General features: G+C 43.4%; 2 protein-coding genes across 9 annotated transcripts; both read left to right on the plus strand.

The window, feature by feature from the left end:
* The first annotated feature begins 9900 nt into the window (after window positions 1-9900).
* COPS3 (COP9 signalosome subunit 3) lies at window positions 9901-36316 on the plus strand. Of its 3 annotated transcripts, XM_021694854.1 has the most exons (12): window positions 9901-10071; window positions 13478-13607; window positions 15651-15763; window positions 15857-15906; window positions 17389-17481; window positions 18823-19002; window positions 21758-21898; window positions 23814-23987; window positions 25983-26069; window positions 34528-34641; window positions 35615-35695; window positions 35995-36316. In XM_021694854.1, the coding sequence occupies exons 1-12, from the start codon at window positions 10017-10019 to the stop codon at window positions 36046-36048; spliced, it is 1272 nt and encodes a 423-aa protein (XP_021550529.1). In that variant the 5' UTR covers window positions 9901-10016; the 3' UTR covers window positions 36049-36316. The 3 variants fall into 3 exon arrangements, with proteins under 3 accessions (XP_021550529.1, XP_044777795.1, XP_021550530.1); XM_044921860.1 differs by lacking the exon at window positions 23814-23987; XM_021694855.2 differs by lacking the exon at window positions 13478-13607 and having other exon boundaries at window positions 9925-10071.
* Window positions 36317-43679: 7363 nt separating this feature from the next.
* Window positions 43680-62882, plus strand: FLCN (folliculin). 6 transcript variants are annotated; one of them, XM_021694568.1, is made up of 13 exons: window positions 44989-45035; window positions 46070-46190; window positions 48319-48591; window positions 49814-49960; window positions 51416-51637; window positions 52904-53064; window positions 54604-54695; window positions 56300-56490; window positions 58261-58374; window positions 59181-59304; window positions 60347-60478; window positions 60582-60687; window positions 61582-62882. In XM_021694568.1, exons 3-13 carry the CDS (start codon window positions 48343-48345, stop codon window positions 61781-61783), a joined length of 1740 nt encoding a protein of 579 aa, XP_021550243.1. In that variant the 5' UTR covers window positions 44989-45035; window positions 46070-46190; window positions 48319-48342; the 3' UTR covers window positions 61784-62882. The 6 variants fall into 6 exon arrangements, with proteins under 6 accessions (XP_021550245.1, XP_021550244.1, XP_021550243.1 ...); XM_021694570.1 differs by lacking the exons at window positions 44989-45035; window positions 46070-46190 and adding an exon at window positions 43680-43754; XM_021694569.1 differs by lacking the exons at window positions 44989-45035; window positions 46070-46190 and adding an exon at window positions 43683-43704.
* Window positions 62883-70959: the final 8077 nt, after the last annotated feature.

Here is a 70959-nt window from a genome sequence, read left to right on the forward strand (position 1 = left end):
AGAATGTGGGTTACTGGTTGTCAGGGGTTGTAGGGAGGATAGAATTAGGACTACCTGCTAATACATATGAGGTTTCTTTTGGGGGTGATAGAAACACTCTGGAATTAAATAGTGGTGATGGTTGCACAACACAGTGAATATATTAAAACCCACTGAATACACTAAATACACTAAAATGGTGAATTTCATTAAATGAATTATATATTTGTTTAAATGACTGTAAAAATAGGATAAAAGAAAACAGCCTTTTATAATATATAAAGCTTCAAGGAGAAATTCACAATTATTGTCAGAGATTTTTAAATATCTATCGAAAACTGATAGAACAAGTAGACAGAAAACCACTAAGGATATGAAAGACTTGAACAATGCTGTCAACCAATTTGGCCTAATTAACATTTTTATAACACTCTACATAAACAACAGTGATGTATGCACATGGAACATTTATCAAGGTAGGCCATATTCTGGGCCATGAAAGAAACCTCAACACATTTAAAAGGATCCAAGTCATACAAAGTGTGTTTTCTGACCACACTGGAATTAAATTAGAGCTCTGAAAAATCTCCAGGTGTTTGTAAACTAAGAACACACTTCTAAATATTCCATGGAGCAAAGAATAAATCAAAAGAAAAATAAGAAAGTATTCTGACCTGAATGAAAATTGAAATACAACATATCAAAATTTGCAGGGTGTCATTAAAACAGTGGTAATTATTGAAACAGATATTTCACTCAAGAAGATCTATAGATGGCAGGGTGCCTGGGTGGCTCGGTCATTAAGTGTCTGCCTTCAGCTCAGGTCATAGTCCCAGAGTCCTGGTATCGAGTCCCACATCGGGCTCCCTGTTCGGCGGGAAGCCTGTTTCTCCCTCTCCCACTCCCTCTGCTTGTGTTTTCTCTCTCGCTGTGTCTCTCTCTGTCAAATAAATAAATAAAATCTTAAAAAAAAAAAAAGAAGATATGTAGATGGCAATAAGTACATAAAAAGATGCCCAACATCATTAGTCATCAGGGAAATGGAAAATAAATCTACAATTAGATTTCACTTCATATCCACTAAAATGGCTAAAATTAAAAAAGACTGGCCATAGCAAATGCTGACAGATGTGGAGGAACTGGAACTCTCATACACTGCTGGTAGAGATGAAAAATTGTACGAACACTTCAGAAAACATTTTGGCAGTTTCTTAAGAAGTTAAACATACAACTACCATGCTATCCATCTACTCCACTCCTGGCTTTGTATCCAAGAGGAGATAAATATGTTCATATGAAAATTTGCACATGGATGTTCATAAAAGCTTTATTTGTAATAGCCCAAAAGTGGAAATAACCTAAATGTATCCATTAACATGTGACTACATTGTGCACTACATAAATTGTGGTACATCGATATAATAGAATATTATTTAGCAATTAAAAAGGAGCAAATTAATGACAAATGCAAAACATGGATAAGTCTTAAAGTAATTATGGTCAATAAAATAAACCCGACAAAAAAGAATATATACAGCATGATTCCATTCATATAAAATTCTAGGAAATGCAAACTAATCTATAGTGATTGAAGTCAATCAGTGGTTGCCAGGGAATTGGGGTATGTGGGGAGGAGAGATTACAAAAGGACACTTTTGGGGGTGATGGGAATATTCACTCTCTTCATTGAGGAGATGGTTTCATAGGTGGGTGCATAAGTCAAAATGTTTTATCAAATTTTTATCAAACTTGAAACATGTGGAATTTTTTGTAGATTATACCCCAATTTAAAAACAAAAGTGTTATCCGAGAAATGGAAAAAAAGAAAGAAAACATACATGAAATGGAGACAATATTCAGATTGCTATTCAACAATGCCAAATCTAGGTGTTTTTTTTTTATTTATTTATTTTTATTCTTATGTTAATCCCCATACATTACATCATTAGTTTTAGATGAAGTGTTCCATGATTCATTGTTTGTGCATATAGGTGTTTTTTTTTTTTTTTAAATCTGCAATTAGTTCATCCCTTGAAGTTTCCAGTGACATGGTTTGATAAATTCCCTTCTAAAATTAAAACAGCTTAAAGTCTGCTTTCTGTCACTTGCAACTCAGAGTGTTGAATAATACAATCCTGACCTCCGAAAGAAAAGGATGCAGCCTAGAGAAAATAAGAAAACAATCCCATTTACAATTGCACCCAAAATAATAAGATGCCTAGGAATAAACCTAACCAAAGAGGTGAAAGACCTGTACTCTGAAAACTGTAACACATTGATGAAAGAAATTCAAGACAACACAAAGAAATGGAAAGACGTTCCATGCTCATGGATTGGAAGAACACATATTATTAAAATGTCTATACTACCCAAATTTACACATTTATGTAATCTACACATTTAATGCAATCTCTATCAAAATACCAACAGAATTTTTCACAGAACTAGAACAAACAATCCTAAAGTTTGTGTGGAACCACAAAAGACCCCAAATATTCAAAGCAATCTTTTTTTTAAAAGATTTTATTTATTTATTTGACAGAGAGAGAACAAGCACAAGCAGGGGGAGCAGTAAAGGGAGAGAGAGAAGCAGGCTCCTCACTGAGCAGGGAGCTCAACAAGGGGCTCAATCCCAGGACCCCAGGATCATGACCCAAGCCGAAGGCAGCCGCTTAACTGACTGAGCCACCCAGGTGCCCCTAGTCAAAGCAATCTTGAAAAAGTAAAGCAGGGGCACCTGGGTGACTCAGTCGGTTAAGCAATTGCCTTTGGCTTGGGTCATGATCCCGGGGTCCTGGAATCAAGCCCCACATCGGGCTCCTTGCTCGGCGGGGAGCCTGCTTCTCCCTCTCCCTCTGCCTGCTACTCCGCCTGCTTGTGTTCCCTCTCCCTGTGTCAAATAAATAAATAAATAACAACAACAACAAAAAGTAAAGCAAAGCTGGAGGCACAATTCCAGACTTCAAGTGTCAAATAAATAAATAAATAATCTTAAAAAAAAAAAAGTAAAGCAAAGCTGGAGGCACCACAATTCTAGACTTCAAGTTATATTTCAAAGCTGCAGCAATCAAAAAGCATGGTACTGGTCCAAAAATAGACACAAAAAATCAATAGAAAAGAATAGAAAAACCAGAAGTAAACCCACATTTATATGGTCAATTAATCTTCAACAAAGGAGGAATGAATATCCAATGGGAAAAACACAGATTCTTCCACAAATGATGTTGGGAAAACTGGACAGCAACATGCAAAAGAATGAAACTGGACCACTTTCTTACACCATACACAAAAAATAAATTCAAATCAATTAAAGACCTAAATGGGAGACCTGAAACCATAAAAATTCCAGAAGGAAGTAACTTCTTTGACATGAGCTGTAGCAACTTCTTTCAAGATATGTCTCCCGAGGCAAGGGAAATAAAAGCAAAAATATACCATTGGTACTATATCAAAATAAAAAGCTCTGCACAGCAAGGAAACAATCAACAAAACTAAAAGACGACCTACTGAATGGGAGAAGATATTTGCGAAGGACATACCAATAAAGAGCTAGTATCCAAAATACGTAAAAAAAAAAAAAAATGATACAACTCGGGGCCCCTGGGTGGCTCAGTTGTTTGGGTGTCTGGCTCTTGGTTTCTGCTCAGGTCGTGATTTCAGATCATGGGATTCAGCCCGGAGATGGGCTCCGAGCTCAGCGAGGAGTCTGCTGGTATTTCTCTCCCTCTCCTTCTGCCCTTCCTCTCTCTCTCTCTCAAATAAATAAATAAATCTTAAAAAAAAAAACAAAACTGATACAACTCAACACTTACACAAGTAATCTAATTAAAAAATGTGTAGAGGACATGAACAGACATTTCTCCCAAGAAGACATCCAGGAAGCCAACATACACATGAAAAGATGTTCATCATCACTTATCATCAGGGAAATGCAAATCAAAACTCCAATGAGATATCATTCCACCTGTCAGAATGGCTAAAATCAACAACACAAGAAACAACAGGTGTCGGGGAGGATGTGGAGAAAAAGGAACCCTCTTGCACTGTTGGAGGGAATGCAAACTGGTGCAGCCACTGTGGAAAACAGTATGCAGGTTCCTGAAAAATTCAAAATAGAACTACCTTACAATCCAGCAATCACACTACTGGATATTTACCCAAAGAATACCAGAACACTAATTCAAAGAGATACAGGCACCGTGATGTTTATAGCAGCATTATTTACAATAGCCAAGACATGGAAGCAGCCCAAGTGTCCATCGATTGATGAATGGATAAAGAAGATAAACGATGAATACTATTTAGTCGTAAAAAAGAATGAAATCTTGCCATTTGCAACGACCTGGGTGGAGCTAGAGTATAATGTTAAGCGAAATAAGTCAGCAGAGAAAGACAAATACCGTATGATTTCACTCATACGTGGAATTTAAGAAACAAAACAGACAAGCAAAGTGGGGGGGGAGTGAGTGAGAGAGAGAGAAAGAGAGAGAGAGAGGCAAAGCAAAAAACAGACTTAATAATAGAGAACAATCTAATGGTTACCAGAGGGGAGAGGTGGGATAGGTTAAATAGATGATGGGGATTAAGGAGTTCACTTGTCATGATGAGCATCGCGTGATGTATGGAACTGTTGAATTACTATATTGTACACCTGAAACTAATATAACATTGTATGTTAATTAACTGAAATTAAAAAAAAAAAAAAAAAGACTGGGATGCAGCCTAGAATGGAAACAGAATATGGGTGCAAGGAATTAGAGGTATCAATTACCTTTTGGAACTTTAAAAGTAGAAGTGGAAGGAAAGGAGAGTAGATCCTCCAGAAGATAGCTAGGAAAGCTCTTGACTGACCTAACTCTATACGATGCACAGCTTGTTTAGATGTGCTTGTATTGTTAACATATAAAGGCCATCCTGCTTTGTAGGATCACTATGATGTTGGCATGTACCATCGTGAAAAGGAGCCTGGACTGGGATTCTGGCAAGAGAGGTCTCCTCTGCCACTAGTGTTCTGTGTGACCTGGGCAAGTTCAGCTCCTCTCTGGCCTTCATTGACTCATCAGTAATAGTCAGGGGTTGACGAAATTGGTCTCAGACAAATCATCTTTGATTCTGTCCATCTTCCAAACAAATAACCAAACAAATCCATTCTTCATGTGGTGGTGAGTAGAAACTTGGGCCTGCTAAAGTGATGGAAGAAGGATGGTGAATCTGGGAATATAAGGTGTGTTGGAACCAGTAACTTAGATCACTATATCATAGGAAATGAAGAACTATTGGAAAGCAGATTACAAGGTAGTAGGGCATGTTTTTGTCTGGGTTCTTTCTTTTCACCCTCCTACCCCACATGCTCAATATACTCCAGCTATTATGGAGGGTTCCTACTGTCCCACTGATGGAAACTGAAGGCCTTTTCCATCCCCACATTTTCCACTTGCCCAATGTACACAGTGAATGGAAGTTCAAGCTCTGGAGTCAGATGGATATAGATTTAAATTCTAGTTCTGCCAGTAACTAGCTGTGTATCTTTGGCCAAGCCCCTACATCTCTCTGAGCATCAGTTTCCTCTTCTGAACAATGAAGAATAAAAGTTGTATCAAATGACGGTAGGCTAGGTTAAGCTGCAGCAATAATCAACCCCAAAATTTCAGTGGCCTAATGAAAGTTTATTTCTCATTCATTGTGGTAGGCAGCATCTAAAATGGTTCCCAGCAAGCCCTGCCTTCTGGGAGTCATACTTTTGAAAAATCCCTGCTCATGGGTAATGGGCTGGACCTAGGTTACAAAAAAAACTAGGACTTCAGTATTGCTGCTGCTTCTTCTGCTTCTCCTCCTCCTCCTCCCCCTCCTCCTCCTCCTTCTTCTTCTTCCTCTCTCTCTCCCTCACCCACTTGCCACGGTATGAGTGGCCTTATGGAGAGACCCAAATGGCAAGGAACTAAGGGAGATCTCCAGCCAACAATCAGCAAGCAGCTGAGGTCCTGAAGCCTGTGAGTAGTCGAATCCTTCCAATAACCACATGAATGAGTTGGAAGCCAACTGTCTCCCCGCCAAGCCTTCAGATGAGACCACAGCCCTGGACAACACCTTGATTGCAGTCTTGTGAGAGACCTGAGGTAGAGGTACCCAGCTAAGCTGTGACAGAATTCCTGATCCACAGAAATTGTGAGATAATAAATATTTCCAAAACACTACATGTCAATCCTCTAAGTTTTGAGGTCACTTGTTACATAGCTACATGATCAAAGTGGTCTGAGAAGGGGTGCTTGACCTACTCTAGTCAGGGACCCATGCTGATGGAGGCTCCATCTTCCATGATCACCCTGACAGAGGAGGAATTGCACACTGACTCTTAAAACTCCCACCCCAAGAGCGACACATGCCACTTCTACTTGTGTTTCATTGGCCAGTGAAGTCACACAGTCACACCTAACTTCAAAGGAGGGTGGAAGGAAAATCAACACAATATTTTTGAATAGCCCCTATGCCTCCCACAATAAAATCTGCCTTGAAGGATTTTTGTGGGGACCATTAAAGTGCTGTATCAGGATGCTTACAGCTACACATAAGAGAAAACCCCATGTGAATCTAAACAAAAGTTTAAGCAATCAAGGGAATTTTTGGCTCATACTTTTTGGCAAAATGTCTAGAGGCAGGATTACTGCAGGTAAGACTGGATCCAGTTACTCAAAGATGCAGACAACTGATTTCTTTGCCTCTCTTCTCCATATTTTGAGATATTAGCTTCATCCTAAACCTTGCTCCCCTCAGTGCTCCATAGTGGTTGCCAGAAGTTATAGGCTTCCCTGCTCAATCCAGCAGGGAAGCGTGGTCACAGGAGTCTTGAGCTTTCTGCTGATTGCATCAGCCTAAGTCATATGCCCAAGGTGCTTTGAAGGGAATGGTGATGGCATGTGAGGATGGTTTCCCTGGGTCACTTGCTCAGATCCCCAAGTCAGTTTCCCCAGAACCACATGGATCTCCACATAGAAGTGGAGGGTATGGATAGTGCTTACACAAGTGCCTGACACTGTTTTTTCTCAGCATTATCTACTATTCTTTTCCTTTTATTTATTTATTTATTTATTTATTTATTTATTTATTTATTTCTTTCTTTCTTTCTATTCCCTTCTTTTAAGTCACTTCACTTGGTAAAGCCATTTCAGTGAGGGGCATGTGGCTGGCTCAGTTGGTGGAGCATGTGACTCTTGATCTTCGGGTTGTGGGTTCAAGCCCCACGTTGGGTATAGAGATTACTTTAAAAAATAAAATCTTTATTTAAAAAAGGTATTTCAGTGATTAATTTGCAAATATCTACTGGATCTGAAGATGCTTTGTGAATTGAAAAAGCTAGACCAATCTAAGAGATTATTACTATTTTTATAGACAAGCAGTACTCAACTGAGACAAACCAGGATCATCCTCCTTCACCATATTTTAGCCACAGTGGCATTTTTTTTTTTCTTTTTCAGAAACACACCAAGCTTGTTTGGGTCTTAAGATTTCTGTATACCATGTTGGCTTCTCTTTCTCTTGAAATTCTATTCCCCTGGATCTCTTTTAACTGACTCCTCTCATCCTTCAGACTTCAGAAATATTTCCTGACCTTCCTGTACCCAATCACCATGTGACTTTCTTCATAGCATGTATTAACTATCTGAAATTATTTTGTTCATTTTCTTGCTTATCGTCTCACTCCTGAAACCAGAACTTTCAGTAGGCAAGGACTTTCTGTCTTGTTCACAGACACACCCCCAGCATCTAGCACAGGACTTGACACATACTAGCCACAAAGTAGATGTGTGTTCAAAGAAAGTAGGAACAAATGATTAAATGTAGCTTCTCCACCAACTGCTGGGCCTCTGTTTGTTGTAAGGTGTGTCTCAAGTAATTGCCAGATTTTACAAAATGACTAGCTAAAAAAAAAAGACACAAATTAGAATATACTCAAGGTTATCCTTGTAAGCACCTCTCTTCCAGTCACTTCATTCTGGAGATGGAGGGGAAAAGGGTAGAATGAGTCTTAGCTGTTTTGAAATGAGTGTAATTTGTCTCATGGCTCCTCTGTGCCAATTTAGCATGCATCAGAATTATCTGCTTATTTACCTCAGATTACAGGGCACCACCTCAGAGTTCCTGATGCAGTAAATCTAGAGTGGGGGTTCAAGATTTTGCATTTCTAAGAAGTTCCCAGATAGTGCTGATGCTACTGTTTGGAGAACTACTTGGGGGAACAGCTGCCACAATCTAAATAGACAACACATTCTAAAGTAGGATTACTGGCTGTGGCTATTTTGAATTACTGTAGTGCTTTACTCCTCTGCAACATTTTCTGGCTTTCACTAAAATCCATGTACATCCATAGAAGTGTTTCCTATAAGTCAAAATATCTGTCTTGTGTGTTGCAAAAGATCAAAGATTCAGGACCAAATGCTGTCATAGAACATTCAGGGGCATTTCCATCTTAGAGTACAAGTGTTAAAGTCATTCATCTAAATATGTCCCAAATTCACCAATTTATTTCGATCCATACTTCCAAGATACTATTGTTATTATTAGTAGTATTAGTATTAGTATTATATTTCATGTCAACTACGATGATTATCCTCCTAAGTGGCTCTCTAAAGTCATCCATGTGGAGCCAGACAAGCTTTTCTAAATACAAATCCAATCATGCTACTTGCTTATAGAAAACTCTCACTAGTTTCCCAATCTTCACAAGGAAAAGTCCACTATCTTTAAGACAGCTGACTTGATGTGGTTACTGTCTACCTTGTAGCCTCATCTCATACCACTCCCCCTCAACCATCATCAGCTCCTTTCTGTTCCTCAATGTCAGATAGCAAGCTCCCTCCCACCACAAGGTCTGACCACATGCGGTTCTCTCAGGAAAATTCCATCTCCCTTACCTTACTAACTCCTACTCTTTCTTCAGAACTCATCTTGTATCATTTCGTCAAGAAAGCCTTTCCTATTGTTCTCAGGCTAGGTCGGTTTCTTCTGTTGCATGATCGTACAGAACTTTGTTCCATTCCTTCAGAGCACTACCCCTTTTTTCAGGGTCTTTATATGTTATCTTCAGGGAAAAAGGATCATGACTGTTTTTACTCACCAGTGTATCCCTAGCGCCTAACACAGCACGTTACTAATGCTCAATAAATATTGGATGAAATTTAAAATGTATGCTTATTTGCTCGGTCCCTACTATGCACCAGATCCTATGGTAGGCCCTCAGAGGATACAGAGATGAGTAAGACAGATGCTTGAATTTAAGGAACTCCATGCCAGTTAAGAGCAATGGATATGGTATGGACTTTGGAGACAATTTTCTGCAACAGAGTGGAAGTGTCTATATGAGAGGAACAAAGTGCTTTGGGAGTCAATCAGATCAATTCCATATGGGGAAATCAATTCATTCAACATATACCTTGAATGAAAATGCAGTTCTCACTATGTGCTATGCACTGTTCTAAGTGTTTTACGTGGCTGAGGTCACTGTAAGAATCTTACAGATGGGGAAAACAGGCGGAGGACGGCCAAGTAACCTGTCCAAAGTTACACAGCTAGTAAGTAGTAGGAAAGGGATTTTGAATCCAGGCTACCTGCTTGGCTCCAGTCTTCAAGACAGAGAAAGCCTCATGGAAGAAGTGGCAATTAAGCCAGGCTTGAAGGATTCGGCCAGGTGGAAAACGGGACGGCCATTCCAAGCAAAAACCGGGCAATATGCGCCTAATTACAAATTTAATTTCTTCCTTTGCCCACAGCCCCATTAGATAACAGGAGGAATTTCACAAGTGCACCGGATAAAGAGAAAAGGAAAAGAAAGCGAACTTCCGGCTATGGTGAGTAACGGAACTGTTTCCATGGGAACAGTAACCGGTTCCCAGGTAGGTGAGATCTCGCGGTGCTTGAGCCGGCGGAAGTGACGTCAGGCCGCGGTTGAGGCCCTGTGGAGGATCGCCGCGGCCCCTCCTCCCAGAGCAGCCGCCTTTTCCCGCGTGAGCCGCCTCTGCTGCTCAGGCCGCCTGGGGGGAAACATGGCGTCTGCCCTGGAGCAATTCGTGAACAGTGTCCGACAGCTCTCGGCTCAAGGTGAGGCCCTGGGCCGCCAGGCTGGGCCTGGGCGGGCCCTCCGGGCCGCGGGGACGGGCATGCAACCCCAGCCGCCAGCGCGGACGGCTGGGACATCCCTGTTAGTCCCGAGCCTCGTCTCCGGGGCCGGACTCGGGATTGCGGCGCTCAGACCACGGAGGGGTCGGGCGCGGCTGAGTTCGAGCAGCCCCCTCGACTTCTCGGTCTCCGTTGCTCTCGTCTGCGCCCGTGCGCTCGGCGACCTGGCCACCTTCCATCGCTGGGGCCGGCTGGACCCTTCTCCCCCCCCCGGCCCGGGCCCCTTCCACCCGGGCGCTTCGCTTGACAGTTTTGGGGGCGGTGACTTCCGCTGGACGCCTTCCCGAGCGTCCGTTGGTCCCTTCGGCCTCCCCTCCTGCGCTGATTGGTGCACAGCCTCGTCTGTCACGGTGGCGCCTGGCCGCCTCTGGACTAGGCCGCGGGCAGCGGGCGCGAGACGAATCCTTTCTGGGTGCCCTGGCTCGGAGGCTTGCCTTGGCCGGCCCCTCAGGTGCCGGCCGGCGCGCCCTCGGGAAGCCTCCGGGCCTATTTTAGTCCGGCAGAGTGCCGAGGGAGCTCTCGCTTGTAAGGCTCCATTTCCAGGAGTGGGATGGTGACCATTATTACTTAAATTTTCATGCTCTTTGGTTCATTCATCTCATCACCTGAATATAGAATGCGGGACTCAGAATTAAAGTAATCAGTCGCAGGCTGTGAAGGTCCCTTTAACCACCCTGTTTCTTCATCTCTAAAATAAAAATTAGTCCCTACTTGGAGAGGTGTTGGGATTGAATGAGAGGAAGCATGTAAAAGCACTTGAAACAGTACCTATTGTATGAGGTGCAATAGATGCAGTTACAAATTACTGCTAGCCGCTATTAATTGTAAAGTTCTAGGAGCTGCATGACCTTGGACAAGTCACCTTTAATCTCTTGAGTCTCTATTTCCATTTGTAAAAATGGAGGAGTGCTATTTACCTCACTGTTACTGTGAGTTAACTGATCAGGTATGAAGCCTCAATTGAAATACTTCTCCTTTCCCTTATTATTCATAGAAACGGGGTTCACAGGGAAGGCATAGACTTGCAGTCTCTATAAATGAAGAAACCATTCATTCATTCATTTATGCCACAAACTATTTGGTTTCTACTTCCTGGGATGTAGTATGGGTATTTAGATTCGGATTGGAATCTTGTCAGTCACTTCATGTGTGAGCCACTTAATTTCTCTGGGCCAGTTTTCTCACTTACAAAATGGAACAGGGACTATTTAGCATCAAGTAAGATTTATCTGAAAGCTTTGGATGCTTGCTGTGCATGTCACTGCTTTAGGAACAGTCTGCCAGGCAGAGATAAACATGATACTTTCACTGCCTGTGGCTTCTGTGCCTCATGCTCACTGCGTAGTAAATGTTTATGAGGTTTCTGTTTTTTCTGCTCTTACTCAGAATTTTATAATGTGAACCTTAAGTGAAGGGAATTTCATAATTTCCATCTTTCTTTGGAGGAAATTTCATTGGCCACATCTCTGATTGGGCTCATGTCAGATGCACCCTGTGGCACTGAACTTACTGTTTACTCTCCCCTTGGCCCACACTAAACTATCTTATGATTTCATAGTGACCCAGCTTTTATTTTATATCTCAACTCTGCATTGGTTACTTAACTGGGGGAAAATAATGGACTGAAATGCTTATTTCTTTGTGTTTCATACCATTTTAAATGTATTTAGAGTAGTGAGTAAAAGAAGGGAGGCAAATTATTTAACTAGAAGAAGGTGTCTCTTTCACATTTACCAGTGAGATTTGTAACAAAGTGATGATATTCCCCATTCAACTTGTATTGTCTTGAAAGATGATACCTATTGAGATCACAGATTTTTTTAATTCTTATTTTGCAGTACACATGATAATAGTATATTTCTTCATTTTTGGAAAAATTTAAAAGCATAGTATAGAAGCTCCAGAAACGAAATTACCAAAGTTCCTAGCTACAGTCACTTGGATTTTAAGTATTATATTATTTAAGTGCGTTGGTTTGTTTGTTTTGATAAGGAAAAAAATCCCTCGCCTACTAAATAAAAAGAGTTGATATGTATAGCTTGAAGTTCAAAATGCAAAAGAGAACAATAAAGGAGGAGACAAGAGGTTGTTGCCCATGGACTTACATAAACCCCATACACACCACCACCACCCCCACAAGAAAGACCGTTAGTAGCATTTGGAAGTATAGAGTGTGGCCATGGTGTCTGTTATCAGTATAATGCATCAAAATCAGTGAGTCTACTGCAGAGTACCAACTCAGGCCTAATTAGATTCTATACCTTAGTTGTTAAAACTAACACTGTGGTATGTGAGAAAAATCAGTGGATCAATTCGGAGATTAATTAACAGGCTGTTGATTGATTGGCTGGTAAGTAAGCACTGTATTTTGAAACTGGAGCAATGACACGGCCTGTCCACCTGAGTTTATGCTGAATTACCTAACCACCACAACCCCAGGTGATGCAGAGGGGGCACAGAGAGAACACATTTTCAAGTTAGCCGGGGGAAGGGAGGTGAGAAGAGGGTCTGAAGAACACCCAGGCTGATTGTTGAATGAAGTGTATGAGTTGGTAGAGGAAGACCCAGAGGAACAGAGTGAAGGAGGGAAGACCAAGCATGGAGAACAGGATGTGTAGAGGCATAAAGGTGAGAGAACATGACATGTTGCGTGAATTTTCTGAGCTTGGTGTGACCAGAGTAGGTGTGTGTGTTGGAGGGGGGAGGGCAGCAGGAGGTAAGGCTGGGGAGGCTCAGGGCCCTGTTACCTGGCTGAGGCATTAGGCTTCTTAAAGCCATTGGAGTAATATGATTGAATTTTACATTTTGGAAGGATGCCACAGGTACCAATATGGAGAATGGGTTGGAGGAGAGAAAGAGTGAAGTAGGGGGACTGTTTCAAAGATTTATGATGCAGTCCAGGTAAGAAATGATAAGTGTCCGAATTAAGGCAGGGGAGAGAGAAAGGAATGGGAATTTCATAATTTCCATCTTTCCATATGAGAGACTTAGGAAGTAAAATTAAAAGTAAAATTGTGTTTGGTGACATTTTGGATACAGAGAAGGAGATGAGAGTAATGGTGATAGTAATGTGTGCATTTCTGACTTGGGGGATGGAAGAGAGAACGGAGGAAACTTATAAACTTTCAGGGGCCAGAGGGAAATGGGAGGTCTAGTTTTGAGGTCATAGTCAAGGTTATTTCACTTCTGGGCCTTCTGAGTCCTCATCTGAAATGAAGGAGATACAAGAAATCTTTAAGTCATTTCTTGAGGTATGAAGTCTGTGGTTGGAGTTTCTTTAGTTTGGTTAGTGCCGTAACTGAATGATAGTGTTATTCCTGTTTTCCAGGGCAAATGACTCAGCTTTGTGAACTGATCAACAAGAGTGGGGAACTCCTTGCAAAGAACTTATCCCATCTGGACACTGTGCTTGGGGCTCTGGATGTACAAGAGCACTCCTTAGGCGTCCTTGCTGTTTTGTAAGGGGCATCTTCTTTTATAGTTCTGTGCTTGCTAAACCTGAACGCTCTGCATTTTCTGGCTGTAGTTTTTTTGGTGTAGAAAAGTAAACCGTGTAAACAACATTGAGCTCTTTAGCACAATTATAAATTTAAGTCACAGTAGTTACATTTTCCTCATCCCAGCTAATCATGGCATGTTGTATTTACAGCTTTATCGTTTTTTAACTGTTGTTTATGTTTATACACATTTTGAAATTTATTTTAAAAAATCAAATGGCTGTCTCAGTTGTGGGTCCTATGGTTTGCATGTATCTGAACACTTCACGTAATCCATCAGATTGTCCACATTTTCTGCCTCGGAAAGCAAACAGGGGAGTAATGGCCCAGGGCATGGTGGGGTGTGTTGAGTGAAATTACCAATGATCCAAAGCAACATTGCTTCCAATTCCCTTCAAACAAGTTTAAGCTGTTCAAGACCAAATTAAATAGATGTCATTTCATTTGGGGTTCCTTGGAACTCTGTGTGCTTGACAGAATTCTTTTTCTCTTGATGTTTTAGTATTACAAATTGGGATGTTATGCTTGTCATGAAAATTGAGGAAATGGACCTCCAGCAAGGGTCTGGCTTCACTGGCCCAGCCATTCCTGAGACAGAGATGTGCCAGGAATAGAGTAGAGAGAAGAAACTTTGTCAGAATGAGGGTCTGGAGCTGCGCTAGGTAGGGGGTAGCCATTAGCCGCATGTGGCTATTGAAATGTAAATTCGGGATGGGGCCTCTTCAGTTCCTCAGGTGCACTAGCCACTTGTCAAGTACCCAGTAGCCACATGTAGCTGCTGTGTTGGACAGCATCAATAAAGAACCGTTCTACCATTGCAGAAGGTTCTTTTGGGATGGTGCTGGCAGGTAAAGATCTCTACTGTGTGTGTTTGCTGGTTAAAAAAACCGGATAGCATGCATGTTTTATGCACACACAAACTTACATATAGATGTGTATCAAGTGAGGTAAAGTACATGAAAGCATTTGGAAGCTCGAAGGTATATCTGTAAAAGAAAACCTGGAGTGAACCCTGAACTTGTTTCTGAGTACCCTGGATTTGAATTATGTTCTTCCAGTTACAAGGCATGGGACCCTGAGCTCCATATTTGTACTTACAAAATGGAAAGCACAGGGCCATACTGACCTATTGAGAGGCCCAAATGAGATTGTTCGAGATACATTTTGATGAGATGTTCAATTACAGATGTGCGGTGACACTGTTCAGTTGAATAATGTATATTCAAGATGGAGGGACAGATGCAAAGATGTAGAAGCAGTTGTGTTCAGGCAGTAATAACCATTTTGTTTTTCTTGAAGTTAGTTTCAGCAGGTCATTTCCTTAGGAAAAAGAAGAGCTTGTAGTTTACTTGTAAGCCGTGCCTGAGCGGCGGTAGCGTATCTGATTTCCTCCACAAACCCATCCTTAGCCCCCTCTCAGAGTGTTTGTTGAAGGGCCGCATCTGCCTAGTGACTCAGGGTGGATCATCCGTGTCCTCCCCCGCCCCCCTCTGCGGCCTGCCCGTCAGCTGGTTCTTTCTCCCAGATGGACTGCAGCACCCGTGACCCATGGCCGCAGCCTCCAGCCAGACTGGAGCTCTCTCAGTCCTTGTCCCCCTTCAGTCTGCTGTCCCCAGAGCATGAAAAACAACAACTGCTTTTCAGATGACTAAATAGCCCTAAGCACACTGGAGCTCAAAAGAAAAATGGTTTTGAAAACTTTGGGTTAGAAGTTTATATTCAGTTCCTTCAGGAATATTAGTGTGATATTTGGCCTCATTTAAGGGAGTTTTCTTTTTTCAAAGGTCTTTTTTAAGCATATTTTTCTCAACCTTTATTTGTGTCTATGTTCTGTGTCTTGATTGTGCCAAGAACCAGGTCAGTCCATTTCTTAGTTTTTAAAAACACCATGCCTCATTTACTTTCATAGAGCACCGGGGATAGGATGGCCTTCTGGCCTCAGTTACTTCTTCATTTTCTCCCGTGAAATATCAGGGTGAATTGATTCTTTTCTCTTTATTCCAGATTTGTGAAGTTTTCCATGCCTAGTGTTCCTGACTTCGAAACGTTATTCTCACAGGTTCAGCTTTTCATCAGCACTTGTAACGGGGAGCACATCCGATATGCAACAGACACTTGTAAGCTAAATACCACTTTGTTTATTTCCTACCGAATGCATTTCGCCTGTGTAGTCATTGATGTTGTTCACGTTTTGTCATTGCTGTCTCTAGTTGCTGGGCTTTGCCATCAGCTGACAAACGCACTTGTGGAAAGGAAACAGGTAAGCAATGTTATTCAAGTATTTATGGTTACATTTCAAGAAATAGCTAACGAACACAATTACCTGATTGCTTAAGGTTCCAGGTTAGTACTGAGCATCCTGACAGATGTATGTGGTAACCAGGCATCGGCTGTAGGGACAGCTAGCTCCCACATCAGATGAGGCCTCTGAGACACAGGGAAAAGCAGTGCCTCAGGGCAGTCAGCTACTGCTGGTGGATGTTTCTGGAACTACCATCCCAGCGCCCGTTATGTTGTAATATACTGGGTTTTTCTTTGTTTGCTAGAACTTTTAACTTTTGCTTATGACATTTTAGCTTCACAAACAGTGGCAAGAACAATATGAAGAATCCCCATGTACCTTTCACCCAGATTCTCCAGATGTTAACATTCTTTTACCACACTTATTTACCTTTTCTCTTTTTCTTTTTTTTCTGAGCCATTGGAAAGAAAATTGCAGATACGTTGCCACTTATCCTAAATACTTCAATTAGTGTTTCCTAAAAATTAGGACATTCTCTTACATAACCACAATACAATGATCAATATCCGAATCCTTTAAACAAATCTACTGACCTTATTCAGATTTTACCACTGGTTTCCCTAATGTCCTTTGCAACAAAAGAAAATCTCAGATCATGAATTGCATCGGGTTGTCATGTCTCTTTCATTTCCTTTCATCGAAAACAGTTCTTTGGTCTTTTTTAACTTTGGCGATACTGGCACAAGTTATAATTTGCGGGTTTTTTAAATTATTATTCGAAATTGAACTTTAAGATCGTGCTTGGAAGGAGACAAGACAGAACCATTTGGTGTTTTGTCGGAATATTAAACAAACTGTGGTTTGAAAGAAACGGTTAAAAAAAAAAATCTTTACTGAAAAACCCTTGTAAGTTATTTAGTGATTTTAGAGTCACATCTCCTGTCTAGCAACTGGCTACCTCACTTGAAGCTTGGTCTTGTTATTTATAATCAAGGCAGAAAATGGTCTGTTTATAAGTTATGGTACCAGTTTCAATAGGAATTTATTATCAGGTAAGAGATGGTGGTGTTGGGGAGAATTTATGACTGATCCCTAGACTGCTCTGTGGGAAGATGCCAACATCTTTCTCCACAGCTAAGTTTACTAAGCATGGGCTCTTTATTGTAAATAATTTGGAAATTTTTTTTGTCTTGATAAAAATATAATGAACTGTTGAGAGGGTAATGTACTGCTTTTTTGATTATTGACCATCATTGAAAAAAAAAGCTTTATGATTTAAAAATTGGTGCTTAATTACTCTAAAATAGCATAAGAAACAGCTTAAGAAAACACTTTCTGACTGAATAGGGACAGAAATTTCCTGAAAGAGTATGGAAACCTCATATTGTTATTTAAAGGAACCTATCAATTAGTGTTATTTTTTATTTGTAAGTGACAACATAAGATCCAATGTGCTGCCATCTTTGAGAACTTATCTGAAAGAGATGTCATTTCTGACAGCCCCTGCGAGGAATTGGCATCCTAAAGCAAGCCATAGACAAGATGCAGATGAATACAAACCAGCTGACCTCAATACATGCTGATCTCTGCCAGGTAAGCCACCGAGGAGTACTAGTCACACTGAGTCAGAAGTGGAGGGTTGGTCATGGGTTTGCTCAATAAAGGAATGCAATTTGGTGGAGACTGTGATAGGCTCTAGAAGTTGAAAAATATACTAACTTTGTTAGTAAGGGAATTTTCAGCTGGCTGCTACTGAACGCAAACTGTAGAGTGGGACTCAGCCAGTAGGTTTGTGATGTGAGTAACCTGAGTAAGTAATGCTTGTGATGTTAAAAATGTCCCAAGTCATTTTCTTTTTAAGGAATTAGGGAGCCTGAGAATAAATACAGGTAACTTCTTACACTTTGAAGTGTTACTCGTTTATTTTATTTTACATGGTTACAAACCCAGGAGGCAAAAGGGAAGACGTGTGATGAAGTCTCCCTACCACCCTGCTCACTAGCCACCCATCTCTTCTCTCCAGAGGAAATCTGTGTTAGTTTTTTGTGTATCCTTCCAAAGATATTTTGTGCGCATATAAGCAAATGCGTGCATTTTTTTTTCTCATTTTTTTTTTTTTATACAAATAGCAATGATCTGTATGAACTCTTGTGTACCTTGCTTTTTTCTACTTAGTGTATCTTGGAGAGGACTGCACATCAGTGCTTTGCAGCTACAGAGTATTCCATAAGGCTGGGGAGGGGGTTCAACCAGCCCCACGGGGTGTAGATTGTGTCTTTAATTAATAATATGGTACCTGGACTATTCCAAACAGATGTCCTAGTATCACATCAAGGTGTTTTTTTTTTTTCTTTGCTTTTTATCTTTTAAAAACCTTTGGTGATTGAGGTATAACACACATACAGTGAGTAAAGTGCATGGTCTTAAACGCCCAGCTCTGGGTTTGTACGTGGATCTACCCCTGTACCAGCATCATCATGCAGTTACAGAACATTGCCATGTGCTTGCCTTGTTGAGTTTGAGTTGAGCAATTCCCTATACTTACATACAGGATTCAGCAATTGAAAAGAAATAATTGAAGAGAAACTTAGTTTTTATCATACTATACCGGTCCTTTTCTGTTCTCCTCAGAGAGAAAAAGGACTCACTTGTCTGGGTATCTGTAAACGGAATGGGTGCTGGGTGGGCTATAGCTGAGCTTTCATTCATCTGTGGAGTACTTTATCTCATGACTGCTTAGTCTTTTTATAACGAAATGCTGTTTTATTCTGAATGCTTAGGAAAACGGGGTACTGTGTCAACATTTAGAACATTTTTAATCAGTAAATGGTTTAAAATATTTTCTTGACCTTTCTGGAATCTATGAATTTGCTCCTTCTGCTAAAGCCTGCCAAGTGCAATTAAAATGATGATGTAACATAAAATTTTTCACAGCTTTGTTTGCTGGCAAAATGCTTTAAGCCTGCCCTTCCATACCTTGATGTGGACATGATGGATATCTGTAAAGAGAATGGAGCCTATGATGCAAAGCACTTTTTATGTTACTATTATTATGGAGGGATGATCTATACTGGGCTGAAGAACTTCGAAAGAGCACTGTACTTTTATGAACAGGTAATCATCTCTCTAGATGCCCCTGAGGTTGCGTTGAACTTGTGTGATCAAAGACGTGCACAGCTAGGGTGGATTGATCTTGGGCCTCTGAGTTTCAGGTGGAGATCCTTTCAAACACTGTTTCTCTGTCATCACGTAAATGGTGGTAAACTGTTCCTTAAGTTGAAGAGAGTGGTAGTGGAGGAAGGAGCTCTACTGCGTGGGGTCCGATCGAGGCTTTGCCGCTCACACCCTGTCTGATTCAGGTTAAGTTGTGTACATCCCTTGGCCTTTACAGCTTCCTTTGCAGAAAGGGAAGAGATTGAACTGAATGATCTTTGAAGTGTCTTTTTGTTCTAAAACCACGTGTTTTAGGTTTTATTTATTTTAATAAGTAAAACATTCTTACGTGGAAAACCCCTTCCTGCTTTGTGTCTGTGTAATGGCCACTGGTCTGTGTAATGAGATATATTACACAATTTGGTAGAATTTTTTAGAGTCTGAGAAAGAAATACAATATTGGCTAATCCTAGTATTTTAAGAAATTTGTCAGATGTTTATATTTCTTATTACATCCATAGCACATATTAAGGTAATAAAGGATATTCTAAGCCTTGAAGGAGCTCACAATTTAGTTGAAATGTTAACACATAGATAGACATGCATGGCACGCCTTTCTGATGGAGCATTGCCTCAGTGAGTGGGGGGTTGATAAACACTATAAGGGGACTGAGGGAAGAATCACTAGAAGGTGCTGTTGGGCCGAGATGGTGTCATTAAAGGATATGTCTAGTCAGGGGCACCTGGCTGGCTTAGTCAGTAGAACATGCAGTTCTTAATCTCGGGGTCTTGAATTCAAGCTCCATGTTCGATGTAGAGCTTACTCAAAAAAATGATGTGTCTGGTCAAGTAAAATCTTCAAGGTGACTTCTCTTTAAGAATTTCAGAGTACATAGTTAAAAGTTTGAGTTTTTCACAAAATGATAAAGACACTTCACAGCCACTGAGCGAATGATCATTTTATAGCCCAATATGATAGCTGATAACATACTAATGAGCCAGAAATATCAAGATGACGAGGGCATTAAACAGGCAGGAAAGTATGCAATGAACTTAGAAAAAATATTTCTATCACAAATAGTTAAAATGTTAAAAACAAAACATCTTTGATACAGATAGGAGCCTTTTCACTGAAAGTGTGTTTATCCCCAGATTTTGCCCTAACGACAAACATTGTCTAGTGTTCGTCTGTGTCATGCAGCTGTGTTTGAATAATACACAGGCAGCTGTAGATGGCATTAGTACCTTAATTTCAGAAGGTGATAGATTTTTTTTACTGCTTAAAAAAATTCCAAGAGGAAGATGTACTTACTGGAAAAAAATCAGATCTTACAGCATTATATAAGCAAAAAGTGAAAGCAGCTCTATCTCACATCATGCCACATGTCGACCTACTTGATTTTACTAGTCCTTGATTGGTGGGAATGTTCGTTGATTGTGCTATTTCACGATTAGAGCAGCGTTGTGGTAGGAATCATTGTACGTGTATCCACATGCACTTATGTGAGTGTTTCTGTAGATTCCAAGTACCTCACAGGCTCAGTGGTTTGGGTTTTGATTTGGAATATTTGAGCTGACTTGGGTATGATAGTTTTTACTTCTCCCTGACCTTCATAAATCCCGGTGAAAAAAAGTAGAAAGGCAGCCACAGAGTGGGAGAAGATATTTGCAGATCCTATTTCTGATAAGAGGCTTGCAGCCAGAATGTACAAAGACCTTTTACAACCCAACAATAAAAAAACTGAAATTTAAAAGGGGTCAATGGATCTGAATAGTCATTTCTCCAAAGAAGATACACGAATGGCCAATAAATGCATGAAAAGATACTCATCATCGTTAGTGGTCAAGAAAATGCAAATCATATCCACGATATGATACCAACTCACACCCAGTAGGATGGCTAGAACTAAAAAGAGACAGCCAACAATAACCAGCATTGATGAGCAGGTGGAGAATTTGGGATCCTCATAACTGCCCATGGGAGTGTCAAATGGTGTAGCCACTGTGGAAGACAGTCTGGGGTTCCTCAAAATGTTAAACCTAGAGTTACCACCATGACCCAGCAATTCCACTCTTAGGAATATACCTGAGGGAAATGAAGACAAATGTCTCCCCCAGAATATGTACACTGATGTTCACAGCCACTTTATTCATGGTGGCCAGGAGGTGAGACAACCCAAATGCCCATCAACTGAGGATGAGTAAACAAAATGTGGTTTAGCCCTACAGTGGAATATTATTCAGCCATAAAGTGTAATGAGACACCAGTAACTGCTACAACATGCATGAGCCTTGAAAACAAGAAAGAAGCCAGTCCAGTCACAAAAGCCCACATGTTTATTATGATGCCATTTCTGTGCAATGTCCAGAATAGGCAACTCCACAGAGACAAAGTAGCACGAAGGTTACCTGGGGCCTGAGGGAGGAGAGAGTGGGAGATGACTGCTAAGGGGTGGGGGGTTTCTTTTTGGACGGATGGAAGTGTTCTGAAATTAGGTAATGGTCATCAATTGTTGGACAGTACGGTGAATATACCGAGAGCCACTGAGTAGTATACTTGGAAAGGGTCATTTTATAGCATGAGAATCGTGTCTCAATGAAGATGCTATTAAAAATACTAATAGGACATGTAATGTAAGAATTGTTACTTAATTAAAGTGATACGTGTAGCTGATTGCCCTTTCTGTTATGGTGAGCTCTCTCTCCTCTTGCTCAGGCTATAACTACTCCTGCCATGGCGGTCAGCCACATCATGTTGGAATCCTATAAAAAGTATATTCTAGTTTCTTTGATATTACTTGGAAAAGTACAACAGCTACCGAAATATACATCTCAAATTGTGGGTAGATTCATTAAGGTGAGTTTTTTTAAATGGATGTCTTAGGTGACATGTTAAGTCCGTAAGGAAATTGTAATGATGACTAATTCTGTAATTTTCTTTTCTAACGACTTAGCTCTCCCAGCAGCTTCAAGTTAGCAGACATTTAATAAATTTAATAACACACATTATGGTCTGGGAGCCATATACCCTCTGATCACCTGATTGGGGTGGAATGTTTCTTAGAAATTTGTTTACAAACTTTTGCTTTGAGTAATAATTGCCGTAGATGTTTAGGCTCCTATAAAGGTTGTTTTGTTGTTGTCGTTGTCGTTGTTATTCTTCATTACAGTTTAGCAGAAATACTGAAAAGGCAGTGCTGATTTTATTGAACTCAATCTGCCCAAGCTTTGGGAAATCTTACCAGAGCCCCCATGTGAAAACCACAAGTTCTGCTCACTGAACTTTTGTTTTCACTGAGGATCCAGCTTTGGGATTACATTTAAAAATAAATAATTTTTTTTTTAACATGTTACCCAGAATTGAATTTATTCTATTTATTTATTTATTTATTTTAAGATTTTATTTATTTATTTGACAGAGAGACACAGCGAAAGAGGGAACACAAGCAGGGGGAGTGGGAGAGGGGGAAGCAGGCTTCCTGCGGAGCAGGGAACCCGATGTGGGGCTTGATCCCAGGACCCTGGGATCATGACCTGAGCCGAAGGCAGACGCTTAACGACTGAGCCACCCAGGCGCCCCAAAAATAATTAAAAGAAAAAATTTTTTTAAATACATGTTCGTGGTTTAGAATAAAATTGGGTGGTTCAAAAGGTCATGAGGTCACAGTCATTTGGATAACAATTTTTTTTTTAAAGACTTTTATTTATTTATTTGACAGAGATCACAAGTAGGCAGGCAAGCAGAGGGATAGGGAAAAGCAGGCTCCCTGCTGAGCACGGAGCCTGATGCAGGCCTCAATCCCAGGATGCTGGGATCATGACCTGAGCCAAAGGCAGACACTTAACCGACTGAGCCACTCAGGTGCCCCTGGATGACAATTTTAACCCTGTTCTTCGTTGTATAGAACTCAAAATTTCAGGATATCAATTTGAAAATCTTCCCAATGAGAAGATTTTTATGCTGTCTTATTGAAGATGGCCAAGTGTTCTTTGCCAAAGACCCTTATTGTGGTTCTTAGGGCTCTAGGCTGCCCAGTCACAGATGGGGGTGGGGGTGGTTAAGAGAGATTCCCTCTAATTGTGTGGAAGAGTGATGGGCAGGGTAGGTTTAGGGTAGCCATTCTCAGATCATTTTGGAGAACGGCATGGTCCCTTCAGGTGGCCCTTGAGCTGCCCTGTTTTAGTAAGGATGTTTTTATAAAGTGATGTCTTCATGACTGCAGGGTGTCATTTACAAGCATTAGTAGTTTATTTATGAAGATATCATCCATGGTAAAGAACACAGACTTCAGAGTAGAGATAGAGGCTTGAACCCAATTTCTACCTGTGCCCCTGATGACCACCCCACATTCTTTCAGACCTCTGCCCCAATTTCTTAATATTTAAAACAGAGGATAATGTATATAAAATCCCTAAAGCAGCTCAGGCTCTTAGTAGGCCCTGTCAACCACTGTTAGTTCTCTTGTTCTGTCTTCTTTTTTCTTATCAAAAAAGAGCAGATGATCCTGTTGCATCTGATGAGGTATGTGTATGTGTGTGAGAAAGTTTGCAGGAGAGTTGAGAATGATGGGAGATTTTGCCTTCTTTTTTCCCAGTGTAATTACCTGTAAAAACTAGGCATTCGCTTTGGGTAAATTATAAGTTGTTAGGTAACAGTAAAGGATATTGAATGTACTTGTTCAAAACATAGTAGCATGTCTTCTTTTGCTTCCTATACGAAGTGTATATCTCTACTGCTTTAATCTGATTTTTTCCCACCTTTAAACCTGTAGCCTCTTAGCAATGCGTACCACGAGTTAGCACAAGTCTATTCAACCAATAATCCCTCAGAACTCCGCAACCTGGTGAACAAGCACAGTGAGACTTTTACTCGTGATAACAACATGGGGCTGGTGAAGCAATGCCTGTCTTCTCTTTATAAGAAGAATATTCAAAGGCTAACCAAGGTGAGGCAAGTGACGCCCTCAGATAGCATCTCCTGATTCCCCTGGGCCTCCCCCTCCTCTCTCCCCTTCTCAGTGCCGAGGAAGCAGAGACAGGGATAAAGTGTGGCAGGATGTCTCTACTACTTTCACAACTGATGACTTAGAAAGAGTTTGATTTATACCTTTTGGTCTTTTCAGGGCTAGAGCAGGGTATTTGAGAAGAGGAACAGGTGAAGAGGAAGACAGGTAGGAGACACGGCTCCTTGGGGAGGCAGAGAAAGGTAGCCTGAGAGGTCAACAGAGCCACGGGCAGACAGGGTAGAACTAACGATGCACACACGAGTTCCCTGTGACCAGCGCAGAACCTCCTGGGCTGTGCTGATCTCTGTTCGAACTTCTTACTTGAACACGCACTACCCTGACATTGCCACTTAGGCCAGAGTTGAGTGAGCTATGTGTAGGAGGTAGGAGGTAAGCCAGTTACACGAGTTTTTTTTTTTTTTTTTTTTTTTTTTAAAGATTTTATTTATTTATTTGAGAGAGAGCACATGAGAGGGGGGAGGGTCAGAGGGAGAAGCAGACTCCCTGCTGAGCAAGGGGCCTGATATGGGACTCGATCCCGGGACTCCAGGATCATGACCTGAGCCGAAGGCAGTCACTTAACCGACTGAGCCACCCAGGCGCCCCAGTTACACGAGTTTTATTTTCCAAAATGAAAGGAAGCTGATGGTTTTGGATGACAAGAAACATGCTGATTACCAAGTGTTCAAACAGTACAAAAAAGTATAGAAGAAACATGAAATCTCAGGTGACCTCCAAAGGCACGTGCTGCAGGTAACAGGAAGCGGAGAGCCGCTTAAACCTACAGGATTGCTTTTACTGGGTGGAGGATCTGACAGTGGGCGGACTTGGAGAAGCCAGAGAGTGGTGAAAAGCCAGAGTCGTCGAGGCAAGTAGGCCGAGCAAGGGTATAGGAAATGTAAGTCTTCACTTGTCTTAAACTGCTTATGGACTTCTTTAAAATTAACAATAATTTCATTTTCTTGGAAGCTACTCTCTGAACTAAAGTATATGTAGATTTTTTGGTCATTGGCTCATTACAGATTCTCAACCTCAGGGTTTTAACACGCCCTGCTCTGAGAAGGCCCTCTGAGAAGGCTGTTGCTGTAAATATTACCAGCTCTTAAGAAAAGAGCTCTTTTGGTGTGTTCCCGAAAGGGGGTGTTTTCCGGTCCCCTGCAGAGCAGTGCTAAACACTCAACTTCCTTCGAAGCCCCCATGTGGTTTACATACTTTCGCTTGAAATTTTGAAGAATGAATGCAATGTCGTCAACTATATTTAATTTATTTATTTACAATACAACATTCAAAAGAGACAGAAATCTCCATCCGGTTCCTATACCCTAGCCACCTGTTTTCTTTCTTCAGAGGCAACCCGGCGTTACCAGTTTTTCGGGTGGCCTTCTAGAGCGGGTCTGTGCACATACGCGTGCACGCACACCCCCTCTCTCACAGATACACACACGCTCTCTGTCCCATGCACACTATTCATTCTCTTTTTTATATTTAATGGTACACGTTATCATTCTCAGATTCTCTTTCAGTCCATGAGAAGTATCCTTACTTTTTAATTTTTTTTTTTTTTACAACTGCATAGGAGTCTGTTGATGCAATTGTACCAGACTGCACTAACCTGCCCTTTGTTGGCGGACGTTTAAGTGGTTCTAGTCCTTTGCTCTTACGGACAGTGCTGCAGTAAATAACCCAGTGCATATGTTTCTCAGACACATAGGAAAGTATGTGCAGGATACATTTCTAGAAGTCATTACTCTTCTAGGAGACTGATGGCTAAAGCCACAGGTTTCATCAACTTTAAGTCATCTTCACAACAAAAAATTATTTTGCACAGTAATAGAAAGCAGATTTTCAGTGATTCGTTAGAGCTCTGTACACAGTTAATAAAATGTATGTCCTCAGTTGTTTCTACCTGTGATTAATTCTACTTCTGGATTTCAGACCTTTTTAACATTATCATTACAAGATATGGCAAGTCGTGTGCAGTTATCTGGACCTCAGGAGGCAGAGAAATATGTCTTACACATGGTAAGTGAGTTTTCACTTTTAAAAAGTTAATTAGTGGATTTTTGTCCCTGTAAAAGTCATAGGTGTTCATTGTAGAAAATATTAAAAAAGAGAAAGAGAGAGGGATGCCTGGGTGGCTCAGTTGGTTAAGCGGCTGCCTGCGGCTTAGGTCATGATCCCTCAGCAAGGAACCTGCTTCTCCCTCTGCCTGCCGCTCCCCTTGCTTGTGCTCTCTCTCTCTCTGGTGAATAAAGAAATAAAATCTTTTAAAAAAGAGCGAGAGAAAGAGAGGGACATCCAAAGTCAACCTCTGGACATTTTGGTTTACTTCTTTAAAATCTATGGGGTTTTCCACTTTTATGTACTCATATGATATGCATGGTGTGTCCTGTTACATTTTTAAAACGCTTGTGAAATAGTTCAGATGTACCAAGGGTCATAAAGCACTGCTACTTAATGTGCTGGTCCATGATGACGTCATGAACTTGTGTCCATATGTAGGTCATGGCATTGCTGCCCACACCAAGGATGTCCTGTTCACCTAGAGAGTGAACAGTCGTTGACTGGGATCTGATTTGAGCCCCTTACCTCCTTGTGGGCCATTGTCAGTTCATGACTGCACTTAGAGCAATATCTATAATAAAGGGGGCTAAAGCAGGCACCATCTGAGTACCTGCCTTCAGAAATCAGATATTACCAATACCCCTGCTGGTAACGTCCCAGTTGCATCTCTCCACTCCCCAAATTTGGATAAGCGTCATTTAAATGAGTACATGGTAGGGGTGCCTGGGTGGTTCAGTTGGTTAAGCGTCTGCCTTCAGTTCAGGTCATGATCTTGGGGTCCTGGGATTGAGTCCCTGGTCAGGCTCCCTGTTCCATGGGGAGTCTGCTTTCTCTCTCCCTCTGCCCCTCCCCCTCCCCCCTGCCCCTGCTCATGCTCCCTCTCTCTCTGCCTCTCAAATAAATAAATAAATAAAATTTTTAAAAATAAATGAGTAAATGGTGACCCACCAAGTTGATACATTGTAATCTACCTACCTATTCAGTTTTGTAAATACATGGTTCTGATCTGATCCATCAAACCAAACTTACATCCTCAGCCCAGGTCAGGCAAATCTTGAGTGTAACAAGTCAGCATTTTACATTTTTCTGCTAATGATCTCCCCCTCTGATTTCAGGAGCACTGCCATATCAGGATTAGGAGTAATAAAACTATTTTCCATTGTGATAATGGAGTACTTCCTTTCCATAAGGCAATTTACAAATGTTTTGAAGTTTTTTTCCTTTAGCCTAATTCTCAACACACACACACACCTCCCAAACAAACCAAATCTGTCTGACTTGACCAACCATGGAGTGCCTGTCAAGAGCACCTTGCTAAGCCCCACAGGGCTTACACAGACTGAGTAAGTTACACAGTACTCCCAGGAAACTCGCTATTTGGTGGGTGAGAAGAAATGCATGAGTGTTTATGACACCTGTGAGGACACACGAGCTAGGGAAGTGCTTTGAGGGATTAAAGGAGGGGGATGTGTTTTGAACCCTGTGTGACCAACCCGGACAGACCCTGACAGGCTCTGGATCAACCAGGGGTGTTTTGTCTACTAGGGGACATTTGGCAATGTCTGGAGATACTTTTGGTTGTCAAAGCTAGGGGTCCTAACATCTAATGGATAGAGGCCAGAGATGCTGCTATCCATCCTGCAATGCGGAGGCCTGCTCCCACAGCAGACATGATCCTGCCCAGGATAACCACGCTGTCAAGCTTGGGTGTGAGCTCAAGACTCGCCCTAGATATAAGGTCTATGAGGGTGGGGATTGTTGTGGGGTGTTTTTTGTTTTTGTTTTTTTTTAGTAAGACATCATTTTTTTTTAGGGCAGTTTGAGGTTCACAGCAAAATTGAGGGGAAGGTACAGAGATACCCCATATGCCCCCTGCCCCTGCCCATCCACAGCTTTCTCCGTTATCAGCAACCCTCACCAGAGTGGCGCGTGTGTGACAGTTGCTGAACCTCTCCAGACACATGGTCATTCAGAGTCTCTAGTTTACGTGAGGGCTTACCCTTGGTGGTGTGCATTCTGTAGATTTGGGCAAATGTGTAATGACATGTAGCCATCATTATGGTATCATACAGAGTTCTTCTTACTGCCCTGAAAATCCTCTGTGCTCTGCCTTTTCATCCCACCCCTGGCAACCACTGATCTTTTTTTATTGTTGCCGTAGTTTTGCTTTTTCCCGAATGTCAGATAGTTCAAATCCTACAGTATGTAGTTAGCCTTTCCACATTGGCTTATTTCATTTAGTAACCAAAATTTAAGGTTCCTCAGTGTTTTTTCATGGCTCGACAGCTCATTTCCCTTTAGTGCAGAGTAATATTCCATTGCCTGGATGTGGCACAGTTTATCCATTCACCTCCTGAAGGACATCTTGGTTGCTCTCAAAGTTTGGCAACTATGAGTAAAGCAGCTCTAAACATCCATGTCAGGTTTTTGTGTGGATATGTTTTCAGCTCCTTTGGGTAAATGCCAAGGAGTGTGATTGCTGGATCATATGGTAAGACTATGTTTAGTTTTGTGAGAAGCTGCCAAACTGTCTTCCAAAGTGGCAGCACCATTTTGCATTCCCACCAGCAATGAAAGAGAGGTCCGATTGGCCCACATCCTTACCAGCACGTGATGTTGTCAGCGTTCCAGATTTTAGCCACTGTAATAGGCGTATAGTGGTATCACAGTTTAATTTGCACTTCCCTGGTGATATATGATGGGAAGCATCTTTTCATATGTTTATTTGCCATCTATATGTGGAGGTATCTGGTCAGGTCTTTGGCCCATTTTTTAATCTGTTTGTTTTCTTGTTGAGTTTTAAGAGTTCTGTGTGTGTGTGTGTGTGTGTGTGTATTTTTTTAGCTAATCTCTGTGCTCAATGTGAGGCTTGAACTCACGGCCCTGAGATCAGGAGTCACATGCTCCACTGACTAAGCCAACTAGGCCAATTCTTTGTATATTTGTGTATAACAATTCTTTGTCAGATGTGTCTTTTGCAAATATTTTCTCCCAGTCTGTGGCCTGTCTTATCTTGACATTGTGTTTTGCAAGAGAAGCTTTTAATTTTAATGGAGCCCAGCTTATCAATTAATTTTTTTCATGGATTGTGTCATTAGTGTTGTATCTAAAAAGTTACCATCACACCCAAGATCATCTAGGTTTTCTCCTACATTATCTTCTGGGAGTTTTGTGTTTTTGCGTTTTACCTTTAGATCTGTGACCCATTTGAATTGATTTTTGTTAAGGATCTAAGGTCTGTGTCTAGATTCATTTTTTTGCATGTGGATGTCCAGTTGTTCAAGTACCATTTGTTGGAAAGACTGTCTTTGCTCCATTGTGTTGCCTTTGCGCTTTTGTCAAAGCTCTGTTGACTATTTATGTAGGCCTATTTCTGGGCTCTGTTCTGTTCCACTGATATATTTGTCTGTTCTTTCACCCAAAGCACATTGCCTTGATTACTGTAGCTTTATAGGAAGTGTTAAGGTCAGGTAGTTCCAGTCTTCCAACTTTGTTCTTCTCCTTTAATATTCTGGGTCTTTTGTCCCTTCACATAAGCTTGAGAATCAGTTTGTTGATAGCCATAAAATAATTTGCTGGGATTTTGACTGGGCTTGTGTTGAATCTATAAATCAAATTGAGAGGAACTGACATCTTGATAATAGGGAGTCTTCCTATTTGTGCACCTGGAATATCTCTCCATTTATTTAGTCCTTTTTGATTTCCTTTCTTATCCTTTGATTTTCCTTATAGATCTTGTACATATTTTGTTAGATTTATTCCTAAGTCCTTCATTTGGGGTTGGGAGTATGCTAATGTAAATTGTATTGTTTTGATTTTTTTTTTCAAAGTTTGAGTATTTATTAGAATTTTTAAATAAAGAGAACTATGACTTTAATTTCACATCTTGGTTTTGACAAAGGAGATGCCACCAAGAGCAGAGCAACAAACTCTTGTCCTAACCAGGATTGACCAGTGTCCCCCCTCCTAGACCCACCCCTCGATCTCAAGACCCTTTTCTGCTTACTTCCCAACTAAACAGCATGACTGGCAAATGAAGCCTGTATCAAGAACCAATGCGTCAGTTTGCAGGGAGCCACTGCATGATGTTGCCATGTCTTGTCAAGGACCGAGTATTCTCCCATACCACTTCTCAGCAGAAGATGGACCTTTTGCATCCCAGCAGGAGACAAATTTACTATTTCTGAGCATGCTCCATGGTGCAATTCCAAGTGCTGTCACGTTGCAAAGATAAGCAGACACCTGAATTTTCCTCCTGGGTACTTTTCGGGAGCTTAACATGGTTACCCGGGATGGGGACAGGACCGTACACCTGCACTTGACCCAGTCCAGCCGATGCTTCCACACAAGGACACTATCCAGTTCAGCGTGGTGTAAGGCACGGATGCACAAGGAGAGAGGCCATTGTCAGTGATAAGTAGCATTATGGAAAAAATTCCAACTTGCAGGATAGAAACAGTGCTTGATGCTCCGGTTTTTTGTTTTTTTAAAGATTTTATTTATTTATTTGACAGAGACGGCTAGAGAGGGAACACAAGCAGGGGAGTGGGAGGGGAGAAGTAGGTTCCTGGCCGAGCAGGGAGCCCGATGTGGGGCTCGATCTCAGGACTCTGGGATCGTGATCTGAGCCGAAGGCAGACGCTTAACAACTGAGCCACCCAGGCGCCCCGATGATGCTCCAGTTTTTAAATTGTATTGTTTTTAATTTGAATTTCCACTCATTTGTTGCTGGTATACAGGAAAGTGACTTTTTTTTTTTATTAACATAATGTATTATTTGTTTCAGGGGTACAGGTCTGTGATTCAGCAGTCTTACACACTTCACAGTGCTCACCCTAGCACATACCCTCCCCAGTGTCCATCACCCAGCCACCCCATTCCTCCCCCTCCACTCCAGCAACCCTCAGTTTTCTTTCCTGAGATTAAGAGTCTCTTACTGTATGTCTCCCTCTCTGGTTTCGTCTTGTTTCATTTTTCTCTCCCTTCCCCTATGATCCTCTGTCTTTTCCTCAAATTCCTCATATCAATGAGATCATATGATAATTGTCTTTCTCTGATTGACTTATTTCGCTTAGCATAATACCCTCTAGTTCCATCCAAATGACAAGATTTCAATTTTTTGATGGCTGCGTAATATTCCATTGTGTGTATATACCACATCTTTATCCATTCATCTGTTGATGGACATCTGGGCTCTTTCCATAGTTTGGCTATTGTGGACATTGCTGCTATAAACACTGGGGTGCAGGTGCCCCTTCAGATCACTACATTTGTATCTTTGGGGTAAATACCCAGTAGTGCAATTGCTGGGTCGTACAGTAGCTCTATTTTCAACTTTTTGAGAAACCTCCGTACTGTTTTCCAGAGTGGCTGCACCAGCTTGCATTCCCACCAACAGTGTGGGAGGGATCCCCTTTCTCTGCATCCTTGTCAACATCTGTCGTTTCCTGACTTGTTAATTTTAGCCATTCTGACTGGTGTGAGGTGGTGTCTCATTGAGGTTTTGATTTGTATTTCCCTAATGCCGACTGATGTTGAGCAGTTTTTCATGTGTCTTTTCTATATTAACCTTGTATCCTGCAACCTTGCTATAATTGCCTATTAGTTCCAGGAAGGTTTTTTTGTTGATACTTTCAGATTTTCTACATAGGCAGCCTTATCATCTGTAAACAAAGACAGTTTTATTTCTTCTTTCCCAGCTTTTTTATTTTCTTTTCTCTTCTTATTAAACTTCCAATATGATGCTGAGAAGGAGTGATATGAGGGGAAATACTTGCCTGGTTCCTGTTCTTTGTGGGGAAGCTTTGAGTTTCTCCCCATTAAGTGTGATGTTAGTTGTAGGGTTTTTGTAGATATTCTTTATGAAGTTGAAGAAGTTCCCCCTCTACTCTTAGTTTATTGAGTTTTTGTCATGAATGGTTATTGGATTTTGTGAAATATTTTTTCTGTGTCTGTTGATAGGAACATGATCTCTTTAGTTTGCTCATGTGGTGAATTACATTAATTGATTCTGAACGTTCATCCAGCCTTGCATACCTGGGGGAGTATAATTTTTTAAGATTTATTTATTTTAGAGAGTGAGAGAGAGCGCATGAGAGTGGGAGTAGGGGCAGAGGGAGAGGGAAAGAGAGAATCTCAAGCAGACTGCTGAGTGCCGAGCCCGATGCGGGGCTCAATCTCACGACTTTGAGATCATGATTGAGCCAAAACCAAGAGTCAGATGCTCAACCAGCTAAGCCATCCAGGTGCCCCCATGGTGTATAATTCTTTCTGATGCATTGTTGGATTTGCTTATATTTTGTTGAGGATTTTTGCATGTATGTTCTTGAGAGATATTGGTTTGTAGTTCTCTTTTCTTGTAATGTCTTTGTCTGGTTTTATATTAGGGTAATGCTGGCCTCATAGAATGAGCTGGGAAGTATTCCCTCCGCTTCTATTCTCTGAAAGAGATTGTAGAGATTGATATAATTTCTTCCTTAATTGTTTGGTAGAATTCACCAGTGAATCCTTCTGGGCCTCGTGCTTTTTGTTTTAGAAGGTTATTAATTATTGATTCAATTTCTTTTTTTTTTTTAAGCTTTTATTTATTTGACACAGAGAGAGAGAGAGAGAGCGCAAATGAGCACAAGCAGGGGAAGTGGCAGGCAGAGGGAGAGGGAGAAGCAGGCTTCCTGCTGAGCAGGGATGCAGGACTCAGTCCCAGGACCCTGGGATCATGACCTGAGCCAAAGGCAGACGCTTAACTGACTGAGCCACCCAGGCAACCCAGATTCAATTTCTTTAATAGATATTGGCCTATTCAGATTGTATGTTAGGGATTTTTTAAGGAAACATTTTTTTGAAATATAACCTGCACAGAGAAAAGTGTACTTAAGTGTATAGCCAAATACCTTTTCACAAAGAGAAGACACCTGTGAAAGGAACACCTAGATCAAAAATCAGAGTATTAGCAGCACCCCAGAACCATCTCTCATGCCTGCTTCTAGCCCTGCTCCTGGCTAGAAAGGTATTACCCTGACTTCTCACATTCTATTTTGTATTTTTTTGAGCTTTTACAAAAGGACATGTACAGTATATACTTGTTTGGGTCTGGCTTTTTTTGCTCGAATATGAGCAAAATGTTGTATGTAGTTCCCTTCATTTTCAGGGCTACAGTATTTCACTGTGTGAGTATACTTTCCCATTAATTAGGTGGACACGGGTTGTTTCTAGTTCTGGTTACTACAAAAAGAGCTGTTGTGGTAAACCTAGGTTTGCATTTCATTTGGGTATATTCCACCCACGTTTTAAAGAGGCAGCTGTCTGTGAGCACATAAAGGATGACATATTCTATTTAATATGTGTTGGACTGATTGCTGTTTCAGTAGGTAGCATCGATCCCTTCCAAAGCTAGAATGTGGAGCAATGTGTTAAGAATAATAATACCTTCATGAGACTTATGGTTTCTCACTTTCTAACTTCCTGGACAGGATTTGGCTGTAAAGGTCAGTCAAATAAATCCCTAGTCATTGAAGCAAATAAAGAACATAGACCTTGAAACTACCTTGGAATCAGCATTGGCAGGAAAGTTTTTCTGAAGGATCAGAAGAGAATTTGTAGTGGGGTGAAACAAAAATGTGTTAAGGTTTCACAGTTTAAGATGCAAGGCCCTTCAACAGCATTATGCTGGGTGATGCAGGAAACAAAAGAAGCATATACAATTCAAATGATAGGAAATGTCCAGAATAGGCAAATCCATAGAGCAGGAAGTAGATTGGTGGTTGCCAGGAGCTGAGAGGATGGGAAAAGGAGTCACTGCTCCAACGGGTATAGGGTTTCCTTTTGGGTGATGAAGATGTTTTGGAACTAGATAGAAGTGGTAGTTACACATTACAAATTACACTGAATTGTTCATTTTATTTTTTTTTAAAGATTTTATGTATTTATTCTTTTTAAAAGATTTTATTTATTAATTTATTTAACAGAGACACAGAGAGAGAGGGAACACAAGCAGGGGCAGAGGGAGAGGGAGAAGCAGGCCCCCTGCTGAGCAGGGAGCCCGACACGGGGCTCGATCCCAGGACCCTGGGATCATGACATGAGCCGAAGGCAGACATTTAACCGACTGAGCCACCAGGCGCCCCTGAATTATTCACTTTAAAATGGTTAATTTACATTATGTGAAACTTACCTCAGTAAAAAATGGTAAGGGCAGGTGTGTATGTATGTGTGTGTGTGTTTTGCACTCCTTAGCATCTATAATGGTGCCTAGCACATAGTAGGTGTTCAATAAATACTTGTTGAATAAACAGATGGTGCTTAAAAAACACGAAAACAAATTTATTGCTTTTTGTCCTTTCCCCCGATTAGATTGAAACACTATAGCTTTGCATAGTGTCCAGGTCTAAACTACTTTCCTGATTTCCTTTTTTTACAGATAGAGGATGGTGAAATTTTTGCAAGCATTAATCAGAAGGACGGTATGGTCAGTTTCCATGATAACCCTGAAAAATATAATAATCCGGCCATGCTTCATAACATCGACCAGGAGGTAAATACGAATGCCGGGTTTTGATTTGTTTGTTTGTTTTGATTGATGTTTGAGATGCTATATTTGAAATACTGCCTCCATGATCCTGGACAATTTTAGTTTTAAAATACAGGTAGTTCCAAATAGTTTCTAGAAACATAATAGTTCCTAGAAAGTTATTTTGAAAACAGTCATTGCTTCAATCTCTCCCAGACTGTATGGTTATAACAAGTAAACGGTGGGCTGGATTTCCCATCAGCTCACCAGAGCCTAGTTCAGCTACTAAAACATTTCAGGGTCTTACAATTGGTACAGTTTTATTCACACCCAACCACCATTTATAACATAGAGCCTCATTTCTGCAGGAGGAGTGGGAGGCAGCGGGGCGGCTGGGGGAGGAAGGCCGTCCCTTGGTTCCCTGTCGGGAAGCAGCCAGGGACCGGAGCGGGGTCCCCTTTGCAGCTTCTGAGGTCACGCTGCTCTGAGTACCCCTCTGGGTTCAAGACATGAGTTGGGATTGTGTGGGCAGTCTGTGTTCCTTACCTCAGACATTAAATCTCAGAAGCCTAAAAGCAATGCAGAGTAACATAGGATACTTCCACACTCCCTTTTTTGCAGTTTAAAATCCAGAAACCCATGAAAACTGGAGGTTTTTGGTAACTCACTGTGATGGTGAATTTCACCCAAAATGATGTATGGTCTTTATCCCGCTTAGAGTGCTTATTTTTAGGTTTCACTGCAAAGGATATTAATGTGTTTGATTATGGGGAGCTGCCCTAGATCCTGCTGGGTTGTTAGTTAATTTACAGTACTTGTACTCTGTTAATTTTCTGCATTCAAAAAATTCTGATTCCAAAACCTTGTAGCCCCAGGTGTTTCAGATCATGGGATTGTGAACCTATTAGCACCCATATTAATACTCTAGGTTAAAAAGGAGGTAAATTGACCTAAACTCACTTTTCTAATAACCACCTTCAAACGTGTTTATCACCAGATGCTGAAGTGCATAGAGCTGGATGAGCGACTGAAGGCCATGGACCAGGAGATCACAGTGAACCCCCAGTTTGTACAAAAGGTGATTAGGGTTCCCTTTATTAACTAGAAGTGGCCTGGATAGAAAAGGAGAGGTTATTTCCTCATCAGGAATGTGAGCTTGATATGAGATTAAATGTTTAGTTGCCCCAAGTTCTTGAAAATCTTTGTCACTAAGTTCACATTTTCAAACTACAGTCTGGAAGTATGCAAAGTACAGCCTCTCCACTTGTACACAGGGTGACTGTCCTTGGGAAGGGATGGGGCGTGCTTGCTTGGGGCTGGTGGGAAACCTTTGGCAAGAGCAAACGTAAGTAGATGATCTCACTTTCTTCTTTACAGAGCATGGGATCACAAGAAGATGATTCTGGAAACAAACCATCTAGTTACTCTTGAAACTAACATCCATCCTGAGTTAGATGAGAGAAATTTATCACCTTGGCCAGTGGCAAGTGTTAGGAGGGCAGCAGGGAAGACCAAGCCTGTTTGACCTGGACATTAAGAGATTACATTTTGTTTTGACATCTTCAGTCCTATGTGCTTTAAGAAAACCATTCTCTCTGCCAAGAAAGGAAAAAAAAATTCAAACTTTAAAGTCTGTTGTGGATTTATTTATCCTCAGATTAATGTTGTTATTGCATTAAATCTACCTTTTTGTTTTAAATTACTTGAACATTGATGTGTCTTCTGTATCACTTTTTCCCCCCTCTGAAGAGTTTTTAAAGGATATATTCATTGTGAACAGAAATAGTTAAACTTCAGGAATTTTTGGAAGATTTCAATCTGAAGTTTGATATTAGTTGCCTTTAAAGAGAAAAAAAAAGTCTGGGAGAGTTCATAACGCAGAAGCTAAATCTTTATAAATAGAATTAACAGGCATTTTAGTGACAGTATGAACTGTGAGTTCAAGAGATGCTGTTGCGCTCTTTCTAACCTGTGGTGTGTGCCACACTCTTTTGTAGTCTTGGGAATGGCTTTTTTTTAGGAGACCAGTGCCAGACTTTCCCACATTTTCTTCCAGAAGCATTTTCAGTTAAGCTACATGGCTGCATTTTGATTATTATGTTCGGGGTCTCTCAACAGAAGTCTGAAATGTGTCTGATGAGGACTCACCGATTAAGCTGGGGAATGGTGCGGGGTCTTTGTAAAGTGTCATAAGATTAAATTAGATTTAGTCTTTGAAACTCTCTCTCGCTAGCAGCATTCACTTTTTAAAATGTGTCGACTTGTATAGCCAGTCACATTTTCATTATTTACAGAAAGAAACTGACACCTCATGAGTCGTGTGAAAAGTTGCCCCTAATAGAGAGGCTTTGGGGGTCATATGGTCTGGGGTGTCACCTACTCTACTTTGCTGCTCAGAAGTAGTCACGGATGATGAGCTCCAATAGAGCAGATACAAAAATAGGCGGAGGGCTGGATTTGCCCCTTCATCAAAACCCTCAAATTCCCTAGCTCAAATTAGTGCTGCTTGTGGGCTGCGTCATTCCCACTTATGTTTACATGGACCTATACTTAGGAAAGAGAAAATATTTCATAGAAATTTTCCTTTTATCAGGATAGTGAATTACAGACTTTTTTTTTTTTTTAAACAAATTGGACAACTTTATGATTTACCGGGATCTAAATTAAAATCACCTAAAACGTGTTTGAGAATCCTAGTAGCTGCCAGTCATGGGGACTTTAAGAATAATTCTCACGCACACTTCTAATGAAGTGGTCACGATTCATTTTTCCTACAATGACTTCATTAAAACCCCACTATTTGCGAACCACACATCCTTGCCCCTCCTGTCTCAGTGTGTCTCTCAGCTTCACACCCACCTTAACGTATTTTCTGATTCTGGGGCTAGAACTCTGCACACCATATCTCTTTTGCCAACAAGAGGCAGACTGGAAGGCTAGGGAGGAAAAAAGGACAGGCTCCCCACTGTCCGCTTCCCGTTAAAGAGTAAAACCCCACTCTTTGCCCTTAACAAGGATGCTTCAGCGCAGCAGTGAGGCCCCGGTTGTGTTTCCCGTGCTCGTAGAACTAGCCTCCTCATACCTGCTGAGAGATGCCGACCTCAGAAGGTGGGCCTCCCTCACCTGCCCACGTAGCTTGGGGACCCAGTTCTACTGGGTACTTCCCACCTTCTAAATTCTGTTAATGCTAACCTCTTCCCCTTGTCCCCCAAGCCCTCTACTTCCTGCGGTATCTACCTCGGTGAGACATGGTCCCCCCGCTTGTCCAACACCCGGATAATGCATCTATTAAATTATTTCTGTTAAAGAAACTGGTGAGTGGTTTCTCTCTCGACAGGAGTTCTGAAAATCTTGGATCAAGGATTTGAGAGAATAGAAGACTTCGCACATGAGGCCTCTGGAAAATAGGTCACCTGCCTATGCCTGTGTCTTGTTTTTGAATAGTTGTTAGAATTTGCTGAATAGTTAAGATACCCTTAGCTGTTCCTCTGAGTTAATTCTCAGCAGCAAATTCCTTTGTGAACAAGTTTACTTAGGAATACCTGTTGTGTTTTTGATGGCACCAGAAAATGGTGAGTTTGTGCCCGGGGAATTAAGGCAGTTTCTGAGGTACAGGGATGTAGCCTTCGGTTGGTGTTCATTAGCGGACCTACCAGTTTTCTGAGGACTTTACAAGTCCATCTTTTCATGGTAATATCAAATGTTAATAAATACTCTGGATTAATGAGAACAATTGCCCTCAGATGTCGGTACTTGCCTTATGTATTTATGTTTTTTTTTTTAAGACTTTATTTATCTGACAGAGAGAGACACAGCGAGAGAGGGAACACAAGCAGGGGGAGTGGGAGAGGGAGAAGCAGGCTTCCCGCCGAGCAGGGAGCCCGACGCGGGGCTCGATCCCAGGACCCTGGGATCATGACCTGAGCTAAAGGCAGACGCTTAACAACTGAGCCACCCAGGCGCCCCTGTATTTATGCTTCTATTTCTACTGGTACAAAGTAAACCACCCAAAGGGACTAGGTTTAACTTTTTATATAGACTTTCTTAAATGTGTATGCTTGATCCAAATGATCTCCAATTTGGGATATATATATATATATTTTGTGTGTGTGTGTGTTTGCCATGTTTTTATTATTATTTTTTATTCTTATGTTAATCCCCATACATTACATCATTAGTTTTAGATGAAGTGTTCCATGATTCATTGTTTGTGCATAACACCCAGTGCTCCATGCAGAACGTGCCCTCCTCAATACCCACCACCAGGCTAACCCATCCTCCCACCCCCCTCCCCTCTAGAACCCCGTCCATCCTTCAGAGTCCATTGTCTCTCATGGTTCGTCTACCCCTCCGATTTCCCCCGCTTCATTCTTCCCCTCCTGCTACCTTCTTCTTTTTTTTTTTCTTAACATATATTGCATTATTTGTTTCAGAGGTACAGATCTGAGATTCAACAGTCTTGCACAATTCACAGCGCTTACCGAGCACATACCCTCCCCAGTGTCTATCACCCAGTCACCCCATCCCTCCCACCCTACCCCCCACTCCAGCAACCCTCAGTTTGTTTCCTGCAATTAAGAATTCCTCATATCAGTGAGATCATATGATACTTGTCTTTCTCTGTTTGACTTATTTCGCTCAACATAATACCCTCCAGTTCCATCCACGTCGTTGCAAATGGCAAGATCTCATTCCTTTTGACGGCTGCATAATATTCCATTGTATATATACACCACATCTTCTTTATCCATTCATCTGTCGATGGACATCTTGGCTCTTTCCACAGTTTGGCTATTGTGGACATTGCTGCTATAAACATTGGGGTGCACGTACGCCTTCGGATCCCTACTTTTGTATCTTTGGGGTAAATACCCAGTAGTGCATCCAATTTGGGATATATTAGTATAAGGTATTATTTAAAGAAATACCTGGTTGCATGTTTTTGAAATGGTAGGAGATGTTTTCTGAGCCCAAGAATGGTACCAATGGGCAATAAAGCAGTGGGATTTGTGGGATTTTTCTGCCTTGTATGGATGGCACCTCCTTTGTTTAGTAAATTAAAATCCTAAACAAAGCTAGGCGATAGAACAGTACTCTAAAAGGTGCCTTAATAACAGAGTGATGCCTGGTAATCTAATCAGGGACAAATACTTTTCTAACAATTTGGCAGAGGGGAAACCCAAGTCTTGGGTTTTTAGGTGCTGAACTGTTCGTGTTCATTGGTGGACCTACCTTGTTCAAGTTCCCTCCTCAAGTTATGCCAATGGTCAGTTGTATTCTAATTCTTTCCCTACCCGTCCCCCCCCCCCCCCCCCCCTTCCTTTTCAAAGATGCAGTTTGGGCTTTCTAAGTGCTAAGTTTCTGGGGTGCAACTTGAAATGGTAACCAATTTGTAGAAGAAAACATTATTTGCACATAAGTCTGAGCAATTGCAAAAGGCCCAGAGAAAATAAATGTCTGGGTAAATCAGATTATTGTGAAAAGGAAAAATCAGTGGTACCCTTTATAGGCAGTTGAATTAATGATGGTAAACAAAGAAAAAAATCCTATCTGCATCCTTTCCTAAAATCAGAAGTTGAGACCAGAGAACTTCTGCTAATTGTAAAAGGCATTTGACAAGCCTGAATCCATATGATGTGGTAAAGTTTATTATTAGATGTGAAGAAAGCACTTGGTATTTAATATTTAACGTAAAAGGCATTTGACAAGCCTGAATCCATATGACGTGGTAAAGTTTATTATTAGATGTGAATAAAGCACTTGGTATTTAATATTTAACAAGCAACTAGTATTAAATTAAAACACCAAAAGCCTTTCAGTTGAATTCTAACTGGGAGGAGAGGGCTAATTTTTAAAAGCTTTCTGAACGTGCTATGATTTAAAAAAAACAAACAAAAGACAAACTAAATTAACACTAGAAGCTTTTCTATTTTTTTTTTTTTAAAGTAGGCTCCACACCCAATATAGGGCTTGAATTCATGATCCCGAGATCAAGAGTCACATGTTCTACTAACTGAGCCAGCCAGGCACCCCACCAGAGGCTTTTCTTTAAGAGAAAATATTAAACTACTAATAGTCCTTGCAACTAGCTGGACACCTTACATGCAGAGTTAATTGTCTAATAACCTAAAACTTCACACTGACTTAGAGGATGTGCATGAAATCCACCTCCTGAACTCATTATTTGCTATCTTTCAGCAGCCGGACAGACCCCCAAACTTAAACACATGTTATTTTGGATGATGGAAGAAAGGAAAGCTTAGATTATTATTTTTATAACCAGGAATCTACTGTAGTACCCTTAAAATAATGAGATGTGATTAAATATATTAGATCCAATTGCTCACAAATGAAACATACCTCTCCCTCCTGAAACTGAAAACTGATGCAGGGACATGGTGGTTTGACTCAGAGATAAAGCCCATCTGTATTCCTCAGCTATGTAAGACTGCACGTCTTACATAGATACATCTAAAAACCTCTCTGAGGAATTTTCCAAGGAGACTTGACTTGCCTTGGCTCCATGGTCTTGGCAACTTGTGTCCCTGAAGCATTCCGTCCGTCTGAATGATGAGCTGTCAAAACCTAGTCAATCAAACCTCTTGCTTAGTAGTAGGAAGTCAGAAAAGCATCAAGCAATCTTTAATTCTGATTGGGCCCATTTCACTGGTGGAAAAAACATGTTCTGGACTGTAAATGCCAGGCAGTGTGGTACATACAATGCTTTTGGTAACTTCATAAAATTCTTATTACAGGATACAAGCTTTGAGCTTAGCATGGTATTTCATTTGGTTGAAATTGCATTATTATAATACATTTATATATTAATAATGGCGTTTTTGCTGGGTTTGCTTTCTCACTGACGATGTGGGCTACATTTCTGACTTCTAAGATGTCTGTCATTGAATGTCCTTGAAGGTTTATACTGTGTGAGAACCCAGTGTAACCTTTGGCACAATTCACTGATGCAAGGAATTGGCATGCAGTTGTTAACTTTTAAACGGATTATTTATAGGTCTGAGAAAGCACCTCCAAAAGAGGAGGTGGCTGAAGCCAGTGGTGCTGGAAAGGGTATTTAATGTCATAGATGGGAGTCCAGCTGTAGTTAAATGCACATTGAGTTGTATTGAAAATGGCAGTGGTTGAATAAACCATCTTTCACTTGGGACCTTCATTAGCCTATCATCATGGAAATAAGGTTGTGCCCTCCACTAAGAAACTGAGGACATTAATTCCTCAAACCAGTTACAAGACGGGAACAAATATTTTTTTTCTTGGCGTAAAACCTGTCTAACCAATGTTAGTTTCAAGAACAGCTACCAGTAAGAGAAAAATGGGAAAAAAGGCTTACCAAAAAAAAAAAAAAAAAGAAAAGCAAAGAAACAAAATGGGAAAAGAAAAAGGGAAACAAAACGAAACAAAAACATCTTCCTGGCTTCTTGATTGAAACAGTAGAATATGCAAGTAGATTTAAATATATATATATATTCATCTCCTTGTGAAGTGAAAATAGTCATGGTTATTGAAATTTTTGGAAAGTTTTGTGAATTACTTAGTGTGGAAGTCAATTAAGCAGATTTGTATTTAGCATTGCTGCTGTGGTTATTTTCAGGGTGAATCCTGTTCATTTGACAAATGTTGAAATGATGTTTTCTCTTAGAAATTGTAAAGGCACAGCCACACAAGGAGGCTTGCACCTTTCCATTAAGGCTTTCAAAGAATTTTGCAAACTCAGTAAAATTCAAATATCTGAATTGTTGACGGCAAAAATAAAAAACAATTCCAAATCAGTACATCGTCGCGGGTTTTCTGTTGTTTGCTTCAAAAATTACCTTGTGACTTACGAGCCAATATATTGTTTGCGCTGTCCAATATCATGAGAATTGGATTAGAAAGACTAAGTAAACATACAAAGGCAATACCTAACCTCATAACTCCCACACTCCTTAATCTTTTATCACACCACTAAAGACAGAAAACAAATTGCAATTTCATTCTTTCCTCTCTTCAGTGTAATGCGGAAATTCAAAGAAGTGATCGCGGTGATTTTAAGAAAAAATACAACCAGCTACTTCTACTTCCTAATGGTTGAGGCTTTTCCCCCAACACTCGACGACAACCACCTTCTGGACACCCCCTGCGGGAGCCATAGGGACCAGGACTCCGAGGTGAAGCGCCCACAGCGGAGGTCAGCGGTCTTTGGTCCGACCCGACGTAAGGTGGCAGCACCGTCTCGCAGCTCAAACGAGTTTCCTGTGGTCCAAGGTGTGATTCAAGTCCCTCTAGTTCTTCCCTCTAAGGGCCCACATCACATCATGCACCGAGGGCTTTACAATTAATCTTTAAGTAGACAGACTAACAGGCGCCCAAGTGTTAAAAACGTATATTATTTAACAATTGACTAATATTTTTTAAAAACCGTGGACGTACTATTGTTCGGGTACGCCAGTGTATCATGCACATGCGCACTCCGCCGCACCCCACCGCCAGTTGCAGACCTAGCCTCCTAACGGCGACTCGCGGTTGCTCCACATCACGTGACGGCCCCCTCCCGGCCCCCTGCCCGCACGTCCCACAGAAGACGGGTTCCATCGGCAATTTAATCAAAGCCAACGGTGAAACCATAAGCCACTGCCCTGCTCTTTATAACGTCGAGACGTTCTATTTATTTCTCTCTTCGGTGTGGACCGGGAGTGCTAGGTTGGCTATATTATCCCTCAAACCTCTTTCTTAAATGTTTTTTTAATTTTAAGTATTCCCCCCCCCTCCTTGAAATGGTTTTCTCCACTAGCCCTGCCGGTGAGGCTGGAACCATTCCGTACTTCTCGGCGGGGGGAGGCGCGGAAGTCGGGCGGCGGAAGAGGCAGGTGTCGGGCAGCCGCTTCAGGTTCCCCGCCAGAGTTCGGAGTTGCCGGGCTCGCGCGGTCTTCTCGGGTGTGCGGGCTGGGCAAGGCCCCTCTCGCTTCGCGGTGCACAGGTGCGCTCGGCCAGCCCGCGCGCCCCCCCCCCCCGCGGAGTGGACGGATGGTACGTCCCGGCCGAGTCACGCGCCTCGGTCTCGGCGCCGCAGCAGCAGCCGCGGCCCCGGTGAGTGAGGCTCCCGGCACCCGAGCTGAGGTTCCCCCGGCGGACGGGAGGTGCGGGGGCTCGCGAGGCCAGGCGGGCGTCCCGGCGGGGCTGGGCGCCAGAGGGCCGACGGGCTCGAAGAGGGGGCGCAGGGCGGGTCCTGTGAGGAAGACGCTGTCAGGTGCGCCGCGGCCCGAGCGCCGGAGCCGGGCTCGGAGCTCTCCAGGCCGGTGGGAATTCGTCTCCGCCGCGCCCCCGGGGGTCGGTGCCCGTGCGGGAGCGCGTCCCGGAGCGGCCACCTGGCTTGTCCAGGTCGTTGGAACCCGGGCTGTCGGGCTGCTTCGTGGAGGTTGAGGGGAGCCTGGCTTCCGGGAGGAGGGCTTAGGAAGGGACGGGTGGTGGCGGCGGGCGGGAGCCGCTGGGGGCGCGTCTGGGGGCGAGGAAGGGGAATGGGTCGGGCCTGAGGGCCTTGGAGAAGCCTGACAGCCTTCGGGGTAGCTGTGCGGCCCCAGTGTGCTTCGAGTTGGTGTGCGGTGTTGGCGATCGGGGAGGTTAGGGGCCAGCGTGGAGGGGGTGGCCGAGAGCCTGAGATGTGGCGGGGTGGCAGATCCACGGACGGTAAAGGGAGGAGGATCGTGACATGGGTTCAGGCCCCGTCAGCGTCGTTGATTCTTTCTCCTTTAATGTTGCCAGGACACTGCACTCTTGGCCTTCCCTCCCACCCAGGTTTTGCCTTACCTCTGGTTTAGGGAAGAGGGTGTGTGTCATGATTCCTTTTCTCCCAGGCTGGCATTCTGAGGCGGGCACTCTGATGAAGTGATAGGCCCAGATCAGTGCTCTCCAGGGTGCGTAGAAGACCACATTTCTCTCTTGTTTTCTGGGTATTGTTGGACGCAACCTTATCACCTGGAAAAAATATTTACCCAAAGATTGGCGCATTGTGGATTGAGGTTCCAGGTGATCAGCAGCAGCCACTGGAGGCAGAGAACAAGGAAGAAGGAGTTTGCTGAAAGGAGGTGCTGCTTCTCCAGCCCTTGGACACCTGGCACCACCCACGGTGTCCAGCCAGGGTGACAGTAGGGGCTCCCTGTCACAGCAGAGAAAGTGCTGGAGCCATTGGATTATCAACGTTGTTATGAAGAGATTGAGAAATAGTGGCACGTGACCGTGTTTGCCCTTCTAGTGTCATCAGGGAGCTTTGTAAACAGAAATCCAGGTGAAGTTGGTAGAAATAATAGAGCCACCGCGGTGTGAATGGGTTTGAGTTGGAAGTCATCCCCTGTGGAACGTTTCACCTTGGACTTGCTGGGATCCAGCTGCTGACCTAATGAGACTCCCCTAAAGAAGACTAGGTAAAGAAGCTGCAGGGAATTCTGGTGCTTGTTAATGGTTAAGAGCCATTATGATACTCTATTTGCAAAGTGCTATTTGAGCCTCATTAGGAAGTGAGAATGAAATAGACCCAAGGCCGGGCCAGCGCCTCGGAAAAGGGCCCTACCCCTTCGAGGTATTTGGATCTTGCTTTGGGTATAAAGTTGAAGCGATAGGGAGCAGATTTCAGCTTCTTCCTTGGATTCCGGAAAACTTGTTGGAAGGAAGGAAAGGAACACCGAACTGTTAGGCATACTCAAGCCAGTTTATTTTCTTCAGGAAACGTCTGGTACAGATTGGAAGTGGGAGTGAATAGAGAACTGACCTCCTGCTACTCAGAATTCTGATTGCACACGTTGTGGTTAACCTGAGAGGTGCGGGTTGGCCTCTGTTTCTCAGCTTAAGGGTAGTTCTAGTAAGATATTTGACATCACCTGGCAGGTAAAGGCTGGAGACAGGCTTTTTTCTGTGTGACTTTGGAGTTAAGTGGTACATCCCTGTCTTCCACTAGCTGCCTGGGGCTGTGGTACTCCTGATGGGGACTGCTTTTCTTTAAAAAAACAAAACAAAACAAAAAAATTATTAATAATTAAGTCTCCCATGTTGACCATGGATGCTGGGAAGTAGCTTAGCAACATCACCTCTGGTCTGTCCTTCCCATCTGAGGAGAGAAACTTGAAGGCCTAAGATCTGAAGGGTTAAATTGGCATGGTGTGGGTGCTGCCAAGACAGTCCTCTTGTAACCAAGAGTAGGAAGGATGAAGACCTTATATTTGTAAGTGTTTTGTATTTTTAAAAGATGTAAATGTATTTATGTTTAAAGAAGTCCTTTATGAAATAACGCTGTAGGGGTGCGAAAGTTCAGCTCAAAGTTTGGCTGCAGCGCCAGCTTGCCATCAGCTACTGCTCAGAGACAAGAGGCCTGCTAAGCCGTTCAGATGCTGCTTGATGGTTTTATGTGCGCCACCAAGTGCGTTGCTCTTAGAATCCGCTCTTTTTTTTTCCCCTCACCTAGAAAACATCAGGCCTTAGACCTGCAGTATGGCCGCCGTTGCCCTGCCCGACTCATTTGGAAAAGGCCTTGTGTGCTCTTGTCTAGGCGGGATGGTGCACGTGTGATTTTGCTGAGTTTAAAGGTTCGTGTGGATGCTCTACAGTAAACGGGGTGAACCTTAGCCAAGTGCTGCTTTCATGCGGATGTTTTGCTGGAAGGAACCTTATTTCTCTTTTATGCCTCTCAAAGGAAGATGTGGCCTTTCTCCAGGGTTAAAGCCTCTGCCTTTGGGTCTCAGTGCTTCTTCCTCTGGGATTCTTACTCCATTGTCAGTCACCTCACCCCTCTTCCACAACAGATTGCTTAAACCATCATTTTCCTTGATCTCACCAGAGTGAGCCTGGTGGAACCTCTATTTAGATTTGGCTTATTTGATAAAATCTTTAAAAGTAAAGTGAATTTGGCTTACTTGGGTCTCATGACACTAGGCTCTCAGACTCCGGTGTTCCCCATGCTTGTGCTCTTGAACCTTTCCTGCCCATAGATATCCTCGATGAGCTCTCTGCTTTCTGTGGCACCAGCTGTCCTCTCTCCATGGGCAGCTCCTAAATCCACTCATCTATCCAGAACTTTAATGTGGCACCTGCAGTGTGTGTCAGGAACTGTTGTAGCTAAGACCCCCACCCCCACCTTAGGGGACATTCGTACAGGGAGACACAAACAGTGCAGTTTCTAGGAGAACTAAAATAAAGCGAGGACGGGAGAGAGTGATGCGATGGAAGTGAGCAGCTGCTCTGGGGGGCTGGTTTGGGAGACCTGTCAACAGGGACATGCAAGGAAGAAGTGAATGGTGAGGATGGTGAGTCAAGCAAAGGTCTGGAGTGTCCCGGACCTTCATCCTCCTCTCTGCTTCTGCGGTCCAGAATCTCCATGGAACTCAGAGTTTTCCAGTTAAATGCTCTGTCTCTTCAACTCTTTCTCTGCTGCCCACCTCCCTCTAAGGAATATCTTGTGCCCCCACTCTCCCTATCTGCCGGGCACCCACAAGTCTCCATCTGATCCCCATGCCTGACTCACATCAGCCCAGCTCACTTTGTCTTGAGTTGTCTGTTTTGTGTTGGCCTCTGCCATTTCCACTATCACTCGAGCGCCAACCCCTCCCTCAGGTATAAGGACAGGAGCAGTGGTAGTCGTGTCAGCTGAGAGGTTGTCTGCAAGATGCCGGGTGGGTGGCAGAGTTAGCGAGCAGGCTGGAGAAGGGAGGCTGCTGGGAGGACGCAGTGACGGACAGACCACTCAGGGTCTTGAGGTTGCTGTCGCCTGGGACTCGCTCCCCGGCCCCCACGCATGTTCACACTGGGTTTGGCTTCCTGGGCAGGTGTGGCGGACTGGTCAAGCCTTGGTCACACCCATATGGGAGGATGAGGACAGAGGCTATCTTACCTTCTTTGGCTCCATAATGGGAGAGAGGGTCCCCAAAAGAGAAGGGTTGAATCCTGGCCACTGTCCACTACTCAGATTTACCATATTTTTCATCAGAACCTATCAGAGACTCTCCAGTCTGAAGAAAATCAGCCTTCACTGTGGCCTAGAAGGGTCCCTAAAAATCCACCTCCTTCTGGTCTTCTGCCCTCGTCCCCCAACTCTGTAGACCCCTTGTCATGCCCCCTCCTTGGCCCCATGGCTCTCTTCCTCCCTTCAGCTCTCACTCAGAGAGCCCCTGTGCCCAAAATCACATCCCACCTCCTCCAGTGAGTCTCGGCCCCACACCTGCCATACTTTTCTTCCCAAAGCTGTCACCATAGGAGAGCAATCAGTTTGTCCGTCCCCTCCTAGAAGGTAAGCTCCATGAGGGCAACAGCATATCACCCAGCACAGCAGCTGCTGATAGAATAAATGAGTCTCTCCTCCAGACCCCTATGGCCTTGATCTGTGTCGTGTTTGCCACATTGTCCCTCGCGCTTGTGTTCTTCTCTGGGCTGACCACCTCCTAGCCCTGTCACAGCTCTAACTGAAGGGTTTTCCGTGTGATCCTTGAATTACACTCTGCCTCCTCCATTGCAACTCCTGGTAGGCAGGGACCATGTTCTGTCTGCCGAGTTTTCCCTGCACCTGATGCCGGGCCCGCTGGCTGGCTGGACGGCTGGCTGCCTGGGTGACCTGCCTTGCTGGCTGGGAAGCCTGCTGATGCACCCCAGAGCAGCGGGCGGGCTCTGTGGTGCGGGCAGAGGCTGGCCGGCTGATGGTGTTTCCTCTCCTCCCCCATGCAGGCCTCCTGCTGTCTCCAGGACACCATGAATGCCATTGTCGCTCTCTGTCACTTCTGTGAGCTCCACGGCCCCCGCACTCTCTTTTGCACAGAAGTTCTGCACGCCCCACTTCCTCAAGGGGCTGGGAATGGGGACAGCCCTGGCCAGGGCGAACAGGCCGAGGAGGAGGAGGGTGGCATTCAGATGAGCAGTCGGATCCGCGCTCACAGTCCAGCGGAAGGGGCCAGCGCAGAGTCCAGCAGCCCGGGGCCCAAAAAGTCGGACATGTGCGAGGCAAGTGTCTCTCAGGGTGTTGGAGACGTTTCTTTTTGGATCGGGTGGGCGGGAGACCCCGTGGGACTAAGCAGTGGACGGGAAGGTGTGCAGACCATTCTTTGTGGGCCCTGTGGAATGTGATCAATTCTTTGTGTCCCTTTAGTTCTTTCCCTTGATCCCAGCTTTAGTTTTTTCCACCCACCCCGTGCCAACATTGACAGTTGATGCAGTTGACATTTGCTTTTCAGCCCTTCCCTTTGCATGCTTGCATCTGCACCCTGGCCCATCCTCGGCTCCACTTCCTCAGTCCAGTGTCGTGCAAGGTTTCCTCTTCCCGGGGGCCTGGCTCTTACTTTTGGTGTCGTTGTGTGAGCTCTAGGGAATGAAGTTTAAGTTCCCTGAACCGGCTGCTGCTTTGTGTGACAGACCCGAGTCGGGACCTGAAATCAGCAGTGGTGTGAGCCCTGCCACTGCAGGGTGAGCAGGAACCCAGCCACAGTAGTTTGGGTGCGCTGAGAAGCAGACGGCAGGCTGGAAGCCCCTGTGGGGAGAGCCTTGCTGCTGGGAACGAGTCTGACGGCTGTGCAGGAGAGGAGGGAAGGAAAGGGTGCCGGACAGAGTCCTTGAGCTGGCATTGCCACGGGGACCGGCTGGCCACAGTACCGTCCTGGGCGGCCTCCGGGCGGGATAGCCTCTGGGATGCGAGGCCTTGGTGCTCGTGTGGCAGCGGCTCCCGAGGGGCAGCAGCCGGGCACCAGCCAGGTCCACTCCCGAGCGTGGGCTCTGAGCTTGTGTTCCCAGGGTGCCGCACCAGCCGCCTGAGGCCCCTGCGAAGTGGTTGTGTCAGGACCAAGGACAGAGGCTGGTCACACTCACTTGTGTGAGCCACTTTGCAACCCCGGGCCTCCGCCTTGCCTCCTGCAGAATGAGGCTTCTCGCTATAAGTGTCTCATAAAGTTGCACTGTGGGCTAAATGAGACCGTGCATGCAGAGCTCTTTGTAATACCTGCTACATAAGTGCTCAGCAGATTAGATCTCGTATTCATACTCTTTGACGATCTTTGTGATCTGAGATCTTCAGAGATCTATTCGGGAAACATTGAGATCTTCAGAGAAGTGTAACTCTAGAAGCCTGTTATTTTTATAGGAAAAAGGATTGGGTTTTCTCGTTCAGATGTGCATAAGAAAGTTTGTTGCCTGCTTCCTGACTAATTGGTTTTCTTCTCCTTCTTGGTGGCAGGGCTGCCGGTCCCTTGCTGCCGGACATCCCGGGTATATCAGCCATGATAAAGAGACCTCGATTAAATATGTCAGTCACCAGCACCCCAACCACCCTCAGCTCTTCAGCATTGTCCGCCAGGCCTGTGTACGGAGCCTAAGCTGTGAGGTGAGCACCGTGACCCTGGAGGGGACTCTGTGGGAATATCACACACACTCCCAGATGCCCCGAACAAGTTCACTACTGGTTACGGAAAGGAAGACAGAGGTCAGTCCTTCACGAAGAGGACGGGGGATCAGTGAGCAGGGAGCACGGAGCAGCTCCAGTTCTCTCGAACTCCAGGATAAGTTGGGTTGGACTCCAGTGTTCTGAACGGTTGCTAGCTTATCGTTTCAGGCACGAAACTTTTGTCATGTGTCCATTCTTGATGAACATATTTCTAAGAAATTAACTATTTCTAGGTTATGTGGTTCACCATACCAGACATCACCTTTTTTATTGTCTCAATCATTGCTGTAAGCCTTAGTGGTTACCATGTGCTCTCACTTCCCAACAGATGAATCAGTTTGTTCCTAAACTTCCTAGCTCCTGTTGTTGAATTCAATTAGCTCTTATGTTTTTTGGTTTTCTGGTTTTTGAGATTGATTTATTTATTTTAGAGAGAGAGAAAGTACACGTGTGTGCACACATGAGTGGGAGGGGAGAGGGAGAGAGAATCTCAAGCAGACTCCATGCTGAGCGCCAAGCCTGATGTGGGGCTTGATCTCACAACCCTGAGATCATGACCTGAGCTGAAACCAAGAGTCACATGCCCAACCGACTGTGCCACACAGGTGTCCTTGGTTCTTACGTCTTTACCTATCATGAAGAATTCATAAATCAGTTATAAAACTTCCCTTCTCCGTACCCACTTGATGAGATACAGTGAAGCCCCCTCTCAGTTTTAACTTACGGTTGCAGTGTGCCTACCTTCAGCTGGTTCCCTCTGTTTGATTTCCTACTACTAATTTTGATTCCTGCTGCTAACTTTTTTTTTTTTAAGATTTTTTAAATTTATTTCCTGCTGCTGATCAGCTAGAAGCAGATGATTGTGCCTGATAGAATTGTGTGTAAAGTAGAGTGCATGTGTCATGAGGGAGACCTAACATCTGTCCTGTAAACAAAGTACGCAAATTTTATTGTATGGACTTTATAGTAACTGCTTTGACCTTCTGCAGTGTATTCCAAATGAGTGATGTTGGCCAATTTGAGTCTGGAAGAGATACAATATTTTTTTCTTTTTTAATCATGTGTCAGTAGCTTGTTCACTTTTATTGCTGAGTAATATGTCATTCTATGACTATATGCCACAGCATATGGAACAGATACAATATTTGAACAGGAGTGATTTATGGCTCGGCGTAGAAAAAAGGTCATGAACCTACTTGACAGGCCCTTGCAATCCATGGTAATAAATGTTATCTTTAGAAAGTTTGATCCCAGAAGCAGATGAAAGCAGTTTTCCTCTCTTGTCCCCGGCTTTCCCTCTCTTCCTGTAATGAATGCTAGTCAATTAGTACAGAAAGATAAGTTGGAGGAGGAGGATTTGACTGTCACCACAGCAGGCAGTGTTGATTTTCGCAGGTCTGCCCTGGCCGGGAAGGCCCTATCTTCTTTGGGGACGAGCAGCATGGTTTCGTGTTCAGCCACACTTTCTTCATCAAAGACAGCCTGGCCAGGGGCTTCCAGCGCTGGTACAGCATCATTGCCATCATGATGGACCGGATTTACCTCATCAACTCCTGGCCCTTCCTGCTTGGGAAGATCCGAGGGATCATTGACGAACTGCAGGGCAAGGCACTCAAGGTGACCCCACGTACAGGGAGAGTGGGTGGCAGTCGGGGAGGAGCTTGGCACTGACGGGGGTCAGAGCGCAGCTGGCTTTATTATCTCTAGGTCTTGCGGCCGTTGCTCTGTCCGAATTGTGGTCTTCGACTTCACAGTCAGGGCTGTGGCCATCAGTCCTGCTTGCTTCACTGGCCTCTCTTGAGTCCACTGTTGTCCCAGTTCCCATTCAGCTCTGGCTTCTTTACTGCGCTCACATGCCCTGGTGTCTTTGCTTCCTCTGGCCTTCATTTGGAAGCCTGTTCATGAAGCGTGTCGTAGACCGTCACCAGCGTAGACCCGTAGCTATGGCATCGCGTCTCTCAGAGCAGGCCCGGTTGTGCTGTGGTGACAAACAGCCCTCAAACCTCAGTGGCCTAAAACCACACCATTTGGGGGGTTTTTGTTCTGTTTTATTTGGGTTTTTTGTTTGTTTTTTATGTTTTGTTTTGGGCCTTGGTGGAGTTTTTTGTTTTTGTTTTGTTTTTTGTTTGGAGAGAGAGAGAGCGGGGTGGGAGCAGAGGGACAGGGAGAGAGAGAATCCCAAGCAGCCTTCACGCCCAGTGTGGAGCCTGACGCAGGGCTTGATTCCATGACCCTGAGATCATGACCTGAGCCAAAAACCGAGAGCCCGATGCTCAACCGACTGAGCCACCCGGCGTCCCACAGTGTTTTGTTGTTGGTCGTGTTGTGTGTCCATTGCAGGAATGGGAGGATCTACTCATTGTAGTCAGCCCAGCAGCTGGAGCAACATCCGTATCGGAACGTTGCTGATTTCCCTGCGAGAGGCCGTAGATGGTGCTGGAGGGCCTCGTTCCTCTCTCACCTCCGTGCCAGAACAGGGCACATGTCCCACCCGCCCCAGGTCTCTCGCTGAAAGCCTCCATGTGCTGGGACGGGGGGCAGGGGACTGGAAGGACGTGAAGAACAGCAGTGATGAGCACGCGAGCTCCTGTACCACCTGAGTGCCCATCGGGTGCCTAATGAGGTGGATGTGGGAGAGGACACAGGAGAAATTCTTAACCGCTTCCTCTTCTTCAGGTAGCTTCTCATTAAGCTGTGAGGCAGAAGCCGTTCTGTTTGGGGTGAGGAGACCGGGGGCACTTTTCTGTGGCCTGCATCAGGACAGCAGAATGGGACAGAATCTTCTGGAGTGGGATCCAGGAAGTTGGCTGTGAATGAGCTGGCTCTGGGCTGCTCGGCTGCTTCTGTTTTGCTCAAAGGCCGCCTGTTCCCTTTGCATTTCAGGTGTTTGAGGCAGAGCAGTTTGGCTGCCCGCAGCGCGCCCAGAGGATGAACACGGCCTTCACACCCTTCCTGCATCAACGCAATGGCAATGCGGCTCGTTCGTTGACATCCTTGACGAGCGATGACAACTTGTGGGCATGCCTTCACACCTCCTTTGCTTGGTAACCACGTTTGCAGGGTTTCAGCGACTGTTAGAGTGAGAGCAGTCACGGTGTACTGGGTGGGTGCCGCATGAATCTGGGGAAACCGTCGTTGGCTGAGTTTCCCGGGTGCCTCTGTGCCGGGTACTTGGCAGGCGCTGACCTGCGTCCTGCTTTTGCTCTAGGCATCTTCCCTCAGGCATATAGAAAACAGACTGAGAGGGCCCGCACTTCCCCATATGTTTTAAGATGATGCTCGCATGCCAAGAGCAGTGATCTCCCTTTTTTGTCTCCAACAATAGAGCTTTATGTCACACAGCTCTGTGGGTCAGGAATTTGGGAGTGGCTGGCCTGGATGGTTCTGGCTGGGCTGCTCAGGGGTTCATCAGTCAGGGCTGCAGCGGTCCGAGGTTTGCACCCCTCTTGCAGCTCGGTGCGGGCTGCTGGGGGCCCTTCCAGCACAGGCCGTCTGTTAGGAGTGTGCTGGGGCACTCAGACCTGCCTGGTCAGGAGGAAAGGATTGCCTCCGTCTTCTGAATATCACCACAGTCTGTCCTCTGGCCTCAGATTGTTTCTGTTCCTTCCATTGCAAGATGTACCTCTCCCAAAGGCATCCTTGTGCAGCCGTGGCTACGAGTCTGGGGCCTCGTCGCCCAGATCAGGTCCGGGTGCAGAGGACGTGCGTACCTGGAACAAAGATCTTCGAGGGTAGTTCCTGAGGACCTACGAACAAAAGAGAAAGTCTCTGTCTCCCATGTCCTACAGAAAATCATCTAGGAGAGATTTTCAGACAGACCCACAGTAGAATAAACAGTACAGTGAACTGCATACCCTCATCATCCAGCTGTAGCAGTTGCCAGCATTTTACGGCTTTTTCTGTCCCCTCCCTTTTTCTTGAAATACTTTTTTATTTTTATTTTATCTTATGTATGTATGTATGTATGTATGTATGTATTTGATAGAGACAGACACAGCGAGAGAGGGAACATAAGCAGGGGGAGAGGGAGAGGGAGAAGCAGGCTTCCTGCGGAGCAGGGAGCCCGATGCGGGGCTTGATCCCAGGACCCTGGGACCGTGACCTGAGCTGAAGGCAGACGCTTAACCAACTGACCCACCCAGGCGCCCCTGAAATATCTTTTTTAAAGCGGATCTTAGTTGTATCATTTCAAATATAAAACCATATCCAACAAAATTGACAAATTCCTTAGCATCATCCAGCCCAATCCGTGTTCAGTTTTCCTGTTTTCTTGTTCAGGATTGATTTTTGAAATGGGATCAGATCACAGCTGCGCAGCATGCACCTCGTTCTGTTCTTAGTCTAGAGCAGTTTCTCTGATGCCTCTGCCACAGATGTTTCCATACCTCTTGTTGGGGGACCTGGGTCATTTGTCCTATAAAATGCTCCCTTTGGGTTTGCCTGATTGTGACTTTGTGGGTCTGTGCAACATGATCTTCTATACCCATATTTTCTGTGAACTAGTAGATCAAAAGGCTTGATAGGCTTCAGGTTCCATTTTCATTGTGGCAAGAAGACCTCATAGATGGTGCTTTGCTCTCCAGGCTCCTGAAGGCGTGTGGCAGCCGGCTGACTGAGAAGCTCCTGGAGGGTGCACCCACCGAGGACACCTTGGTCCAGATGGAGAAGCTTGCAGGTGAGCTGGGAGTGCTTGTGCTGGACACCTCTGCCTGCAGCGGCTGTTGGGGCCCATCTCACAGCCCCCGGCCCTCCATCCTGTTGAAGGGAACCCTAGGATCAGTAACCCAGGAGGAACATCTGCAAGAGCTCGCCCTTTAGCCTTAGTGTTTTTACTGTGGTTTCCTGTCTCCTTTTTCTTGACAGTCACATGAAGGCATCTACCACCCTGGGCAGCCTGGGAAAGTCTGCTATTGAGGGCTGTTAGGCGGTGGGGAAGATGGATTGATGGAAGGTTTTCTTGTCCCTGTCCTATGATCCCCAGGTGCTTGCCCTCTCTAGACACTTGAACAATAAAATGTTATGCTTCAGGTGGACCCAGGGTTTCCATCAAGGGTGGTTCCCAAGCCTTACCAATGTCTGGGTAGTCCTCCCCAGGTTTTTGATCGGAGCTGCACATCTGGGGCTCAGGATCCTGTGTTTTAAGTAACTTCCCAGGGCATTCTGCTGTGGTGTGTACCAGCCCAGGAACCTCTGCTCTCAATCCTGGCTGAGCTGCTCTTTCGGAGATGATTTGATTCTTGGTGACCTAGGTCAGCAGCCTCAGCTTTGGACTTGGGTAAACCAGACTTGCGATGTATGTTGTGTGTAGTGTGTTACGAGTAACACTTGATGTGCTTCAGGGTGCAGATAATTGGCCTTAATAAATTGGAACTGTTTCAAGGTTATTCCTGTAGTCAGGTGACTTTGCACACACTTGGATTCCAGCATGCTTTCCTGAGTGGAAGAAAGGGAGTAGAGTTTCAGCAAGGGCAGAGTATGCTCCAAAAGACAAAAACTTGTGGTCCACCTTCACGCCCTCGCGGATCAGCGGACCCTAGAACCATTTATTATTGTGATTTCAAATTTCTAGGGTAGTGAAAATGGCAAGGGTAGTTTGTTGGTGAGAGTATTTAGAGAGAGCCAAGTACATCAGAGCTTTTAGGAAAGAGACATGCAGGCATGCAGGGCTGTCATGTGTTAGACTGTATTTTAGTCCGGAGCACACACTTTGGATTTGGACAGACCTGGCTTCAGATCCTGGCTCTGCTCCTCTCGCACGTTCTGTGACCAGACAAGACCTCTTCCCTGTGGATCTCACTTGGATTATGGAGCGAAGATGTCCTTAGTTGTGATGGTTGTCACAGAGATTAATGGAAATAACAAGTATTTCTTTTTCTGTAAAATGGGGAGAGTAGTACTGACCTCAGGACAGTTGAAAGGAGGAAGTGAAAGAATGTGTGGAAGCCTTTAGAATAGTGCCTGAGTGGGAAGTGGGAAGTGAACGAGCTATCCTCCTTCTCGTCGTTGCTTTGAATCATCCCATGACCATGAGCAGCTCACAGTCTAGCGGGTGCCTGCCTCGTAATGCAGCGTGAGGCTTTGAGCTGAGTAAGTAAGTAAACAGACTTGGCCCTCCCTGCTCCCCGCAGGGCTCCAAGGACAAATGGTATAGATACTGGCCCAAACCAGAAATCAGGAATGCCTTGGGCTAAAGTGGACACCACAGCGCTGTCGCATCTGGGGAGTGAAGGCATCCAGGGACAGCATGTTTCATAAATGTCTTTGTTGTCCGCCTTGCAGACTTGGAAGAGGAATCCGAAAGCTGGGACAACTCCGAGGCTGAAGAGGAGGAGAAAGCTCCTGTCTTGCCAGAGGGTGCAGAGGGGCGGGAGCTGACCAAGTGCCCAACAGATTCTTCCTTGCTCTCAGACTGTGGAAACTGGCAGCCCCGAAAGATGTCTGTCTTTAAGTCCCTTCGGCACATGAGGCAGGTAGGCGGCAGAGGGGTAGACCCCCATTCAGAAACTATGGAGAAGAGCCCAGTCCCCTCCTTCTCATCCAGCACACTTTGTCCTTTAGGCCCAGGATGTTCAGACCCAGTGGGGATTGATTGGTTAGGAGTAACCAAAAACCCTCGATGGCTGGCCAAAGACAGCTGGGGCTGTCTTTGTCTTTGTCTCACCAACAGACTGTGGGGTATCTCGGCCACAGGCACAGTGCTCCCCTTTTAGTGCTGACGTAGGTGTCTTTTATACAGAAAGCCCTGCATGGTTGGCTTCTCATGGTCCTCTGACCTTGTCACGCTGGAACCTTTTAAAGGAAATGCTGTTCATGGCACTGTTGGTTTGCGTGCGGCCTTAGACGCTTTGCAGAGTGCAAATTATGGCCCTTCTTGCAGAAAATTGGAAGGAATCTGGATGTCCATCCATAGGAATTCCACCCAAACAATGGAATGTCCTTAAATACAGAGAGGAAAGCATCCAATATATCATACAGGGTGGTGTACGTGTTTATGTACATGCGTGCTGGAGACAGGCCTCACCCAACAGTGTCGACCATGGTTATGTTCGGTTGGACGGGAAAAAGAGATGACAAGATTACAAGGGCAGTCCCTTTTTATGTTTTTCTGTGATTACTTTTACAATGAGCATGAGTTTTAACAAAAGGTAGTTATTTCTGTTTTGAAAAATGGAGTAAAGACTGATTTAATGGCAGATGCTCTGTGGGGCTTCTGAATGAGGAACATTCACCCACCAAAACCGTGTATTTGGCTAAAATCGTCCGTGTCGATTGCTTACGTGGATTAAAGTTAGAAGGAATCTTCAATCCCAGGGGACGTGGGGGTATTTTGAAGCTATAGGAGTTTTGGAAAATGTAGTATTTCTAGCCTCCCCCTGTTTTTTAAAAAGCCATCTTATAAGTTATAGGATAACAGACTGAACTCCCCCAAAACTCCAGTGTCAGAGAAGTTACAAAGAGTCAGGTGGACAGAGGGACTGTTCTGGCATAAAACGGGGTAGACAGCAGAATAAATGAAACAGTCTTTGATCCTTAAGGGACTCCTGGATTGAAAGAAAACAGCTGTCAAGGACATTGTTAGAGATTTGGAGCTGCGGATACTGGGTTGATGGCACATCTGTGTGGTGTTTCTGGGGGTGGTGTGTACTGGGGTTCTGTAGGAGAGCCCTTGTCCTTCCTGGGTCCTGAAGCGTCATGCTGCCTGTCCCTTACTTTGACGTGATTCGGCAAGATGGTGTAGAGAGAGAGAGAAAGTGAATGTTGCAAATAGCTAACACATTTTCTGCTTCAAGGTTTTTGTTTGTTTGTTTTAAGATTTTATTTATTTATTTGACAGAGAGAGGGAGAGACGGCTAGAAAGGGAACACAAGCAGGGGGAGTGGGAGAGGGAGAAGCAGGTTCCTGGCCGAGCAGGGAGCCCAATGCGGGGCTCAGTCCCAGGACCCTGGGATCGTGACCTGAGCTGAAGGCAAATGCTTAACAACTGAGCCACCCAGGCGCCCTTTCTGCTTCAAGTTTTTAAAAATAAAATTGGGGAAAAGATCCTACAGAGTGCCAGGGCTTTGGGATCAGGCTTCCAGGTGCTCATTCAGAGGCCTCCACCTGCCTCCTCCTGACCGCGGGCAAGTCAGCCTGCCCTTCCCTCTCTTCAACCCATCTTCCTTCACTCTACAGAGAACACAAATAATTTTGGTTGCACAAAAGAAAATTCAGGGCAGAAAGCACTGAACTGTATTTTTCAGGTCCTGGGTGCCCCGTCCTTTCGCATGTTGGCCTGGCATGTTCTCATGGGGAACCAAGTGATCTGGAAAAGTAGAGACGCAGACCTTGTCCAGTCAGCTTTTGAAGTTCTTCGGGTAAGAGTAGCTTTTCTTGTAAGTGTTTTATAGCGGGACGGTGTTTGCCTAGGTTTTTTTTTTTTTTAAATCCTGACCGTGGGTGTTAATGTTAGGATTCAGGGATGGCTCGGTCCAAAGGTTCATGCCTGAATCTGAGATCTGTGCTTTTTCTCCACTGTTGAAAATGGCAGTCCTCGATGGTTATTTCCAGTGGAAGGAGTCTGTGCTATCTTGTTAGAGTGATAGCTAACTACCCTACCCCCAACCCCCGGATCCCTCTAAGAAGCCGTTGGCATGGTTCACAGCTGCCTTAGAAGCAGGTTTGGGTTATCACATGTCCCTGTGCACAGAACATTCCTGATGAGTCAGGTGAGATGCGGGTCTACCATGCTGTCTGCACCTCAGAAGTGTAGTGGGTGCCAAGGCCCAGGTCTGGCTGATGATATTTAAGTCCTCAGAAACCTTGTTCATGCTTAATATCTGCCTAGGCCTGTGAGGGCGCAAAATGAATATGACAGAATCTCTCAAAAAGCTTATAATCTCTTTTTGGAGTGAGGGAAGAGAGACAAACATCTGAGAAGTCAAAGAATAATAGAAAGATTAATACCACAAAACAAGAGGTAGCACAAATCCTGTATGACTGATTGCTGGATTAGGAGTTGGGCCATGCAGGAGACACCCCAGTGGGGCCAAGTGACCAGGAACGCCTTCTGGGAGGAGAGAGGCTTTAGACTGACTGCGGAGGGCTCACGGGGGGTGGGTGATGGTGACGGGTGGGGCATGTTCCAGCTAGCATCAGATCCGAGTCACTGTGTCCTCTCTAGACGATGCTGCCAGTGGGCTGTGTCCGCATCATCCCTTACAGCAACCAGTACGAGGAGGCCTACCGCTGCAACTTCCTGGGGCTCAGCCCACACGTGCAGATCCCCTCCCACGTGCTGGCCTCAGGTACATCCCTCTCCTGTCTGAGCCAAGGTCCTGAACCTGTGGGCTCAGAAGTGGAACTGCGTCTTAGCTGTGGATCTGAGGATGCTGCCTGTGGGAATGCTGGCTGCTCAAAAGCAGGAAGACCAGCTTTCCCAGTGGCTTTGGCCTCTGTTTTCTGTCTTTAAAATGGGCGAGGGTTGGACAGGACAGTCTCAGAGTGAGGGTGGCTTGCTGGGCGTGGTTCTTGGTGGAGGGCAGGTTACAGTCATGGGAATGGAAACAACACAGACGGATGTCAGAGGTTTGTCGTGCTGTTCTGCCAGCAAGATTCGGGAGGCAACTCTTTTCTTGTCTGTGCCTTAAATCCAGCCTTGACATTCACTAGTACAGCGGGGCCTGGCTCTGCCCTCAGCACAGACAGGCTTACTCCTCTGGGCTGAGAGCCAGGAATCTAATCAGCATCCTTGTCTTTGGTTTGAGGAGCTCAGGAGTCTGCTTGGGTAGAAATCCCAGGCTCCCCGGGCAAGCCAGTGGCCTCCCCGAGCACTCTGAGAGATGGCCGGAAGCCCGATCGGTGGGGCATTTGGTGCTCAGCAGTCCTGAGCTGCCACTGCGTTCAGCATCCCAGGCTGGGTCCTGAGTCCCTGAGAGGCAGCACCTTTTTTTTGGAACACAGGCTCCTGTTTTCAAAGATGAGCTTGAAATTCTTAACCACTCCTGGCAGTATGACCTTGAGCCAAACCACTTAGCTTCTTTGACTCTCTTTCCCTGTCATAAAATGGGACTAACGTTGGGACCGCCGTCACAGGGCTGTTTGGCATTAAGTGAATTTCAGATACATAATTAGTAGTTACTGGAATATAACACATTAACTGAGGCAAGAGGTAGCCCTTAACTCTGCTAACAGATACACTGCAGAAGGTTTTCAGTGGCCAGGCGTTAGTCAGGGAGGCGGCTTTCCGCTCTTAGATCCGAGACGGACTTGGGAGCGTTGGCGGCGGGCAGCAGGCTCCCTGGGGGCAGAGGCTCGCCTTCCAGCGCAGTGCATTTTGTGCTGCTGCAGAATTTGCTGTCGTCGTGGAGGCCCATTCAGCCCCTCGCTCCAGCCTCCACCCAGCCGGGTGCGAGGATGACCAGTCCCTCAGCAAGTACGAGTTTGTTGTGACCAGTGGAAGTCCTGTAGCTGCGGACCGAGGTGGGTGCTGCCGAGCCGCCTCCCTTTCACCACGGTGAGTGGGGAGAAGAACGCTGAGGCTGCCTCTCGCTCGCCCATGCTGACAACCCGCCCTTGTTCCCAGTTGGCCCCACCATCCTGAATAAGATGGAAGCAGCTCTGACCAACCAGAATCTGTCTGTGGGTGTGGTGGACCAGTGCCTCGTCTGCCTTAAGGAAGAGTGGATGAAGTAAGCACACCCCGCGTTGGCCCCTGGAGTCTGCTTTCTCATGGGGGTGCTGGGCAGCCAGTAGCAGTTACATTCTGCTGGCAAGAGCCGGGAGCTATTTTCAGAAAAAGTTGTGGCCTCCCTGAGAAGTGGGGTAGAATAGAGATTCAGAGCAGGGGTTCAAATAGCATCTTTGCCATTTAGTCTCTTAGCTGGGTGACCTTGAGCAAGGTCGGCACTCCTAGTCCTCACGATGCTCCTCTGTGAGATGGCGGTGACAGTTGCCTCCAAGAGAAGTAGTTAATTTTGCTGCTTAATTAACTTTAAAAATCTGAAAGCCAGGGGCATCTGGGTGGCTCAGCCGGTTAAACATCTGCCTTCAGCTCAGGTCATAATCTCAGGGTCCTGGGATTGAGTCCCGAGTCGGGCTCCCTGCTCAGCAGGGAGCTGATTCTCCCTCTCCCTCTTCCCCTCCTCCCCATTCGTGCTCCGTCTCTCTGTCTTTCTCTCTCAAGTAAATAAAATCTTTAAAAAAAAAAAAAAATCTGAAAGCCAGATGACAGATGTTTCTTTTCTGTTACAGTTAGACTAGTTATTTATTTCCTTAATAAGTTTCCTTTAGTAATTTTTTGTGAAATTCAGTTAGACATTGTCCTAATTTCCAATAATACAATGAAGCTAAGGAGCCACAAATTCCTTTAATGAATTTAAAAGAAAATGGGCTTTTCCCCCCATTTTGAGGCAGTGGCCTCATTACGCAGGGTTAGAACTGCCAGGCCGGGGAGAGGTGCTGGAGCGTGCTGGGTCCTGAGCCGCCACTCTGTGTGCTGGCCTTGAAGCCGTTAGGCCTCGGGCCCTGAACCGTGGTGTGATTTTGCTGTGGTATCTGAGCATTGTGTTTTTGGTTTTCTTCAGCAAAGTGAAGGTCCTTTTCAAATTCACCAAGGTGGACAGTCGGCCCAAAGAGGACACGCAGAAGCTCCTGAATATCCTCGGAGCATCTGAAGAGGACAATGTCAAGCTGCTCAAGTTCTGGATGACGGGCCTGAGCAAAACCTACAAGTCCCACCTCATGTCCACGGTCCGCAGCCCCACAGCCTCAGAGCCTCGTAATTGACCCCACCGTGGGAACGTGAGCCCATGCTCACCTTCGCAGAAGTGATTAGCATCCCTGCCGTTGAACTCAAGGATGGGTCTCTGACGGCAGTCACACACTGCTTTTGTTTCTGAACTGCCGTCATGGAGTTCTTTCCTAGCAAGCAGTGGAAACCCTCGGGGCTGAACCTTGCCCTCCGTGTGGGATTTGGACCTGGTATAGTTTTCGGCACCATTCCACAAGTTGTTTGAATTGCTCTAGCCCTAAAGAGGGCCGTGGGAGACTTGGGACAGTAGGTCCCCTGTGTTTGAGCACCCTATGAGAGAAGACTAAGGAGGACATGCATCTTATGTCTCTCAAGGATTTAGACTCAAAATTTATAGGAAAAACATGTCAGGCCAGTCCCAACTTGGGTATTTTGGCCGCAGTAACAAACCTCTCAAGGTTCATGTTTGAACCTTTCTATTCTGATATTCAAGACTTTTCCAGGTTTTATATATGTTTATATATGTTGTATGTTTTGCTACGGTTGTGAATTTTCAGGACATGTGCCGATCCTTAGTCATCGTTAGTAATCTGGTTTTGAGCTCTGGGAATGGCTTTTGGGGTGGAATAGATGTTTCCTCATTTTTGGGCCCTTTGGGATTCGTGTTCTGGAACCATGTGACTACAAAGTCTTCTGGCCATGCTCTCCTATGATTGCTTGGACATTTCCCTGTAGCTTGAGGACAGGCCCCTGATCTTTTTTTTTTTACACAAAGGTGATACTTTGCTGAAATGTCAGATGGAGCCATTTGACTTGCCTAACTCACTGGATGTGGAGTTGAGAAACCCACCATGGTTTTATTCCATGTCACTTTGCCCTTTATTGCTTCTTTAAACATTTAGATTTGGCTACAGGTAACAATTTTCAGAGTATGGTGATTTAAGATCGTTTCATCATCCCAGCATGCACTTTTAATAAGGATTCATGGCTTGGAGGGATTTTTCCAGCAGATTTGCTGATTTGTTTATAGTTTTTTTGGTGTGTTTGCTTAATTTATATTTAACATGGAAACTAAGTTTATATGACTAGGTATCTATCATGCAGGAACATTGAAACACAATAAAGATGTATTTTTATAAACTGTTGACTATAAGGTTTTGTTGGTTTGATAACCTAGAATTTCCACGGGATCAGTAACAGAAAATACTATGGCTAAAATAACACCTATGATGGAACTATTTTGAAACTCTGGGGTCTGTTAAGGGCTTGCAAATTCTAGAAGACTTGGACTGTACATTGTGGTTACTTTTGATCAATTTCAGCTCGGAGCACAGTAGCACTACCCATCCCCTGCCCCCAGCCACAGAGCAGGTGTGCAGGTGTTCCCGGACAGGGCTGCATATACCATATGGGAGCTATGGTGGGTGAAAAGGAGCCTAGACTACAACTATGGGGGAATCTGTGCTCTGATTACTGGTTGTTGCTTCTGATCACAGTGGTGCAAAGAGCCTGGCAGTCACTGTTGCAAGCCCTTACCCTCTGGCTGCCAGGAGACTTAATGGTCCAGTGCCCTTTCCCCTCCTTCAGCTGTGTGTGTGTGTGTGTGTGTGTGTTTCCCCTTTCAGGAAATTCAGGACAAAAACCAAGGGCATTCAAAAACAAGTGCATATACAGGGGATATAAGAAACTGTGCATGCCCAAGGAAGGGCTCAGAAAAGACCTGAGAAAAATGTAGGTTTATACTTCAGTCTGATCCTGGCAAAGAGAAAGCCTAGAACCATAAAAATAAAAGACAAAAAAAAAACGGAACCTCGGGGAAGGGGGAGTATCTCATTTTCAGTTATCACATTATTAGATTTAAATGTCTAGTGTTAACAGAAAATCACAAGGCATACAAAGAAAAAGGAAAGTATGTCCCATTCAAAGGAAAAAAATATCAACAGAATCTGTCCCTGAAAAAGACTTAATGGTAGATACACTAAACAAAGACTTTAAAACAACTGTCTTAAAGATGCTCACAGAACTAAAGGAAGATGTGAAGAAAGCCAAGAAAATGTGTAAACAAAATGGAAATATAAAGAAACAAAACCTAAAAGAAAAACAATTCCAGAGCTGAAAACTACAACTGAAATGAAGAATTCATCAGAGTGACTCAAAGGCTGATTTGAGCAGGTAGAAGAATCAGTGAACTTGAAGATAAAACAGTGGACATCACTGAGGCCTAACAGAAAAATTGAAGAGAGTGGACAGAACCTGAGAGAACTATGGGACACCATCAAAAGGATCAACATACACATTGCAGGAGTCCCAGGAGAGAAAGGGGCAGAGAACATTCGAAGAAAGGATGGCTGAAAACTAACCAAATTTGATGAAAGATAGGAACATAAATATACAAGAAGCTCAAAAACTCCCAAGTGGAATGAACTCAGAAAAAGCCACACTGAAAACATTCTAATCAAACTTCCAAAAGATGAAGAGCAAATCTTGAAAGCAACAAGAGAGAAGCAAATCATCACTCACAGGAGATCTTCAGTAAGAATACATACAGATTTCTCATCAGAAACGTGGGAGGCCAGAGGACAGCATGGCAATATATGTGAAGTGCTAAAGCAAAAAAAAAACCCACAAAAAATCAAAACCAAAAAAAAACCCCAAACCCTGTCAACCAAGAATCCTGTATCCAGCAAAACTGTTCAAAAGTCGGGGGAAATCAAGACATTCCCAGATAAGAGAGGGGGCAGTTTGTGACCACTAGACCTGTCCTGTAAGAGATGCTCCCAGGAGTCCTGCAAGGTGAAATGACAGGACACCATCTGCACCTCAAAGCCATGTGGAGAAATAAAGATCTCAATAAATGTAGATCCTGGGCAATTACAAAAGCTAGTATTATAGCAATTGTTTGTAACTACTCTCTCTTTCCACATGATTTAGGAAGCACATTTAAAGAAAAAAATAGTGTAAAAGTTAATATTATTTTAACTTTAGTTTGTAACTCCAGATCTTGTTTTCAACATAATGTAGGAGACTAATGTACTTAGAAGAATTATTAGTTTATGTTTTGGGGCGCACAATGTATAAAGATGTAATTTTGTGACATCAACAACAGAAGAGTGGGAAAGGAGTCGAGTTTTTGTATGTTATTGAAGTTAATCTGCTATAAATTCAGATTAGAGCATTCTAACTTCAGGATGTTAAATGTAGTCCCCAGGGTAACCACAGAGAAAATAGCTATAGTCTATATACAAATGGAAATTAAAAAGGAATTTAAACATTTCACTACAAAAAATCAACACTGAAAGAAGACAGGCGTGTAGGAAATGAGCAAAAAAGCTATAGCATGCATAGAAAACAGCACAATGACAGAAGTTAGCCCCTCCTTGTTAGTAATCAAGGTAAATGGATTAAACCAATCAAAAGACAGAGCTTAGTAGAATAGATAAAAACACATGATCTAATTAAATGCCCTTTACAAGAGACTCATTTGAGATCCAAAAATAATAATAATAGCAAAAACACAGTTGAAAGTGAAAGGGTGGAAAAGATACTCGATGCAAATAAGAGAGCAGGAGTGGTTATACTAATATCAAGTAAAATCAATTTTTTAAAAAAGATTTTATTTATTTGACAGTGAGAGAGGGAACACAAGCAGGGAGAATGGAAGAGGGAGAAGCAGGCTTCCCGCTAAGCAGAGAGCCCAATGCGGGGCTCAATCCCAGGCCCCTGGGATCATGACCTGAGCGGAAGGCAGACGCTTAATGACTGAGCCACCCAGTCGCCCCAAGTAATTCAATTTTGAATCACAAAAGGTTGCAAGAGAAAAAGAAGGATGGTATATATTAATAAAAGGCTCAATACGGCAAGAAGGTATGACAGTGATAAACATTTACACACCTAATGACCATCAAAATATATGAAGCAAAAAAGGGAAGGGATGAATAGACCTTTCTATAATAATAGATTTCAATACCCTACTCAATAATGAATAGAACCAGACAGAAGATAAAGAAATAGAGGGCCAAACACAATAAACCTGCCGGATCTAACAGATACGCACAGAGCACTCTGCCCAACAACAGTGGCACATAATGCTCTTCTCAAGGGCACTTGGGTCATTTGCCAGGATAGGCCATATGTGAGGCCACAAATTAAATCTCATTAGATTTATAAGATATACAAAGTATTTTCTCTGACCACAATGGGATGAAGTTAGATACCAATAACATAAAACCGGAAAATTCACAAAATTGTGGAAGTTAAACAGCATGCTTTGCATTTTTTAAAAGATTTATTTTAGAGAGCATGCAAGTGGGGGGAGATACAGAGGGAGAGAATCTTCAAGCAGACTCCCCACTGAGCATGGAGCCTGATGTGGGGCTTGAACTTATGACCCTGAAATCAAGACCTGAGCTAAGATCAAGACTCAGAAGCTTAACTGACTGAGCCACCCAGGTGCCCCTAAACAGCATGCTTTTAAATAACCAGTGGATCAAAGAAGGATTCACAAGGGAAATTAGAAAATACTTAGAGGTGAATGAAAATGAAGACACAATATATGAAAACATACGATGCAGCAAAAGCAGTACTGGGGAAAGTTGTAGATAAAAATGCTTACATTAAAAAAATACCCAAAAAGCAAAAAGATCTAAAAACAAAAAGTGTCTTTTTTCTTCCCCTTTTCAGTTGAAATGGCAGTATGTGTAAAATGCAATTGATGTTCTGACTTTCAATCTAACAAGCTTTTGCAATATGTAGAATACATAGTAAGCAGAGTTCTTTCAAAACATTCTTTTTGAACTGTTTGGTAGGTAACAATTTCTGGGGCAGCTGAGGGTTTGGCACCTTGAGTGACATCTGAGTCAGTGGTTTATTCTCTATTCCTGTCCTTTTTTATATGGGCCACTATTTACTCCCTCCTCCTTCTTTTCATTTCCTTTTGGTCGTTGATTTAATTCCTTCATTCACCAATATTTTTGAGTGCCTAAGATATAGCACACATTATTCTGGAGACTAGATATACAGCTCCCTGCTGTTTTGAAACCTACCATCTTGTGAGAAATTTGAACAATAAACAACTTACACAAGTGAGACTATTCATTATGACTAGAACAAGAGAGAGTAGTGAGAGAGAACAATGTGATACTGAGTTGGAGGGTGCAGGAAGGCCCCTTCACAGGGAAGCTGAAACCTGAACAAGAAAGATCAAGCTGTTTCTTCCTCTTTGGGTCTTTCTTTTTCCTTCACTCTAGCCCATGGATTAAAAAAATAATAATTAAAAAAAGCAGAGATCTATGAAATAGAGCATAGAAAGACGATAGAGAAAATCAATGAAACCAAAAATTGTTTCTTCAAAAAGATTAACAAAAATTGACCAACCTTTAGCTAGATGGACTATAAAGAAGAGAGAAGACTCAAATTACTAAAATCAGAAATGAAAGTGACATTACTACCTATTCTAATAAATAATAATATATACTATATATCTATAAAAATAAATAATAAAGTGATATTACTCCTTCTAATAAATAATATGTATAATATATCTAAAAATAATAAATAATAAAATAAAAAGGATTATAATTATGAATAATTGTGTGCCAACAAATTGGATAGCCTAGATGAAATGGACAAATTCCTAGAAACACAAACCTACCAAGACAAAAAAAATCATGAAGATTAGAAAATCTGAAGAGACCTATAACTAGTAAGGAGATTGAATCAGTAATAAAAAAGAATCTCCCAAAAAGAAAACTCCCGGAGCTGATGGTTTTCCTGGTGACTTCTACCAAACATTGAGAGAACTAATACCACATCTTTTCAAACTTTCCAGAAACTTGAAGAGGAAAGAATACTTCCTAATGCATTCTATGAGCCACCATAACCCTAACACCAAAGCCAGAAAAGACTACAAGAAAACTACAGATGAATATCCCTTATACACATTGATGCAAAAATCTTCAACAAAATACTAACGAATAGCATATTAAAAGGACTATACATCATGGCCAAGTAGGCTTTATTCTTGGGATGCAAGGATGGTTCAACATAAGACAATCAGTATAATATGCCATGTCCATAAAATGAAGGGGAAAAACCACATAGTCATCTCAAATGATGCAGAAAAAGCATTTGACAAAATTTAACACTCTTTCATGATAAAAACACTCAACAAAATAGGAATAAAATATAATTATGTAATATAAAATTATGTATAATATATATTATAAATAATATGTATATTAAAACCTATATATCGGGACGCCTGGGTGGCTCATTCGGTTAGGCGTCTGCCTTCGGCTCAGGTCATGATCCCAGGGTCCTGAGATCGAGTCCCGCATCGGGCTCCCTGCTCCTGCTTCTCCCTCTGCCTCTGCCTCTCTCTCTCTATCTCTCATGAATAAATAAATAAAATCTTTAAAAAAAACAACAAAAACAAACCTGTATATGAAAAACCTGCAGCAAACATAATACTCAGTTGTGAAAGATTGAAATCTTTTCCTCTAAGATTAGGAACAAGGCAAGGATGCCCACTTTTACCACTTCTATTCAACACAGTACTGGAAGGTTTAGCCAGAGCAGTTAAGCAAGAAAAAGAAAAGGCATCCAAATTGGAAAGGAAGTAGTAAAATTATTTCTGTTTGCAAATGAAATGCTCTTATATATAGAAAACCCTAAAGACTCCACTAAAAAGTTGTTAGATCGAATAAGAGAATTCAGTAAAGTTGTAGAATACAAAATCAATACACAAAAAACAGTTGCATTTCTATACACAATGAACAATCTGAAAATGGAATTAAAAAATAATTCCACTTATAATAACATCAATAAGAATAAAATATTTAAGAATTAACCAAGGAAATGACAACCTATATAATGAAAACTACAAAACATTGCTGAAAGAAATTAAAGAAGAAATAAATAGGTGGAAACACATTTCATGTTCATGGGTTGGAAGATTTAATATTGTTAAAATGTCAATTTTACCCAAATCGATCTACAGATCCAATGCAATCCATATCAAAATCCCAAAAATGTGGGATTTTTTTTTTGCAGAAATAGGAAAACCCATCAAAAAATTCATACGGAATCTCAAGGGACCCCAAATAGCCAAAACAATCCCGAAAAAGAACACAGCTAGAGGACTCACACTTCCTGATTTCAAAACTTACTACAAAGATACATAATCAAAACTATGGTATTGGTATGAAGATAAACATATAGACCAGTCGAATAGAATAGAGAGCCCAGAAAAAAATCCTCACAAATATGGTCAAATAATTTTTGACAAGTGTGCCAAGACCATTCAGTGGGGGAAAGCACGGTGTATTCAACAAATGATTCTGGGGAAACGATATCCACATGCAGAAGAACAAAATTGGACCCTTACTTAACACCACATACAAAAATTAACTCAAAAAACTAACTCAAAATGAATTAAGGACCTAAATGTAAGAGCTAAGACAGCGAAACTCTTAGAAGAAAACACAGGGCAAAAGCTTCTTGATTTTGAATTTGGTGATGATTTCTTGGATATGACACCAAAGGTGCAGGTAACAGTAGAAAAAATAGACAAATTGGACTTCATGAAAATTTTTCTAAAATTTTCTGCATCAAAGGACTCTATCTACAGAGTAAAAAGGCAAGCCACAGGATGGGAAAAAATATTTGCAAATCATATATCTGATAAGGGATTAATATCCAGAATATATAGAGAACTCATAAAACTCAACAACAATGAAAGAACCCAATTCACAAATGGAAAAAGGCTTTGGATAGACATTCCTCCAGAGAAGATATATGAATAACTGACAAGCACATGAAAAGGTACCAACATCATTAATCATTAGGGAAATTCAAATCAACAGCACAATGAGATACCATCTTACACCCATCAGGATGGCCACTATGATGAAAACAGGAGGTAAGTGTCAGGGAGGATGTGGGAAAATAGAGCCCTTGTGCACCTTTGGTGGGAATGTAAAATGGTACAGCCATGGTGGAAAACAATATGGAGTTTCCTCAAAAAATTAGAAATAGAATTACCATATGACCCAGCAATTCCTCTTATGGGTATATACCCAAAGGATTGGAAAGCAGGGTGTCAGAGAGATATTTGTACACCCATCTTCATAGCAGCATTATTTATAACAGCTGAAACACGGAAGCAACCCAACTATCCATCGACTGATGAATGGATAAGCAAAATGTGTCATATCCATACAATGGAATATTAATTGCCTTAAAAAGGAAGGAAATTCTGGAATATGTTACAACATGAATGACTTTGAGGACATTATGCTAAATGAAATAAATCAGTCACAAAATGACAAATACTGTATAATTCCACTTATATGATGTACTTAGAGTAGTCAAAAATCATAGAGACAGAAAGTAGGGTGGTGGTTGCCAGGGGCTGGGGGAAGGGGAGAATGGGGAATTAGTGTTTAACAGGCATGGAATTTCAGTTTTCCAAGATGAAGAGAGTTATGGGGATGGACGCTGGTGATGGCAGCACAACAATGTGAATATCTTTTTTTTTTTTTTAAGATTTTAAAAATTTATTTGACACAGAGAGAGAGAACAGCAAAGGGAGTGGGAGAAGCAGACTCCCACTGAGCAGGGAGCCTGATGCAGGCCTTGATCCCAGGTCCCCAGGATCATGACCTGAGCCAAAGATCAGGTCACTGACTGAGCCACCCAGGAGCCCCAATGTGAGTATCTTTAATACCACTGAACTGTACACTTAAAAATAGCTGTGATGGTAAATTTTATGTATATTATTTAAGATTTGATTTTTAAGTAAACCTTACACCCAATGTGGGGGTCGAACTTACAACCCGGAGATCAAGAGTTGCATACATTACCGACTGAGCCAGCCAGGCACCCCTATTTTATTTGTATTTTAACACAATTAAAAACAAACAAACAAACAATGACACCAATGAGTGGTCAATTCTCTGTGGTGTGAAAGTTTAAGCTGCTTTGGTGATTTTGGATGATCTTGTCAAAGTCAGTGTTTGGAGTTGATGATGGAGACAAGATAACACTCATTTATTCCAAAAACATCTATGGAGTGTCTACAGGTGTGTGCTTAACATTTTGTTCAAATTTGGGGAATAGCTCATCCATTAAGGATATTTAAAGGTAAATCCGTTTGAGAGGAAGATGGCTGGAAGCATACTGGGTGACAGCAGAACCCTTAAACTGCCAGTTC

This window comes from Neomonachus schauinslandi, chromosome 15 (genome assembly GCF_002201575.2).
Source record: "Neomonachus schauinslandi chromosome 15, ASM220157v2, whole genome shotgun sequence".
In the NCBI taxonomy this organism is placed as follows: Eukaryota; Metazoa; Chordata; class Mammalia; order Carnivora; family Phocidae; genus Neomonachus; species Neomonachus schauinslandi.

What these genes read in the sequence shown, in the direction of transcription:
- COPS3 (XM_021694854.1), top strand. Translation starts at nt 10,017, where the DNA reads ATGGCGTCTGCCCTGGAGCAATTCGTGAACAGTGTCCGACAGCTCTCG. An exon ending in CACTGTACTTTTATGAACAG is followed by an intron (nt 19,003 to 21,757) that starts GTAATCATCTCT and finishes CCTCTTGCTCAG; the next exon opens with GCTATAACTACTCCTGCCAT. An exon ending in ACCCCCAGTTTGTACAAAAG is followed by an intron (nt 35,696 to 35,994) that starts GTGATTAGGGTT and finishes TCTTCTTTACAG; the next exon opens with AGCATGGGATCACAAGAAGA.
- FLCN (XM_021694564.1), top strand. Translation starts at nt 46,011, where the DNA reads ATGTGCGCCACCAAGTGCGTTGCTCTTAGAATCCGCTCTTTTTTTTTC. An exon ending in AAAAGTCGGACATGTGCGAG is followed by an intron (nt 48,592 to 49,813) that starts GCAAGTGTCTCT and finishes TCTTGGTGGCAG; the next exon opens with GGCTGCCGGTCCCTTGCTGC. An exon ending in CTTAAGGAAGAGTGGATGAA is followed by an intron (nt 60,688 to 61,581) that starts GTAAGCACACCC and finishes GGTTTTCTTCAG; the next exon opens with CAAAGTGAAGGTCCTTTTCA.